Source organism: Solanum stenotomum, chromosome 9, assembly GCF_019186545.1.
Source record: "Solanum stenotomum isolate F172 chromosome 9, ASM1918654v1, whole genome shotgun sequence".
Lineage (NCBI taxonomy): Eukaryota > Viridiplantae > Streptophyta > Magnoliopsida > Solanales > Solanaceae > Solanum > Solanum stenotomum.
Genome location: NC_064290.1, coordinates 2,887,677 through 2,949,490, shown reverse-complemented (window position 1 = coordinate 2,949,490; position 61,814 = coordinate 2,887,677). Strand labels below are relative to the sequence as shown.

General features: G+C 32.8%; 6 protein-coding genes across 9 annotated transcripts; 5 read left to right on the top strand and 1 right to left on the bottom strand.

The window, feature by feature from the left end:
• Positions 1-1,590: 1,590 nt before the first annotated feature.
• Positions 1,591-23,228, top strand: LOC125876753 (F-box/FBD/LRR-repeat protein At1g13570-like). 4 transcript variants are annotated; one of them, XM_049557992.1, is made up of 7 exons: positions 1,591-1,609; positions 5,952-6,048; positions 6,377-6,443; positions 16,097-16,183; positions 21,549-22,375; positions 22,471-22,635; positions 22,738-23,228. In XM_049557992.1, exons 5-7 carry the CDS (start codon positions 21,563-21,565, stop codon positions 23,044-23,046), a joined length of 1,287 nt encoding a protein of 428 aa, XP_049413949.1. In that variant the 5' UTR covers positions 1,591-1,609; positions 5,952-6,048; positions 6,377-6,443; positions 16,097-16,183; positions 21,549-21,562; the 3' UTR covers positions 23,047-23,228. The 4 variants fall into 4 exon arrangements, with proteins under 4 accessions (XP_049413949.1, XP_049413950.1, XP_049413951.1 ...); XM_049557993.1 differs by lacking the exon at positions 16,097-16,183; XM_049557994.1 differs by lacking the exons at positions 1,591-1,609; positions 5,952-6,048; positions 6,377-6,443 and adding an exon at positions 10,935-12,731.
• Positions 23,229-25,134: 1,906 nt separating this feature from the next.
• On the top strand, positions 25,135-29,561 carry LOC125876754 (protein trichome birefringence-like 43). Its single transcript, XM_049557996.1, has 5 exons — positions 25,135-25,465; positions 27,652-27,823; positions 28,099-28,277; positions 28,984-29,145; positions 29,261-29,561. Exons 1-5 carry the CDS (start codon positions 25,206-25,208, stop codon positions 29,535-29,537), a joined length of 1,050 nt encoding a protein of 349 aa, XP_049413953.1. The 5' UTR covers positions 25,135-25,205; the 3' UTR covers positions 29,538-29,561.
• Positions 29,562-31,387: 1,826 nt separating this feature from the next.
• LOC125876652 (protein trichome birefringence-like 43) lies at positions 31,388-33,690 on the top strand. The gene is made up of 5 exons (XM_049557875.1): positions 31,388-31,705; positions 32,538-32,709; positions 32,829-33,007; positions 33,183-33,341; positions 33,432-33,690. The coding sequence occupies exons 1-5, from the start codon at positions 31,440-31,442 to the stop codon at positions 33,688-33,690; spliced, it is 1,035 nt and encodes a 344-aa protein (XP_049413832.1). The 5' UTR covers positions 31,388-31,439.
• Positions 33,691-35,207: 1,517 nt separating this feature from the next.
• Positions 35,208-38,629, top strand: LOC125876936 (protein trichome birefringence-like 42). The gene is made up of 5 exons (XM_049558228.1): positions 35,208-35,428; positions 36,121-36,292; positions 37,170-37,345; positions 37,484-37,642; positions 38,383-38,629. The coding sequence occupies exons 2-5, from the start codon at positions 36,167-36,169 to the stop codon at positions 38,627-38,629; spliced, it is 708 nt and encodes a 235-aa protein (XP_049414185.1). The 5' UTR covers positions 35,208-35,428; positions 36,121-36,166.
• Positions 38,630-44,880: 6,251 nt separating this feature from the next.
• LOC125875932 (probable LRR receptor-like serine/threonine-protein kinase At1g07650) lies at positions 44,881-54,651 on the top strand. The gene is made up of 24 exons (XM_049557000.1): positions 44,881-45,077; positions 45,777-45,951; positions 46,715-46,786; positions 46,894-46,962; positions 47,070-47,141; positions 47,739-47,810; positions 47,897-47,968; positions 48,068-48,139; positions 48,442-48,513; positions 48,604-48,675; positions 48,786-48,857; positions 49,032-49,103; positions 49,208-49,273; positions 49,631-49,693; positions 49,776-49,814; positions 49,976-50,034; positions 50,468-50,862; positions 50,944-51,139; positions 51,639-51,815; positions 52,145-52,263; positions 52,642-52,852; positions 52,971-53,211; positions 53,728-53,878; positions 54,186-54,651. The coding sequence occupies exons 1-24, from the start codon at positions 44,978-44,980 to the stop codon at positions 54,549-54,551; spliced, it is 3,075 nt and encodes a 1,024-aa protein (XP_049412957.1). The 5' UTR covers positions 44,881-44,977; the 3' UTR covers positions 54,552-54,651.
• A 293-nt stretch (positions 54,652-54,944) lies between these two features.
• LOC125876105 (receptor-like protein EIX1) lies at positions 54,945-57,944 on the bottom strand. The gene has a single exon (XM_049557221.1). The coding sequence runs from the start codon at positions 57,942-57,944 to the stop codon at positions 54,945-54,947; it is 3,000 nt and encodes a 999-aa protein (XP_049413178.1).
• Between the last annotated feature and the right edge of the window lie 3,870 nt (positions 57,945-61,814).

Genomic DNA, 61,814 nt, shown 5'->3' with positions numbered 1-61,814 from the left:
ATTGACAAGTAATATCACATAGTTGCAACTCGTGAATGTGCTTCAGTACAAATATTCTCTGTATGTCAGGAATCTAAAAAGATAAATTGCAGGCTATGAATGTGTCCATTATAGCAATTTTCAACTACGAATATTAGTTCTCAAAATCAGAAACAAAAATTCAACTACGAATTCTCTCTGCAACATGGTCAGAATCTTGGAAATAGTAAAACATAATTATCCATTGAGACTTACAAGTCACATCTGGCAATTGAGATCCATAAATTGCATTCCAGCAGTGAGTATAAAACATCTGAATGTGATTTGAGCTATTACTACTACCAGACTGATCGTTAACTCAGTTAACTTAGGATGTATGCAGTCACATTCATGGAATTTGCATATTATCAAAATTCTCACAAAAATTCTACATTCCTGGAATTTGGCAGCCAAAAGTCCACATTTTGGGGGAAATTCCTAACTTTCTCTATGCTGTTTTTCCTAATATCTCTCTTAAGCCGTAGATTGAGATTGAAGACTTGAAGAGTCCAAGCAAATATTTCCCACCACCAACCTCGATCTCTTACCTTCCCCCTTCTCTTCCTGCCACCACCACCCTCCATTGACTGTGGCCGAAGTGTCTTTCTGGGTCTTCCAGCTTATTTGGGCAAAACAAATCTGCAATGACTGATTTTTTACATATTCCGGCTATTATTTTTCAACAAATTGATCTGCCCAACTTTCATAACAGATTTCCACCACCATTTTTCTGCAAATTCGGTCAAATAGCGCATCAAGAAAAATGAAATTTGAGCCTTTACATAAAAAAGATAAGTTGGTAATCAAAAGCTCCAAATCACTTCTTACAACCAAAAAGGTAAAAACAAACAAACTGCAGATTTGCATAATTAGTGTTTGGACTAGCAAAAAAGTAGTTGGAAGAGAGCTCCTGAAAACACAACTACTGTGTTCCACTCAATAAATCAATGGCTCCTGTTGAATTTAAATTGGGTGACTGAATTTTATGCTGATCAGGCATACCGTAGTTATACCCTTTTCCAGCAGCACCATTCTCGCGAACAATTTCATAACTTCGCTCGGAAACTATGCTGTCACCTCTTTAACATCGAACCTGTTTCTTATTCCTTATCAGAATCATCACTCAAATTGCTTTAGTAAACAGCAGAACTCTAATCTCGAGAAAATTAGTAGCAGCCTCTGTTGCTTGAAGTGGCTAATGGTGAAGAAGAAGATGGTGGTGGGCTGTAAACAACATTGTACCTTCTTTTTTTCTTGCTGCAATTTCTAACACTGTTACAGAAATAAATATTGATGTGGTAGTATAACATTGTTTTGCCTTGCTGTAATGTCTGTTCAGAACTGGAGCAGTTTTGGATGGATGTCTTGATTAGTTTGTTTGTAATAACATTATCATTACATGTTAAGGGTTTTTACATTTAGTGCTTGTTCGTGAATGATTTATGAAATGATAAATGGTTTGTTTCAATATTTTGTTGTGGGTTGCTGTGTGATGATTCTCTATCTGGTCAATTCCTTATATATGACCCAACTTGAAGCTATACGCCTATACCTGTAAGGGAGATCCGTGGAGGTTTGAGATTTGTTGCTGGTATGAATATAGTCTGTCTACTAGCAAGCACATAAGCAACTTATATTTTGTATGGCATACATTATTCATGTAATCTCCTATTTTATGGACCTTTTTGTTTCCAACTGGAAGTTACATTGTTCTTATTCACTATTTTTATAATATTTGCATGGGTGTAAACTTCTTTTTGTATAGTTCCCATGGCTTTTGGTCTAGTGTGATGTGTGTGATAGATGTACGACAAATGGGCAGATCAAATATAGATGGGTTGGAAACGGTTTTGCATTTTTGCACGGAAGTCATAAAACTAATTGTTTTAATTGAAGATTGTTAGAACTTTTTATGGAATTGCACATATATTGTATTAAGAAGAATTGTTTATAAAGGTTGACCCAAATTAATAGTGATCTAGTTAGAAGTTAAATGGGTCTAAAGACTCTTCATAAAGTATGAGGTCTATAAAGTATGATGCCTTACGTGTATATACTTGGATGTTATTGACTTATTTCTAGTTTAATGATGGGCTAAACTAGAATTACATTAACTTGAGCATTTATAAATAGGGTTACGATCCCCAAAAAGGGTTTACTTTTCTCATATGAGGATATCCCATCATTGGAAAATTTAAGAGCCCAGCTGAAAATACTAGTATTGGAGAGAGCTCATAAGACGTGACATGATGCAACTTTAGATTACCAAGGACATGAACTTAGATATGAGGGCGTGGAGGACACATATTAGGTTAGAAGGTTAGTAGGTAGTGTAGTGTAGTGTTGTCCTGCTTAGGGTGGTTGGTGTTTGCCATCGTACTAGTTATATTATTGTAGTTCTTGTTTTTGATATTTATCATTGTTTACTGTTTTCAATAACCTATCCTAGTATGTTGTTTATTATGTATTGATTATCGCACTATTTTGTTATCTTTGCTCCGTTCTGGTAGACTTTTACTGTTTTCTTGTTACATGCTATATTATCTTCACTGTCTCCTTCTTTGTACCTGGATTTGCTACACTTGAGCCGAAGGTCTTTACAAAACAGAATCTCTACCTCCACGAGGTAGAGGTAAGGTTTGCGTATATTCTACCTTTCCCAAACACCAATTGTGGGATTTCATTGGATATGTTGTTGTATAACCCAAATAATTAATCCTAATTACATATTTAAAAGTTACATTTTTCAAAAAATAAACATAATCCTAATCACATATTTATAGAGAACATAAAAGGATAAGACTTACACAATAAACTATAAACTAGGAACAATAACTGCTAGACCAACTGCTGCAAATCAAGGGAACAGTGTTGTAGCAGTTGTGTTTGTCCAGAACTTCTTCAAACCTTCAACCTTTTGTTAATAGTCTGGAAAGGTGGATTGGTATCCCTCCGAAAAGATGCCTTGTCCTTGAGGCAAAAAATGGATATTGAACAACAAGCAAGTCACAGTCTTCCCAACTAGCCTCTTCAACAGGTCTACGACGCCATTGAATAAGTGATTTCAGAGTTGGCACTCCCAATTCTTTCACCCATGGATGTGATAAACCTTTTTCAGATTCCACCAAGAATTCCAATTCACCCAATTGTGGTAAGGGTGGAGGGGAAGCAATATCAGAACAATCACAAGCAGGACGAAACAGCGAGCCTTGGAAAATCAGATGTACCTTGGATGTTTGAGGTAGCCGCAATTTATAAGCAACAAGACCAACTTCGCGAACAACTTTGTATGGTCATATCAAGGTGAACGTTTCTCATTTGGACGTTTGGCTATACTTTTCTGCCGATAAGGTCGCAAACGAAGGAATACAACATCAACCACATGAAAAGATAGGTCACGCCGCTATTAATCAGCTTGAGATTTCATTCTTGATTGAGCCTTCATTAGACTGGAGCTTAGTACTGTTAACATTCCATCTTACTCCACAAGTGCTGTTCAAGTTCAACAATTTTAGTTTCTCCATCACTTCATGAACAAAGGGATGCAAGAGTGGTGGTTCCCTCTCTAACACAATCTGGAAATGAGTCATATTGGCGGAAGAATGGTAGCCACTGTTGAAAGAGTATTTAGCCCAAGGTAGATACTGAAGCCATGATTTTGGCTTGTCGTGAGCAAAATAGTGCAAGTAAGTTTCAAGGTATCGATTGACCACACCTTCATTTGAATGTCAGATTGGGATGATATGATGTACCCATACTGAGACAAGTGCAACTAAGGCGAAAAAGTTCCTGCCAAAATGCACTTGTAAAACAACATCACGATCCGAAAGAACGGAGCGGGGTAAACCATGCAACCTGACATTTCATTACAGAAAACATCAACAACTGTTCTAGTAGTAAAGGGATGAGATAAAGCAAGAAATGGCTGTATTTGCTAAACCTGTCCACCACCACAAGAATAGTATCAAAGACATTAGGAGGAAGTCCAACAATGAAGTCTTGGGGAGCTATCATCCCAAACTCTGTTAGGAACAGGTATAGGCTGTAAGAAACCAGCTAGCGCTAACATTTCATATTTATGCTGTTGGCATATCAAAAAATTCTGGACAAACAACTTAACATCATGCTTCAAACAAGGCCAGAAAAAATTTGCAGATACCCTTTTGAGAATTTTCAAGTAACCTCCGTGCCCTCCTGTTGGAGAATCATGCGACTCTGCTAGAATCTTGGCTTTGAGCTCAGGATAATCAGGAATAACCAGCCAAGATTTGTAGCAAAGATGGTTAGCAGACAAGATTGTAATAAAGCAGCAACTTGGTTCTCAGTTGCATTCTATTGAGGGTAATGATAAGCTCTGATGTTTGGAGGTTTTGGAGGTTTAGAATTTGGTAACAGAGGAATAACATGAGAATGTGCTCTAAATGGTGGAAGAGATGTTGGTTCAGAAAATACAAACTGAAATTCATTTAAAAGTGTTTGGATTGGATTACCCAGAGTCTCTTATAACATGTTAAAAGATTGGAGGGAAGCCATGGCGGAATTTGTCGATCTCATCCTTGCGGTTTGTAATGTTTCCTTTTCCAATTGAAAATTACTGCCTGCTCATGAATGAGTTATTGAAGAGTTTTTGGTTTCTTCAGTTTTTCTTTTCTTTCTTCAGTTTTGGAGGGTTAGTGCCTGTTTGGATTGTGGCTTAAAAGAGATAGCTTGTAAGTCAAAAATAAAAAATCAAACTTAAATGACTTTTAAGTAAAAAAAAAGTGTAGGGGAGGCCTATTTTTGGTTTTTAACTTATTTTAAGTCATTTTAAATTTATTTGAAGTTATTTTTAACCTTGCCAAACACTTTCTAACTTATTTTAAGTCATTTTTGACTTATGTGAATTAATTTTATATTTGCCAAATACTTCCGGAAGTCAAAAACTAACTTTGAAGTAGGTTTGACCAACTTTTAAGCCAATCCAAACACCTTCTAAGAAACTGACTCAGTTTCCAAATTTACTTAAACCAAGCAAAAGACGATACACCCTTTTGTAGGAAAAAAACTTAACTGGACTACGTGTTTTACATCAAATCAATAGATGCATTAGAATGAGGGTAAGTTTTATACACAAGATTTTGTTCATGAGAAAGTTCATTGTGTCAGGTATTTGGTTGAATTGCTTGTAACTGGACTTGTCAGTTTGAATGAGTGGCATTGGCATACCAAACCTTAGATTGTTGAGTAATTGATCAGGGAAGAAATCTCAATACAGTAAAAGGAATCCATACTCTATACTAAAAGCAACTTTGCATCAAACAACTTCAAACACTAACACCTGCCATTGATATCAACATCTTAGTTAATTCGTTTTCAATAGCCACAAGATGATTGATAGCAACGTCTGATTTAATTCGTTTTCAACTGCCACGAGATGATCCTTTTAGGGTGATCCTTTTGTCGACGAATGCTCTTATTACACTCAGTCTCTAAGAATGAGAACTAACTATGCACCATCTACATCGAAAATTCAAGCATTGTTTATGTCATTAGTCTGATCCTTCATAGGAATTACTCCTAAATCCTAATAACGAGCTTGCAAAAATGTGACTTTATTCACAATGTGACTTTATTCACATGTTTCCAACTCAATTAATTCAAGTAATGAACTCAGAATGATTGTTACAACACAGTCTAATTTGAATAGCTAAAGAATTTTTAACTATTTTCAGTTTATTCACACCCAATTATTTTTTTAAATGAAGGGGGTGAAAAAACGACTGAAATATTTTTTTGAAGACTTGACCTTTTTTTAAATTAAATTTTTATTTTTTATATTTTTTAGTTCAGTAAATATTAGGTCAATTCACAAAAAGTTGAAAATGTTTCATATTTCCCCCTTTTCACATGAATTTTTTTTCCTCTTGCCCCTTTCTCTTTTGGGGGCACATTAGGTGCGGCTAACTTGCCCATTTCTCCGACGAGCAACGAAGGATGATGATGGAGGAAGCTTACGATGATAACGATCTGAAATGGCCTAACTATTTCCAGGTACTATAGAGCTTTCTTCACATCTTTTTTGCTACATAAGCCTAGAATTGCTACATAAACTTGTGATTTATTTGTGTCTGTTTGCTCAATAAACTTCTGGATTCTATTTGATTTGAAAAGTGCAAACACTTTGGAGTTCTAACCGGATGTCTCCAAACAGACTAAAAAGTGTTTGTGATTATATAGTCTGTAGTTGAAGTAACAGAGATAGAGAAAAATTAGAAAAAGAAAAAATTAAAGTTATCCTTGTATTAATTTGATTCTCACATGTCATTTTAGAGTTACATGATTATTCTGATTTATTTTCGTTCACTTTACGTTGTTATAGATAAGAAACTGTAGAGAAGAGCAATTCAACCATCTATGGGAAACCTCTGGTGTAAAGCCTATGGACGGTATGATACTTCACGTTTGATTGGTTTAAGTTTTTTTTGTTTTAACTTTTTTGCCCTCTTTGATATTTTATTGTTTTGGTAACTGAACTTTGTATTAGTTACCAAATGTGAAGCATTTACAAAATCATAGCGGTAGGGACACACTCTGCTATCCTAAGCTTTAAACTCAGCAAAAATGTGTTCTACAGAGCTAAAATAACTAGAATTTAAGCTCTGAAACAACAAACAGTAGCAATTTTTCTGGCTAGACCTTCCCATTCGCTGCTTTTCTGCTCAAAGATTTGGGAAAAGGTGCAAGTACCCCCTAAACTATGACCGAAATCCCAGAGACACACCTTAACTAAACTAAGGTCCTATTACCCCCTTGAACCAATTTTTTTGTAATTTTGTACACCTTTTTGGCTTACGTGACATCTAAATATCTCTCACGCGCCTCAATTGCGTGGAGTCACGGAGTGTGCCACGTAAGCCAAAAGGTGTACAAAAATACAAAAAAATGAGTTCAGGGGGTAATAGGACTTTAGTTTAGTTAAGGTGTGTCTCTGGAATTTCGGTCATAGTCTAGGGGGGGTACTTGTGCCTTATCCCCAAAGATTTTGATATTTCTCTCTATCTAAGGACCATGAATATACTCAGCTACAACATCCTACATATCTGAGCCTTTTGTGTCCTCCCCTTAGCTCTCCTCAGTGTATTGGTTCTCTGTTGAGATAGAAAAATACAATTGTCATATATGTTGATTTGAGAGGTATCAATATCACCTTGTCTATGCGTGATTTTAATTTAAGACAATTTCTTTCATTTGTATAGATTGTCTTTAATAACTTCTTCAAGAAATTGGACTGTAGGGCGCCTTTTTAACACCAAACAAAAGAAAAATCCAACGATGTTGTGTATATCGATTTGTGAAGGTGAATTCTGTTAAATTTCTACATTAGGTTTATGTTTTATATTTGAACGTGCTAATAATATATAGAGAGGTCATTAAAGACAAGGTGACTTGACACCTCTCTTTGGCCAATAAAACTACTTTTTATCTCTCTTTCATTCTTTCATTCCTTCGCTATGTTAAAAGCTCACCAAGTCTCTGTATTAACAAAATGTTAAAGCTGCCCGTTTGCTTTCTCCAAGCAAGCGCAAATAGCAGCAGTTTCACCAAATGTATTGTAACTTATTTAACTGCATTCAAGTCTTTAATTTGTTGAATATTGGATGAATATAGAATTGTAAAAGACAATGTTTTTTGGGTTTTTTGGACTGTATTAAAATAAAAGGTTTGACACTTTACTTTCTTTCTCTTTTCTCACAAACCTGCGTGTATAAGTACTTGTTTAAAACCATAGTTTGTTGCCAAATACATTTCGAGCAAGTCGCCATTGCCTCTATTTTGGAAAGAAGGAAAAAAATAAAGGAAAGAGGAAAACGTTTTTTATTATATGCTGATGACACTGGTTTTCTGCGAAGCTGAACGAGAACAAATTTGCTACCTAAGGTTGATACTGGTGATCTTTGAAGCTTGCTCTGGGTTGAAGGTTAACTGGAGGAAAAGCGATATTTTTCTAGTGAAAGAGGAGCAGCAAATTCAGTCTGGCAAATATTTTGAAGTGCAGGATAGAGGAGTTGCCCACAATTTATTTGGGAATGCTATTGGGTGCTAATCACAAAGCTGTGAATATATGGGATGGAATAATAGAGAAAACAGAAAAAAGACGGGCTCTTTGGAAATCACAATACCTTTCCCTGGGAGGTAGAGTTGTTTTGATCAATGCAGTCCAAGATTCTTTGCCAACATATGTAATGTCTTTATTTCCCATCCCCGGTGAGGTGGTGAAAATCTTAGACAAGTTGAGGATGGATTTCTTGTGGCAAGGAAGCAAGGTTGAGAAAAGTTTCAACCTGGTAAATGGAGCACAGTTCAGCAAAGCAAGAGTTTTGGAGGTCGAGTGAGGAACGTAAAGCTTCATAATAAGATTTTACTTATCAAATGGCTATGGAGATTTACTCATGAAAATCAGTCCTTGTAGAAGGGGATTATCCTTCATAAGTATGGTCCGAAGGGGCAGTGGTGCACTAATAAAGTGACTAATACCTATGGGGTTGATGTTTGGAAATCTATCAGGCATCTATGGATGACTCTCAAGCTTAACACTAAAGTTAGATTTGGTAGGGGAGGCAAGGTACTTTTTTGGGAAGAGGACTGGAGTGGTCATGGCACTCTTCAATCCCTTTTCCCTGGACTATTTTCAATAAGCTTGAATACTGGATACCGTATACAAGAAATGTGGTTCCCTCAAGGGTGGAACCTGACATTCAGAAGACTCCTAAATGATTGGGAAATACATGGGTAACAGATTTTCTAAACCTAATAGGAAACTTCCCAGGCACTAATGCAAACTCAGACAAACTCATTTGGGGGCACCACAATGATGGAATGTTCACTGTTAACAGGGTATACAAAAGGGGACTGAGTGTAGTTGTAGGCAGGTCAACTGGACCTTGGCATACTATATGGAAGAGTGTGGCTCCTAATAAAGTGAAATGCTTCACCTGGCTAGTAGCTAGGAAAGCATGCTTGACACATAAGGCATGGCAAAAAAGGGGGGTCCATCATAGCATCTAGATGCCTCCTCTGCAATGAGCACTAGAAATCAACAAACACCTTTTCATGCATTGCAAAGTAACAACACATGTTTGGGCTATCTTCACTTCCATTGCTGGAATCAACTGGATCATGTCTGAACATACTGCAGACTTAGCTGTTGGATCAGAAGAGGAGGAAGCAAAAGCCAGAAAAGATGGTGGACGACAGTCCCAACCTGCATCTGGTGGACCATTTGGAAGGAGAGGAACCAGAGGATCTTTGAAGGAAAAGAATCCTCTATTTTGAAGATTAAGTGGAAATTTAATACTTCACTAGGTTTTTGGTGTAAAGAACAAAGTATAGAAGAGGATATCCAATAAGTGGATTTTATAGGCTCCTTGTAAGTATCTCTCTTTTCCTTTTCCGTAAACTTTTTGGAGGTTGCCAGCATAGCCTTAATGTTGAAGAATACAATTTACCAATTTCAAAAAAAAAAAAAAGTAAAGGAAAGAGGAAAATGGAAGTAAAAGGGATAGGGAAGTAAGGTATAATAAATTTCCTAATTTGATTCCTCCTTCACTGTCAAAACAATCCAATGATGATTCAAATTAATTTTTCTCTATAGGACTTCATTATTGTAGGAGGAATCCCATTTTTGTTGTTGATTTGTTTCCCTTTATATGCCCCCTTTTTCAAACTATCTTTATCTCCTTTCCTTGAAACCATATTTTGTTGTCAAATACATTTCAATGCATTTACTTGGGGGATTGAAAATTCATCTCCTTATTTAGTTCCTCCTTCAATTTCAAAACAATTTGGTGATGATTTGGATTAACTTTTCTCTTTATGACTTTATTATTGTAGGAGGAATCCCATTTCCATTGTTTTTTTTAATAGTGGACAAAATTTCTGTTCACATTGTCAAATCAACACAAGAACAAAAGAAGCACTTGTAACAATGATCACCAAGAACCTGCAGAAAATTAATAATAATATGTAGCATGGAATCCCCAAACTATCTAGATAAGAAATAAAGGTGCATTTTAATTTAAATCATCAACTATTCCTATATTTTTTATGACAAGGGAAACCTGCATCTGCTACCCTTTGGATGCACAGGAGAAGTAACCCACACTAGGCAAGCATGGTGCGACGAGCTCAACCCAAAAGGCAAACCCTTTACTTTTGCTGCCGAGGGGTTTCGAACTTGAGTGGAGGTCTCAAGCCCAAACCACTGGGCTTGATATTTAACTTGACTTGAGATACCGTGGCATACATATAAGTTTAAGTAAGTGGTGTCAATACTTAAAGAAGTGAAACAAAACCATTTTAACACATCATACAAGAAAACACAATTAAATCCTAGTAAAGAAACCATCAAGGATCAATATGACGTAATTGACCATAAATATTAGATGAATCCCAAATTGTTTTATGAAATAGATTGTTTACATCATACCCATTAGGGTACAACCCTTCTCCGAACCTTGCATTTTGTGTATTGAGTTTCCCTTTGTTTCATAGAACTTAAACCCACAAAGAAAAACAATGGATATTTTCAAGTAGTTCCTGTTTGCTTTTACTAAGATTATCAACGCATAAAATCTGCTCATTTTAAGTAACAAATTATACATAAAAAGTTGTTTTTGCTAAATTTAGAATGTCAAATTATTACCTTTACTAGTATTAAAATTTGCAAACCCTAACATTACAACAAAAAAAGGATTTTGCAGGAATAATAAATATGAGTATTTATAACAATACTCAATATAAATGCTGCTAAAGGCTTTAGTGACTTTGGATGCAATGGCATTAACTTATTTTATACCGCTAAAGGAAAATCTATTGCTACTATGTCTCTTTTGTTGTAGCGTAAAGAGAATATACAACTGCAGTTTGCAGCGTAACACTAAACCAAAAGGAAAAATAGTGATTTTTTTAAATGGTAGTAAATTCCAAATATCTTTTGTGAGTGCTAGCTTATGTTTTTGGGCGTGATTTGAACTCTTTAGAGGGAGAGAAATTGAGGAAGTTCAATATATATTTTTAGAGAAAAAATGATTTTGTACTTGGCCAAATACATAAAAACATGGAATGTCAAATAGGAACATGTCTTAGTTGAGGTGTCAAAATGAAAACTAGAGTTAAGTTTAAAGGGCGCTTATGTATGTGGTTAAGTATAAAACCATTTTCTCTACAAATATATAATGCACTTCCCCAATTCATCTCTTCCTATCTAAAGAGTTGAAAGACAAAGTGCTTACCCTAGATTGAGACTTGAAGAGTCCAAATAGTATCCTACAACTGAAGCACTCATAAAAGGTATTTGAAATATACTACTTTCTCTTAGGGTTAGTGTTATGCTACAATTATATAGATTCTTTAGAGTTTGCAAATTTTATACTAATTAAGCTATTGATTTGTTGTTCTAAATCTAGCAAAAAAATAGCTTCTAATTGCTCAACAAATATCTTGTCAATTAAGTGCATAATTTTCTCCCTTAATTATTTCATCTGTTAATCCCAAGAGTGTCGCAATCTTGTAATATCGTCACAGTGGAACATTGAGACTGTAACTCCGTTGCCTCTTCGGAATCAGAAGGATCAATAGTGGCCCCACTGCTTCTATCAAGCAACACTAAACTCTCGACGTATTTGCTCAAGAAGAATGAACAACACCTACCATGGATATCAAGATCCTTATATTTCATGTTCTCTAGATCCTATGATAAAATATTCTCAGGATATTTCACCACTAGAAATTCCCTATTTCTCATGAACCCAAAGGCATCTGCAATCTCACCCTTTAAATCCACAACAAATTTCTCCATCCACGACTTCAATTTACCATACTGGCTAATGAACTAGACAACACAACTATAACATGATCGAAGACTACGACCTCGTTTGTATCACAATCCTCTTGCGACTAGGCTATCCTCACCACCTTAAGATCGTGAATTTCTTTTTATCAAACCCAAATTCAAGGTAAAACATGTAAGGCTCATATATACCAAAGTGAACACGAGGCTTATAGCATGTTTGGCCAAACTTCTAAAATGAGCTTATTTTGAAATGTGTTTTTCCAAAAGTACTTTTTGGTGAGAAACAGTTTGTGTTTGGCCAATAAATTTTGAAAGCACTTTTGAGTAACAATTAGTGTTTGGCCAAGCTTTTTCAAAGTGCTTCTAAGTGTATTTTTCTCAAAAATGTTCTTCAATTTTTATTCTTTTTGGGAAAAAACTACTTTTGAGCTTATGATAAACAGATTGGCCAAACACTAATTGCAAGATGGAAGGGTCAAAAACCCACTTAGAGTATTGACTAACATCTACAATGATTTTACTACATTCTTGTTTCTTGTGGATAAATAATTCCGCATGTGCCAAAAAATAAATTAATTGTTAGGTTGAAAATTGAAAGGATTTATATTTTTGGGTAAAAGTTGCGGGTTATTGTAAGAAAAATTGGGTCCTAGCTGTGGTTCTCCATTAGAGATCCTTCTCCGTTGGCACCCAAAACTTTTCCCTTACCCAGATAATCCCAACAAGGAAAAAAAATTATATCTTACCCCTTTTCTCTATCGGTGGACGCATGGTGACGACTCCCTGAGGAAGCACAAGAACAAAGCTCAGGTGACGATTGAGGAAGCTTACGATCATACCGAACTGGAATGGCCTTCAACTGTTGATGCCTAAATATTTCCAGGTATTATATAGGTTTCTTCACATAATTAAAAAATGCCAAACCCTTTTTGCTCATTTTTAGAAGTATGAGCCTAAAATTGCCACATAAATCTATTTTTCCTTATTGCTTTTATTTTAAGCTTTTTTTTTTTGGGTGAACGAAATAGTTTCATTTCAAAACCAAAGTGAATCATTACAAAATTAAATAGGTGCAGACTACCTATTTCGCATAACTGGACAGCCACACCGTCTATACATTTCCTACTAACAGAAAGGCACTATGTATAGGCTTACAAGCAAATCTATCTCAAACTATTCAATGACTACCTTGACATTCAAAAGGAATAACAAAACTAAGCCAATGTCTGCCCGACTCTATGGAACTCCAGCTATCAAAGTAAGAGCAGCCTTCCAACTTGGACGACCTTGAGCTCTCACATGAAAATGATATGCAATTTCCCTGCCCAACTTATCCACTTGAAGCTGGCCCTGTTCAAACCTGATTTTATTCCTTTCCCTCCATAGCAATGCAACCAGTGTAACGAAACCACAACTAACTAGAGCCCCCTTTCCAGATGTACCTTTAGCCTGAGTGTTGAGCCATTGTAGTTCATTTTTCCTGTCACCAATACTTCTGGAATAGCCTAACCAAATCAGTAATCTTGTCCAGATAGCCTTAGTGATAGAGCAATCAAAGAACAAATGCTCTACAGTCTCCATTGCATTGTTACAGAAACTGCACTCTAGAGCAGTTGGGCCGAATTCTTCCACAGTAACCAGATTCTTCCATTCCTTCCCATTGGATAGTTGCAACAAGATATCCAGTCAATTCCTAACTTATTTATAATGTTTTGAACCTTGTTTTCCTTTACTCTAGTTTCAATGAGTCCCACCACATCCACCTTGTTATTATTCAGAAAGAGCCTGACCTCTTTCTGTTTGAAGGGCTGATTCAGCCCTCTAACATTCCACGTAACTTATCTCATGGTAGGTGAAGACCCATGGGGTCGCCTGTACTTGTGGATGCCTCCATGGTTAGACTTTGGAAGCTATTTAGGACTGGTATATTCGATCGTATCAAGCAACCAAATGATGCCACTAGTTATGGTTCCTTTGATACATCCTCATTCTTTGTCTCTTCTACCAATGGAATTTTAGTCTTGACCATCCTTGTCTCATCTTTGGTAGCTTGACCGTGCATTACTTTCCACACAGGAGGCTGGGGCCTCCTCCTGTTTCTTCTTTTTCGTTTCTTCTTCTCCTGAAATTCCCCTTCCATCACACCCCCAGCAGTCTTGTTCCAACATTGCGGGAAGCTCATGGCCAAACTTCATACAGCTAGAACAGAACTTAGGCCGCCAATCATACCCCACTGATTGTTTTTTTTTTTTATTACTAGGGGAACCTGCAGCTGCTACCCTTTGGGTGCGCACAGGGTAAAACCCCCGCTCCTATGCAATAGCTCGCAAACCACATAGGAGAGGTAACTCGCACTAGGCAAGCCTGGTGCGACGAGCTCGACCCAGAAGGCAAACCCCTTGCTTTCGCTGGCAAGGGGTTTCGAACTTGAGACCTCCAACATGGAAGTCCCAAGCTCAAACCACTGGGCCACCCCGAAGGGTGCCATACTCCACTGATTGTTGTTTTTATTTTATCTTTTTATAGTGCTTTGATAGTGCTTTGTATAATATTTTTGCTGCTACAATATTGTGTTTGCTCTAATACACATTTTTCAATATTCGTGAAATATACTATAATTACTTTAATTAAAAAATTGTATCTCTGTTATCCAATATTCTTGCTTTGTAGTGATAATGTCTTCATGTTTAGTTTGTTTTGTTTGTTTTGTCCATTTTGTGGGATTTGTTTAATGTTGAATGGGTTTACTTATTGAGTTTTGGGAAAATACATAAAAACCCCCCTAAACTTGGCGTGAGAACTTACTTTAGTACTTAAACTACACGAGTGTTTATATACCCCCTTAACATCTTTTATATGAATTATTTTCAACCCTCCGAACACCAGCCTTGTGCGCGTGTTGTTACAGCTTAGAACGGCGCATTAGTCATCTTTTAACATTTTTTTAAAATTAAATTTCCCCCTCCAACGGTAATATCCGACCCATTACCCATTTGAAGAACAATCTTCACTTTTTAAGAACCCTAATTACCTCTTCTCCCTCACCAACCCAATCATCCAAAAATGGTGACCTAATTTATTATATTTTTCTTGATTTTTCTTTAATCTTAGCTCTTCAAACTTAAAAGTTGAATCTTTGAAGGAATTATTGTTCTTCAAAATGTAAGATTCAAACTTATTCTTCTTCATTTATTATTTTGATTTGTGTTTCCTCACTTTTTTGTTTTTCCAGATTGTTTATCAGTTTTTCAAGATTGTCGTTACTTCTTGAACAAAATTGCAACACACAATGCGATCAATTACTTCACGCTAACGAAAGAAAAATCCTTGAGATTAGGTCTTGTAGATTTGAGAGGATGAGAATTGGGCTTAGAGATTAAGGGATATTTGTTTAGAAATGGGTTGGGTTGTATTTTGGGAACGGGTGGATTATATAAAACGGGTAAGATATTTTTTAAACCCTTAGCGACGTGGACCAATGAAAACGCGTGTGTAACAATGCCCAGCCTTCAACTGGGCTGGTGTTCGGAGGGTTGAAAATTTTTTTTCTTTTTGAAACTGGTAAGGTTGAAAATAATTCACATAAAAGATGTTAAGGGGTATATAAACACCCGTGTAGTTTAAGTACTAAAGTAAGTTTTCGTGCCAAGTTCAGGGTTTTTTATGTATTTTCCCTTGAGTTTTTCATCTAAAATTTTATGCACATAAGATATTTTATGAAAACTCCAAAGTGTTTGCACTTATCAAATCAAGAAGTTTATATAACAAACAGATACAAACAAATATCTTATTTTTTTTATTTTTTACTCAAAATTAAGATATTTGTTTGTATCTGTTTGTTCAATAAACTTCTTGATTTGTTAAGTGCAAACACTTTGAGTTTTCAGTTGTCCAAATGATGAAATACTACTCATTTAGTATGACTGTTCTTAATTGAATGTTCCTGTCTTAGTTTTTCTAAAATAGGCTGTAATATCAAGGTGTTTTTTTCTTTATTCTTACTTCAGATTATGTCGGAGATATTGAATTTGGTCAGATCAATATTTGAGCATTTTGATTATTCATCAGCAGTAAAAGGAGTGACTATTGAAGTTTTATTTTTTTAGATCTTTTTTAATTTTAATTTATTTATAAATGAAACAACAAACAATAGCAATTTCTCTGGCTAGACTTCCCCGTTCTCTGCTTTTCTGCTCAAAGATTTTCATATTTTTCTCTATCCAAATGCTTACTTACTCAATGTATCAGTATTCATCAGTTTCTCTTGAAGTCGAAGCCACTTGGTGAACTTTGCTTTGGGCCTTGCACCGTTCTTGAACATAAGGTATTACCAAGGTACGTTGGGCATCACCTAGCAGTGAGTAAGATGTCTGTCTGATTAGCATTCCTTATAAGAGCTAGTTTAGTCCTTGTTTCAAATACCTTACCATCTAGTAAGCTTGTTGTGGTACAAGAACAACTTCAAAAGGTTGATCTTTGAGATGATACTCATGAATCCGTTTGATCCATAATTTGCCATGTTTATGACTATTGTCCCAACAAGTTTTTCCTATACCTTCTTAATTCCAAACTAGTAGATTTGTAAGATTCAGTCCTCCAGTACAAGTTGTTGTGGTTCAAGAACAACTCCAAAAGGTTGACTTGTAGTTCTCCATAGGAATAGCCCTGATACTGTAGCATTCTGTCTATCTCAGATTAATCCCCTTCACAATACAATGAACTCTTACCAATGTTAGCTTGTAGTTCAGAAGCTAAAGAGAATTTCTGGAAACAGTGTTAAAATGCCTTGACAGAAAGTAAGTCTCCTCTGGAGAACAATAGTAGGTCATATGCAAAGTATAGATGTGTTATCGTCATTCTAGAGCATTTAGGATGAAAGTGGAACTCCTTGCCCTGTGTTAGCTGATTCAGACTTTTACTCAGATATTCCAGAGCTATGGCAAATAGAAAAGGAGTTATGTGTCTCCTTGCTTTAGCCGATGATTCTCCATTAACCAAAATAATATAATTCACTATTTTCGCACATTCAAGGACCCAACCAATAAATTGTCTAGGAAATCTAATTCACTATTTTGAAAGTCTATGTTAATCATGCATATTGGGGATATATATGTCCTGGAATAAGTATGCACCACTTCATGAGCTAATATAATGCTGTCACCAATCTTCCTTTGAGGAATAAAACATCTTGAGCATTACTTATAATACTAGATATGACCTTTTGCAGTCTAGCAGCTAGAATCTTTGAGATTAGTTTTACAAAGCATTGTGCAACAAATGTAATTTTCTTTTCTTTTCTTTTTTGTCAACATAATATTATTGAAAGGGGAAAAATCTTCAAAATGTCGACTAATAAAGACAGAAATACACACGGAAAGAGAAATCCTCTCCTCTCAGAAGAAGGAAATAAAAATTCTCCATAGACAAGAAGCATATGATAGATGATCAACGAATAGTACAAAATTCCAAAATATTCATGTGATTTTTCTCCATTATTTTTCATTTTATTACTGATTTGGTTGCAGATCAGTGTGTGCAATGGTGTCGTGTTTTTTGATTTGCAGAGGTGAATTCAGTTAAGTTTCTACATTAGGTTTATGTTTTATAATTTAACATGCTAATAATATATAGAGGTCATTACAGTCAAGGTGACATGGCACCTCTCTTCGGCAGAGAAAACTACCTTCTTTCTTTTTTCTTATCTCTCTTTCATTCTTTTCATTCCTTCACTATGTTATAAGTCAACCATGTCCTCTATATTAACAAACTGTTAAAGCTACCCTTCTGTAAAAGTGTCTATATTAACAAGCTGTAAAAGCCAACAAAGTCTCTACATTAACAAACTATGTTAAAAGCCATTGCAAACTAGTGTATGGAAAGTCCAATTGTTGATACCCTTGATAAACACATCAGTTGGTTGCTTTTCTAATGACACATGGAACAAACGCAAGACACAACTCGTAACTTTATATTTGGTGAAGTTTCGATTGATTTCAACATGTATTGTTCGGGCATACTAGACTGGAATATGAGCTATACAGATTGCAACCTTATTTTCATTAACAAGAAAACTTATCTTTTTCACACAATCTTAATTCCTCTTGTTCTAACTACAAAAATTCACACACCCTAGATCATAGCTATATATTCTATTTCCGCACTTGATCTAGTAATTACACATTTTTATGTTTTGATGAAGTGAGATTTCATTAAGGCGTCCAGTAGATGCAAAGATACAAAAGGGCAATCTGTCAGCTCAGTAAGAATAAAAAGCTTATAGAGCTAAGTAGATGACAAAATTCAAGTAGTGATCTAAGTTATTTACAGGGAAAGAGTTAGCCCAGCTAATAAGGTTAACCAAACAACTAACCTTAAGCTTACAAATTGGAGTTGAAACTCCATCGAAAAATCTCTTGTTTCTTTTGGGGTCATGATCCAGATTTTTCTGATGGATTTCCAACTTCCATTCAGCTCCAACTAGTGTAAGCATCTCTGATATTGAAGGGCATAGACCAGTTTATACCTAAAAGGGCTAGTAACATGTTCCAAAAGTGTGTTGCAGAGGTGGTTGATGCTTCTGATGTTAACTGACAAATGCAACACCTATTGACCAGTTGAAATCTTCCTCTCATAAGATTATCTTGAGTGAGGCATGCTTCTTTTAAGGCTGTCCAAGTAAAACATGAGACTTTAGGGGGGAGTTTAGGCTTCCAGACTAATTTCCAGGGCCACTGATCTATTGTCATCTTATTGGAGTTCAAGTGTTCACATCCTACCTTGACTACGTATAAACTTTTTTCGTTGAAGCCCCATTTTAACTTATCACTGCTCTGAATGTTAATGTTGCAGTTCTCCAAGCTTTTGAGCAGATTCAATAACTCTTCAAATTCCCAATCTTGCTAATTTCTTCTTAGGTTCAGGTTCCATGAGTTGTCATCCCTGTTCTGAGCAATAGAATAATTAGGATGTCTGACAATGTTAAATATATTTGGGAAGGCTTCTTTCAAAGTGGAATCTCCTGTCCACTTGTCTAGCCAGAATTTGATATGGTTCCCATTCCCTACCTCAAAGTGAGTTTGTTTGAAAAAGTTACCGCACAAGGTATTAAATGGCCTTCCATAATCCAGTTACCTAGGGAAGTGTTGATTGTTCTGTACACCATTGAGTGTTACTGCTATGCTTAGCCACAATTACGTTTTTCCACAGACCAGCCTCCTTCTGAATGAACCTCCAATGCCACTTCATAAGCATACACTTGCTACGCATAGCAAGATCTTTGATACCAAGGCCACCAAGATGTTGGGAAGAGTGACTTTTGGCCCCTTCACAAAGTGTAATTTGTGAGATTCACAGTTGCCTTCCCATAAAAAGTCTCTCCGGATTTTATCTAGACGCTTGAAGACTTTTTCAGATATTGGGAAGAGACATGAAATCTGTTGGGATGCTAACCAAAAGGCTGTTTATTAGAGTCAATCTTCCTCCTAGAGAAAGGTACTCTTTTTGCCATGTAGCTAGTCTTTTCTCAAATTTCTCAATAACCGCATTCCATATTTCAGTTGCTTTGTGTTTGGCTCCCAAAGGTAGTCCCAAATAGGTTGTTGCGAAATTGCCAATAGTGCACTCCATAATATCAGCCAGCTCCACCAAATTTGGCACCACATTAACAAGATAAATAACACTTTCAACATGTTAATATGAAGGCCTGACAATACTTCAAAAATTGTAAGGGTGAGGTTAAGGTAGAGAACTTGTGGTTTTTTTTTTTACACTGGCAACATTTGTATTCAAGTCACTACTACCTTAGTACTGAAAAATCATATTTACAAATAAGAAGAAAAAGAAGTTTAATCTTCCCCAAAACTGAACCAAAATCTTGATGGACCTCTAAAACATCTATGATTGACTCAGTCTCATTGGAGTAGACATTTGTACACCAAAAACAGAACAATAAAATACATTTAAGCTTGACTTCGTGCAGTTGTTGTTCCTATTTTCAAAACATCTCATTTCTCTCTCTCCATATAGTTCATCATAATATCAGATACAAGCAGGGACCATCCTCCATCTTTCTTTGTTTGTAGCCCCAACTTCAGCCTCCTTCCAACTGAAAAGAGTCTCATCAATCTTACTAGGAAAACTCCAGGAAGTGCCTCTGAGATTAAGGAAAATCTAGTTGGTCAGTGAAATTGCAAAGTAGAAAGAGGTGTCTAACTGTCTTTGTATCCTTACCTCATAGGGAGCATCTGTTGCATAGAGAGATACCTCTCTTGGACACATTGTCCAAAGTCAAAACTGCTTCATTGGCTAGCAGCCAGGTGAAGCATGCCACTTTGCGTGGCACTTTGATTCTCCAGATTTGCTTCCAAGGCCATTTGAAGTCTTGATTATCACTAAGATTTGTCTATTTATATCTCTCCTTCACCCTTTAGCACCACAAAAAATAAGTGTGCTATCTGCAAATGATAGGTGTGAGATGGACATAAGAGTCTCACTATTGATTCCAGCCCTAAAACCCTCCAACCACCGTCTCTGTTTGGCTTTCTCAAACATGCAACTAAGACCCTCCATAACAAGGATGAAGAGAAATGGAGAGAGATGATTCCCATCTGAAACCCGTTCATGGGCGAAAAGAATCCCACTTCCACAGTAGACATGTTGTATCTTATCTAGCTATTACTCTTTGCTTCTCCAAGTGACCAAGTTTTTCTCCTAGAATGTCTAGTATTTATTTCCACTTTTGTCTAACCGAATTCAATTTTAGTTCTGTATTGATTTTCACCTTTGTCAAACCAATTGAAGAGTCCAAATAGTGCCCTACAACTGAAGCACTCAACAACAACAACATACCTAGTGAAATCCCACTAAGTGGGGTATGGAGAGGGTAGAGTGTATGCATACCTTACCACTATCTCGTGGAGGTAGAAAAATCATTACTTTTCCTTTTGGGGTTAGTGTTATGCTTAAGTTATCTATATTCTTTAGTGTTTGCAAATTTTTATGCTAGTAAAGCTACTGATAAGACGTTCTATATCAAGCCAAAAAAACTGCTTCTTATGTTTATTTTTTAATACTTAAAATGAGCAGATTTTTTTTTTTGACAAAGGTAACAGAAAATGAGCAGATTTTATGAGTTAAAACATCCATTGTTTTTCTCTGTGTGTTAAGTTCTATGAAACAAAAGGAAGCCTGATGCACAAAGCGCAGGGTCCGGGAATGGCCACACCCCTACTTTTTCCTATGAAATAATTTGGGGTTTATCAATCTTTTATGGTCAATTAAGTCATTTCGATCCCCGATAGTTTCTTGAGTATGATTTGAATCATGTGTTCTTGTATGATGTGTTGAGATGATTTGTTGTGCTTTTTCACTTATTTAAATATTCCACTTACTAAAACTTCTGTGTATGCCACTTGGCATCTCAAGTCAAGTTAAATGTAACATTGATTTTAACAGGAAGCAGTTGATGATGTCAATGACAATGCACCTTTATATCTTATCTAGATAGTTTGAGGATTCCATGCTTCATATTATTATTAATTTTCTGCAGGTTCTTGGTGATTATTGTTTTAAGTACTCCTTGTGTTCTTGTGTTGATTTGACAGAGTGAATAGTAATTCCGTCCAGATAATTTGGAGATTGTTTGAGCATTGTCCAAATAGCTTGGAGATTCCTTACCTCATATTGTTGTTTATTTATACAGGTTCTTAGTGGTTTATGATGCCTCCTAAGGGAAGAGAGCGTGGCCAAAGTTTAAGGCCCGACATCCTTAGCAATCTTCCCCATAATGTAATCGACATCATTCTGATACATTTGCCTTGCAAAGATGCTGTGAGGACAAGTGTTTTATCAAAGAAATGGAGGTATCACTGGTGTAGACGTACGGAGTTGACCCTTGATGAATCTCTATGGAAAACAAGAGAGGATTTACTAAACCCTACAGTTAGATTTAGGGAGATCATCTACCAGCTCTTGACCCTTCACGATGGGCCCATTACTAAGTTTACCCTCAACATCGTTCATCTAAAAAGGTGTCCTGAAATTGACAACTTCATATTTTTCCTCAGGAATCACATTCAAGATCTTGTTCTGCACCTTCCATTTGGAAAGCGATTCACATTGTCATCTATACTTTTCACATGTTCGCAGCTGAGACATCTAAATCTCCATTCTTGTTCAATTTATCATCCATCTGCCTTTGAAGGATTTGATAAGTTAATCAGCCTGGAACTATGTGGAGTCTCAACTTCTTCTGAATTGCTGGAAAGTTTGATATCTCATTGCCCCTTACTTGAGCAATTGGTGCTGTCTACCACAGAAGATTTAGACAGGATTGAAATTAATGCTCCTATGCTGAGATTGTTCAGTTTCACAGGCGATATAAGTTCTATCTGCCTAAAGAATGTCCCTCGTCTGGTAGAAGCATCTCTGCTAGGTGACATTGAGCAGGCAGAGAGTCTTGATTTTGCAAAGATTTTCGAGTCTTGTTCTGCTCTCGAGGACCTCAGCTTGAACTTCTTAAATTCGGAGGTAAATGTTTCTCCCTGTCTTCATTGTTATACACTTTAACGGATGGAATATCTTTTGGGCTGACTTAATCTTGAAATTATGTAATTTTTTCTTAGTTCGTTGCTGAAGAAGGATATGAAGTACCAACAAGGCTTCCCTATAATCTTAACAATGTCAAACAATTTTACCTGCCTGACATTTTGCTGGTGGAATCATATAAGCTTTCTTATGTTCTTTGCTTGATAAGAAGCTTCCCATATTTGGAATATCTCGAAATGGAGGTTTGTAGTGCTTTGACACTTTTTAATCTTATTCAGTGGTTATTTGCCGTACTTTTTTTATCTTCCATAATCTGATAGTCGACTTCTTGTTATCTTTCTTAGGTTTGTGATGAAGATGATAGTGATACTGATGAAGAATCTACTGAAGAATCCCTTCAACCCGAAACTTTGTCAGACCTGACATTTAACCACCTTGGGGAAGTTCAGCTGGGAAGCTTTATAGGAAGAACATCCGAGATGCTGTTTATCAAGCATTTGTTAGCCAACTCCCCGGTGTTAGAGAGACTGGTAATCAATCGACAGTTTCTAGATGAGGAGCCTCTCGATACAAGAGAAGAAATATTCACCGAGATCTCAAATTTTCCGCGTGCATCACCTAAAGCAGAAATCGTCTACAAAGATTTAAGCTGATCTTGATCTTTGGCTTAGAAGAATCAAATTGACAAGCGCAAAAGAGACATTTATGTGGTATTATAACTCTCTGTTTTACCTTTCTGTAACGTCTAATTCGGAACGTGAACATTGCTTGGATGGATGTTTTGATTAGTTTGTTGTCATTACATGTTTAAGGATTTCTAAATTTACTGTCTGTTCATGAATGAGTTATCCAGGAGTGTTTGTTTTCTTCAGTTTTTGGAGGGACTGAGAAACTGAATGAGTCTCAAAATTTACTTACTAACGACTTAACCAAACAAAAAATGATACTGTTGATACACCCTTTCGTGGGAAAAACTTTACCTGCACCGTGTGTTTAATATCAAATCAATAAATGTAGTAGAATGAGGGAAAGTTTTATACACAAGCCTTTGTTCATAGGTGTAAATTTCGAGTAGCAAACTATTAAGCAAATAGTCTGTGACATTGTTGGGGGATTTTAGAGCATTGGAATAGTACTCAATAGTAGCGAGTTAATTTCTTGGATGATCGCTAAATTTATGAGTATATTTTGTTATTTGTTAAAGTTATTTTTGTTTCTCTTTTGGGACAAAGTTTAAACATCAAATCGCATTCGATTCCTCATTTCCTAATAAAAGTATAAGAATTATCTATTTGAGATATGGTAATTAACTGGAGGACAACACAATAATTTTAAAAATATTTGGTCTTTGAAAGGATTTTTCAAAAACTAATTCATTGTTCTAATAGGTAGAATTACTAACAAATCATAGTACATCATCTATCATGCACTTTCTCTTTATATACATAAGCAATAATAATGAGATACTATAGTTTTAAATTCATTCCATTATCTTTTCCTCTTTAGCCATCATCTTGTTTTGTTACACATATTCTTAATATGGTTATTAATAAACAAAACCTACTAGCCTTTTTATCCATCAAGAAAGCTACTAGTCTATGTGCTAAATTATATCATTTTGGCGCATTTCTAAAATCAATTTTACTAATAGGATAGTTTTATTCTAGGAGACTCGAACATGAGATATCTGATCAAAGGATAAAAGGATCTAAAGTATCATTTTTTTTCTTTTCTTTTGCTTTTTCATCTGTTGTCCGATACTCGTATTGAGATTCAACTAAATTTAAATTTTCTCATTGCAAGAGCTATATATTTGTAGGGACAACTTTACAAATAGAAATATTTTCATTCCCAAAGACTCAAATTCAAACGCGCTAATTAAAGAATAAAAAAATATAGAACCATTCCATTGCGACCCACGTTGAATCGTTGGTGAAAGTGTCACTCTAACTAACACGTGAACCTTTCTTTTTTCATACTTAAATTTATAGTTATTAGATACAATAGCTTTAAATTCATTCCGTTCTATTTTCCTCTTTACCCATCATCTTTCTTTGTTACCTATTTTCTTAATTGGTTATTAATAAACAAAAACTACTAACCTTTTTTTTCCATCAAGAAAGCTACTAGTCTATGTGCTAAATTAGGTGTTAATTAGGATCAAAAGTATCTTTTCTTTTTATTTTAGTCCGACATTCGTATTGAAGTTCAACTGAATTTAAATTCACGCATTGTAAAAACTATATATTTTAGAAACAACTTTATTAATAGGATATTTTCATTTTCATTTTTATAGACTAAACCTGAGACCTTTGTTTAAATGATAAAAGGGTGACCCATGTTGGTAAAAGTATCATTATTTCAATTCTTTGCTTTTTCATTTGTTGTCCGATACTTATATTAAGATTCAACTAAATTTAAATTTTCTCATTGCAAGAGCTATATATTTCTAGGGACAACTTTACAAATAGGTAGATTTTCATTCCTAGAAATTCGAATTCAAGATCTCTAATTAAATAATAAAAGAATTTCGAATCATTCCACTACAACCCACGTTGAATTGTTGGTAAAAGTGTCACTCTGACTAACATGTGAACCTTTCTTTTTTCATACTTAAATTTCTTTATCACATTCTTAGCGTTTCTTTAATTCTCTGTCTTCTCTTTCTCACATTAATTATTGTAATTATTTTACATGTATATATATAGGATTCTCTATATCTATCACTTTAATATATATTATTTTCTCCTCACATTTTTTGAAGACAAAAAAAAAGTAAGGAGAAATAATTCAATAAAAAGAAAAAAAAATCATGTTTTCTGTATTGATTCTTCTTTCCATATTGTTGAGCAATTATAATGTATATGGGAAATTAATCAATGATTTTAACCAATTGGATATCAACAGCTGTGATTTATTCAAAGGGAATTGGGTTTATGATGATGATTATCCTCTTTATAATTCATCTATTTGTCCATTTATTGAAAAACAATTTGATTGTTTGAAGAATGGAAGGGTAGATAAAGATTATCTTAAATATAGATGGCAACCCAAAGAGTGCAATTTACCCAGGTATACTCTTATGTTCTTTAATTATATGTTTCATTTCTTTTTTTCTTCTTCTTATTTTAAGGTATGCGTACTGTGTATTCTATCTTTTCTAGACCTTACTTATTCGATAATACTAACTGTGTTATTACAATTGCTATTGTTATTGTACGTGTACTCTATCTTTCTCAGACCCTACTTGTTGGATCATATTGATTGTACTTACCACGATTGTTATTGTACGTGTATTTTACCTTTTTCAGACCTTACATGTACCGTGTTATTACGATTGTTATTGTTGTATAGTATTGGTACGATAAAAATTTATCCCCATCAAATTTTTATGTTAAATCAATAAAAAAAATGTTGAAAAAAAATTAAAACGACAGTTAAAATGAGACTGGAGGGTAGGGTTATGTTTTATGTTTTGCCTTTGTTTTTCTACTTATCTGTCTGCACAACTTCTAAACTTTAGAGTGGAAACGTTTTAAGTTTTAACCCGTGACTGTTTGTTTGTCTTCTTTATTTTCTGTTTTTTTTAAGAAAAAAATATTAATTACTCTTCTCTTCTTCTTTTTTAAACTTACTCCATCAGAGTTCTGACGTATGTATGTTTCTAGTATTTGTTTTTAAATATTTTTAAAAAATATATTTATTTTTTAAAAAAAAAAGTCACAAGATTGTAGGACCAAATGTGTTTGATTCATCAATTTTGGGGATCATTGCTAGCTAATTGGAAAATAACGTGCATGCTTTTAATTAATTGTTGGATGGGATTGCTCGATAGATACATCTGATCCACTTTTCCTATAAGCTTTTTTCGCTAGGTTTTATTGTGAAATTTTAAAAAAAAATGATAGTAGAAAATTTAGTTGTGTTTGGTCATGATTACATATTGAAGTTGTTTTTAAATTTTTGTGAGTAATTTTAAGTGATTATTGTTTTTCAAAGTCTTGAAAATTCTAAAATTTAATTTCATACTTTATAACCAAATGTGTCTAAAAAAAATCATGATATAACGTCTTCTTTGCAATACTATTATTGAAAAAGTTTTTCTCATTTTTCTAAGATTAATCATAAGTAAATAAGTTCTTAACTGAGAAAAATCACGAGACTTGTGGACATTCTATTTTTGGTTTTTCTTTAGTTTGCATTTTTTTGGCTAGTTTGTTATGAGTGTTTAGACTTTAAAGAGAGTTTATTTCCAAGTTTGGGATTTTCTTAATTAAATAAAAAATCTGAAATTATCACATTTCCCATGTCACATAATGGCAACTTTTTATCACTTGGGCAGATAGAAGACGGCTGATTTTTTTTGGACAAAAGCTAGAAAACAATATAAGCAAATCAAATTAAACACTTTAATATTGTTTAAGATTTTCCAAGCTGGCTGATCATGTGCAATTGCAAATTGTCTGGTTTATTTGATTTAATTATTTGTTTATTCAGTTAAGATAATGAAAGTAAGAAAGGAAAAGATATATTTATAAAATAAAATGTCAAATGAACATCCGAATTCTTTAGGGGAAAAGATGCACTTTGTCATCGGGGTGGCTCAGTTGGTTTAAAGGATGGTTGTCCACATGGATGATCCGAGATTTATCCCCTCAATGTCTTCTGAGTCGAGTTTGTCGTATAGGGCTTATCTAGTGCGATTTACATTGTGGTTTGTAAGTTATTACACAATAGAAGATTTACCCAATGTGCACAAACACTATAGGAAAAGTGTAAATTACATGAGGATTTTTCTAGGGATTAGTATGAAAATCCGGAGAAAACTTATTTTCCTGCAAATTTTTATACTAATCCTCAGGAAAATTCCCATATAATTATCCTTTTTTTGTAGTAAAAGTTCTCACCATAAGGTGCTCACCCGAAGAATAGAGCCTATACCAGAGGTTGTAACAATAACGCCAGCAGTTAATCCTTTGAAAAAAAAAAAAAAAAAGAGATGCATTTTGTTAGAAGTCTTTGGTCTTATTAGAAATTTATAACAGTCATTTGGACGTAGAATTTTTTATTCTTATTTTTTTTCCAAAAAAAAATATTGTTTGTTTATAAATTTTGAACAATTTCCTTTTTTCACTCATATTTTTTAAAAAAAGTAAAGTTCATGTTCAAACACAATTTCACTTTTTATATACGAGCTTGTCGTCAAATCGTAAATTAAATATATTATTGTCCTTAATTTTATTTTAAATTTTTGATAGGTTTGATGCTACAGAATTTCAAAAGAAATTAAAGGGGAAGCAAATGATGTTTGTAGGAGATTCAATAAGCCTAAATCAATGGCAATCTCTAACTTGTATGCTTCATGCTGCTGATCCACAAGCTAAATACATCTCCAAAAGGATTGGAGGCACTTCTATCTTCACTTTCCCGGTACATTCCGTCTCAAAATACTCTTCACATTTTGCTTCTCAAAAGTCAAATTACATACATTTTGACCAACAATATCTTAAGTTACAGTACTTTTTACCCATGATAATTAGTCAAATTCACTCTCGAGAGTGAAACATGACAATTGACAAGTATGCTTGTCATAAATAATGAAATAGAATAAATCCTATATTGACTATACAACATAGTACTCTATGATAAATAGATCAATTCTCGACCACTGACATATATATTAAATCTTGAACACGTTAATGCAGAAGTACAACACGTCGTATTTGATGCACCGAAATGCTTTTCTGGTAGACATTAAAACGGAGAACAATGGAGCTAGAGTTTTAGAGCTGGATTCTCTAAGCTCTGCAGCTCAATGGAAAGAAATGGATGTTCTTATATTTGATTCTTGGCATTGGTGGCTTCATACTCGAAGAAAACAACCGTAAGTCATCATCTAAGTATATTTATAACGAGCTAGATCGAATATTTCATCAGATACATGTTAATATTTTTTATATAAGATGGTTACTAATGTGTGTTGAATAAGTGTGTTGAGCTTGATTTGGGTAGGTTAATAGAATGAGTTAATAAACAAACGGGTTATTAAACAACTCAAGTATATATATTACTTGAGATGGGTAAAGGCAAGTTCAGTATTTAAGTTCTATGAATTTAACTTTAATTTGTAGGGAAGTTCTCATAATTTGAACAAATTGTGTGGTTTTTTATGTTTACGAGAAAAAATACAATTTAAGAAATAAAATTGCATGTTCAAACACTATTAGAAACAAATGTTTTTTTCATCATGAATCCATGAGAAATTTATATTATAAAACATGATTTTCCCACTAAACTAGCCCACTAGAAAGATGAAAAACAGATTCTCTCTGAAATGCTGGGAAGCTTTCTAATTTTTCCTTGTGAAAATACTACTATTTTTTTTTTGTTTTCTTACTAGTTCAATCAAATTATCTATGAGAATAACACTAAACTCTTTTTAGTGAGAAATATCAATGACAAATAGTGATTTTTTTAGTACTGAAATAAAATTTCGACTTCATATCAACCTAACTCATAATATATGCCTTGAAATTTTAAGTTTTTTTACTATGTCATGTTCTTATATATGGTCTACTTTAATTTTGCAGTTGGGATTTTGTTCAAGATGTAAACTCTACATATAAAGATGCACCTCGTCTAACTCTATATGAAAAAGCACTCAATACATGGGCAAAATGGGTAGATTCTGAAGTAGACACCACAAAAACCAAAATATTTTTCCAAGGAATTTCTCCTGACCATGACAACAAGTAAGTTCAACAAATATTTATACTTATAATTATACTATACTATTTATCGCGAAATAATATATAATAGACGTCTAAGTTCTATACACTAATGAATAATACTTAATTTCAAAATTAGCCCTGGAATCTCAGGTTCAAACAGGTGTCAAGGCGTAACGCAACCATTGAAGAGTACAATAGGAGTTCATGAAGAAGAATTGGTACTAGAGAAAGTATTGAAAGGGATGAATAAATCAGTTTATTTATTGAATATAACAAATTTGTCACAATATAGAGCAGATGGTCATCCTTCAGTTTTTGGGCATGGTGGACATAGGGACTTGGATTGTACACATTGGTGTTTGGCTGGTGTTGTTGATACTTGGAATTTACTCTTAAGTGCACTTCTTGGATAATTAATCAAAACATTAATAATATTTGATATTATTATGTCTAGTGATGGTCCAATATTAATATCTTCATCATATGTTAATTATATAAGTATAAAGTAGAGAAACTCCAACCGTTTGAGCGCTACTTACATCCTATTTCGAAAGTTTTTCAAATTATAATAATCCCACATTTTTCAGAACTCGCAAATACATTACTACCTAGCAAATGATACATAAGTTATGTATTAAATATATAAGTTATGTATCAGATACATAACTATAAATCAGATTCATACTTATTTATGTTTAAAATAAGTGAGATTATGTATCAACAATAACATTAATACCAGATACATTGTAGACAAACAAAATTGTAATGTATCTGATAAAGGTGCAGTGATGTATCTAAATGTTAAGAGCTAGAGAGAAGGAAAATTAAAAGAGAAATTTTGTAATAAATTCAAATGGTAAAGTTTTTTAAAGATTATATTATCTTAAATCATGTAATTACTTAAATTTTCGTAATTATATATAAGGTGGTTTGTGGGTTTTTTTTCCATAGAAATGAAAGATTTGTTTGTATTTTGTGTTTCTTGATTGACATGTCAGGCCATGTGTAAAAATATTTGTTCGACTAACTTTATGTAAACGTGTTTCGAGTTCATTGTTTTTTGAAGACACATATATAGTAAAGGATGATCAGTTGAAAATTCTTCGATAAAATTTATATTATATATAAAAATTTAAAATTAATTTTAATGTAAATTTTAAATCTTAAACACTTGTGATAAAATTCTTAACTTTGCCAGTAGTTGAAAACCAAGGTTTTGCAAGGATTGGCTTTTTACTGTGATCTTTTAAAAAAAATCCTTCAAATATGATGGTCTTCAATTTTTATTTCTTATGCTCATTTAATGAAAAATTATGAATCAAATTATCCTTATAAATAGCTTAAATTTGCAAGGCATAAATTTAGAAATGTAATGGAAAAATAATTATTATTTTTTTGTCAAAAGGATTGTTTTCAATAGTACAAAAGTGTATTCAATTATGCGAAATTTGTACTATAGATAATTTGTTTTGAAAGGCTATGAAATTTGAAATAAATGATTGTAAAAATTTGGATTGATCTATTGCTCTGATACCATAAAAGAATGTAGAGAAAATACTTGATTTTTTTGTTTTGATGATTGTATTGAATCAAAATTCAATATTTGTACAAGTATTATATGCGAAAATAAAAATACTGAGATACATTTGTCTTACTGTTATTTGTACACTTTCAACAATCAATCTAACAAATGTTACTCTCCAACATGCTAAGGGTGTGAGGAGAAGCTTCCAGAATTAATTTTTATATACAATTGGAAAAGAAATTAGTCAGCCACAATTCAATTCTCTTTAATTCTAATCAAGAGTTTAAATTGCTCCACGTTATCTAGATCATTTCCTTTGTTTTCTTTGTCTTTCATTTTGAGTTTCTTTCTTGTTATCGATTTGAATCAAGGACATGAAAATGGAGAGAATTCATTCTAATAGATTAGTAGTTTTAACTAAATCTTTTTGTGATTCAAGATATTTATTATATACTCCAATATTTATCACATCTACTACTTGTAAACTACTAACCAACATGTATCATGCACTTTATGTTTACATAATTCCCAATTTGATACATTAATCTACTTATTATTTCCACCGTCTTTTTGTTTTACTTCCTTTTTCTTTAATAAAATTACTCATTTTCTTTATTTGGATATTTTATTAATGACTAGTAACTAAAGAAAATAATTAATGCCCTTTTTTCTCATTGATTCTTTTTTAAGAAAAAAAATTATGTATATATAGGACCCTTCCAAGTATCAAATAGACACAAATAAAAAGAGACTAAAGCTTTTTATTTTTTACTTTTTGGCGTGTCTTATAATGAAGGCTAGTTTTTCTCTAGTATTATTTTTTATTGTTTTCATGTTGAAAAATGTAGATGGGAAGTTGATGAATGATGTGAACAAATTGGGAATGAATGGTTGTGATTTATTTAACGGGAATTGGGTTTATGATGATGATTATCCTCTTTATGATTCATCTGTTTGTCCATTTATTGAAAAACAATTTAATTGTTTAAATAATGGAAGGCAAGATAGAGATTATCTCAAATATAGATGGCAACCCCATGGGTGCAATTTACCTAGGTACATTTTTTAAAAAATATATGTTGTTCTGGTTTTTAGTTTTTGATTTGTGTTTATGTACTTAATTTAGTTATTTTTTTATTTTTATTGGAACAATTAATTAGGGTGTGGTTGACAGGAAGGGAAATGTGTATTTTAGAAAAATAAATGTTTTTTTCTTGCCTTTTTTTATTATGTTGGGGAGTAGGCAGAAAATTTTGTCCCGGATATTTATATATAATCAAGGAAAACACTATGATGAAAGGGTGGTTGGGGACTCGAGGTAGGGAAAGAGATCGAGGTGGGCTCTATGGTGGGGGTTGGATAGGTCAAAGGTGGATGAGAGGGGTAATTTCTGGTGGGAGGTAGGGTGGGGAGTGAGGGTAGGTGGGGTGATGAGGCGGGAGAAGAGAGGTGGCAAATTAGCTTGTGAAAACAGAACGTATTCATGTTTGGGTGGGTTATTGACTCGTCCATTTCAGCTCATAAAATATTGGATTGATAGGTAATCCAAATTCACCCATGAAAAATTTTAACAAGATTTATTTTTATTTGATATAATATTACTGTAACAATAAAAAAAAGTTTTAATGGGCGGTTGAGTTATGCCCTATATAATTTAAGCTCATTTCAGTCCAACTAGCTTTTGGGTGAAGTCAATAACCACTCAGATTTATTAACTCAATTAATTTTGACTCGTCCAAACTTAACTTAACCTGCTTATTTAACACCTTTTATGAAATGCCAACCACAAAACTTATTTTCTTACTTTTATTAGGAAAAAAAATCAATTTTCCTTATTCATTAAGGACTAATTTTGCCCTTAATGTCATGTATGTTCATTTGTGTATAGGTTTAATGCTACACAATTTCAGCTCAAATTAAAGGGGAAGAGGGTGATGTTTGTAGGAGATTCACTAAGTGTGGATCAATGGCAATCTCTCACTTGTATGCTTTATGCAGCTGATCCACAAGCTAAATATATCTCCAAGAGGAATGGATCCACTTCTTTCTTCACATTTCCGGTACGTACGTTAGCCTATGAAAATATAAGTCGACTTATTTAAACTTGTTGAATAAATACATTTTCAAAATGAGGCTTTGCATTATATCTAAATAAACTTTCGTATCTTACTCTTTATAGAAATACAACACGTCCTACCTGGTATCTCGAAATGTTTTTCTAGTAGACATTGTCACAATGGAGAATGGAACCCGAGTTTTAGAGCTCGATTCTCTCAGTGGCGCGGCTCAATGGGAAGAAATGGATGTCCTCGTCTTTGATACTTGGCATTGGTGGTTTCACACTGGTAGAAAACAACCGTAAGTTCTCATATTTTAACATGTAATAGCACGTTAGTTATCATACCAATCAATAAAGATATTAAATTTATTCAACATTATCTTATATGTGACGTAAGTTTATACATATATTTTTTTACATCGTCAGTACATAGAACATATTGTTGTGATTATAAGTTTATAATTGTTTTTGTAGTTGGGGTTTTGTTCAAGATGGAAACTCTACATACAAAGATGCAAATCGTGTAACTCTATATGAGAAAGCATTGAATACTTGGGCAAAATGGGTGGACACTAAAGTAGACACCACAAAAACCAAAATATTTTTCCAAGGAGTTTCTCCTGACCATGACAAGTAAGTTCAACACACGTCCCAATTTACGTGACATCTTTTAATGTTAAAGTTTTATACACTGATAGTATATTGATTTGGTTATAAAATTAGTTGTACCGGAGCAACGCGACCGTCAGAGAGTACACAAGGACAACATCCTGGAGAAATAGTATTGGAGAAACTATTGAGAGGGATGAATAAATCAGTTCATTTGTTGAATGTAACAAAGTTGTCACAATATAGAGTAGATGGTCATCCATCAGTTTATGGATTTGGTGGACACAGATATGTGGATTGCACACATTGGTGTATTGCTGGTGTTGCTGATACTTGGAATGTACTATTAAGTGCAATTCTTGATCAAATATAGATCAATTATATGATTACTCTGTTCGTTCACTTTTATTTATCCATAATGCAATCTCAAATCAAGAAAATGCCTAGCCCCCTTTGCTTGCACTTATCTCTATTGATATTTTTTATGTTTAATAAAAGGTCACTAGACACTGTCTAGTGATAATTTGCAGGGGGGAAAAAATCAAGAAAATGCTTATTGACTTCCAAAAAAAAAGCCCATAACTTCAAAACTTTGGGCCAAAGTCCAACAGTGTGATTCCCCCATCTCTATCTAAATAATCCAGTCAAACTGTTTTGATATTTTTGAAAAACTAAAGTTAGGAAACTTGCAAACTACAAAAGTGAATTCAGAATTTAAAATTTATAATTTTCTGCATCGATTCAAATTCATTCTATAATAATAATTCAGTTCAGTATCAAATATTTATAGATATTTAAGTAGACTTTTCAAGAGTTTCACGTGAACTTGTAAGCGAACTTCTAGATCTACCCTTAACAAACTAGATACATCGTACTTTTCAGAACTGTCAATCAAATTTCTTCTCCCTATGTTAAAAAATGATTTTTTTTATGTATGTTTCGATGGAAACTTTTAGAACCTTAATTTTTTAAACCATGGAAATCGAGACCCTTAAGTTGAATGAAGATAGGGGAAGAAAGTAACCAAAATTTATTAGCAATAATAATTAGCATATATTATAATTAGTGAAGTGAATCAAAGAGTGGAACTAGCAATTAATGACACAAGTTATTGGTTTCCAAATCAAGCCGTCAACATCCATTGAATTGATAAATAAAGCAAAAAATCAACAAGTAATATTTTTCATGAAAAATGTTTAGCTTACCTTTGGATGGTCGTTACATATTATTTCATAATGTATTATATTGTATTGTATTATATTATTTTGATAAATACAACATTTGGATAGATTGTATATTGTTTGTCGTCCGTTACATAATGGTACACATAAGCAATTTGAAGAACAAACCGAAAAGAAAAGTAGGATATGAGACAGAGTATTATATAAAAGGGTAGGGAAAAGGGATAAAACATGACTATGACGAGAAGAAAATAATAAGGTAACGACGCAATCACATTAAATTGATCGTTACGTAATGATCAATTTAACGATACGATATACAATAAAACTCAAGTAACAATCAAAACAAATATTGTATTTAATCTAACAGTACAATATAATATAATACAATACAATACAATAGCTACAACCATCCAAACAAGCTGTTTAGAGGAGATATTAATACTTTCTATAAGTTACTAATCATCATGATCACTTGTGCAACATAAAAAAATGAACACATGCATGAATCCATTTCAGAAATTCATCAAATTCATTTCATCTTCACCTATATATATTGCACACATACAAAAGACCAAAGATCCCTCATTTGTACATCAAATTATTGATACAATAAAAAAAATTAAACTTTTTTCTCATGGTTTGTTACTCTGTATCTATCATTGCCATTGTATCAACATTTTTAACCATCTATGCACTTTCTCTTTTCTTGAATTCAAAAACCAAAATCTTCAATGAGGTAAATTTAGTAGGAATAAATAAGGGGTGTGATATTTACAAAGGGAGTTGGGTTCTTGATGAATCATATTCTCTATATAATACATCAACTTGTCCTTTTATTGAGCCCTCATTTGATTGTCAAAAGAATGGACGCCTTGATAAAGATTATTTCAAGTATAGATGGCAACCATTTGGATGTAATTTGCCAAGGTAATTGATTTTTGAAATAAGTTTGTTTAATTTATTGTTTCATTGGTTATCAACGGTGTGTTTTGTAGGGAGGAAAATCAGTTTTACAAAATATATTTCGATATTTTTCATTAGTTGATCGATTAAAATGCTTTGTAAATATTTTTCTGAAATATTAGGAAAATGATTTTCCTCGTGAAAAGATGATAAATAAACTTCATCAACCCCACTTCCACTAGTATCCACTTCTAACAAGGGGCGGGGACAGGGGACAGCGCCAGAGCATAGGAGAGAGTCTAACATAATTTAATAGTTTTGATTTAAATCAGGTATTATACTAGAAAAAATATTTAAAAATTGTACAAATTATTAATTTGAAATCCCATAACTTAAAATACAAAATTCTAAACTCATAGACAAAGTCTTGATTTTTCATCTTTCGTAGCCACCCCCACTAGTATCGCGCTCCAACTACCCCAACTCACCTCCACCAGCTTCATAGTATTTGTCAAAGTATATATAACTACATTTGAGATAATAATTATAGTTCTGTTTATTTATCAAATATCAAAAGATAAAAAATAAAACTACTTATTTTTTTATAGAAAAATCTTTTCTTTCGTACCAAATACACCCTAAATTAAGGATTTCAATATTATTGAATTAGTTAATCATTGACATTTTTTCCCTTTTTTATGTTCTAATTCTTATAGATTCAATGGAACTGAATTGGTGTTAAAATACAAAGGAAAACGCATCATGTTTGTTGGGGATTCACTTGGTCAAAATCAATGGGTTTCTCTTGCATGTATGCTTCATGTTTCACTACCACAAGCCAAGTATAGCATGGACAAAATTGGAAAGATTTATACATTCACCCTTTTGGTAACCCATATATTATTTTTCAAATTTATCTTCTATAATTTTACAATATAATATTTTCTTTACACTATCAATTGATTAAAAAAAATTTATATATAAGAATTAGTAGCACTTGTATATTTGGTGTTTCAATTATTGATATATTTCGATTTTAGTCCTTATAATGATATCTGATAAGCACGGTATACAGTCATCAATTAATATAATTGTGCACTTTTGATTATTTGTTTGTGAGTATTCATAAATTTACCATTATTATTGATCACTCCGCCATTTAATTACTCCTGTATTATGTTAAATTTGTGTTATTGTTCCATATTTGACGATATCATATGTTTTAACAAATAGTCAACTTTTAACATGAAAGAACAAATACATTAATTAATTTAAGATAAAATATAACTAGTCATATATCACAATGACCAGAAGCAATATTTACCAATATATAACTTAGGGAATAGAAGTACTATTATCCCCAAAGATAATTACATCAATTGTCCATAATATAAAATTGAGCTTAGTAACTTGTAAAATAATCCAAATTATCTGCTTCAACATGTTAAAATACACTAATAAAGAATACAAGTTATTTTCATTATCAGTTTATATAACTTAAATCCTCTTTGCTCATATTTTGTCCACTCTTTGTTTATACATAACATCTCTTGTTATAAAGGAATACAATAGTTGGTACTTGTTCCTTGGAATTGAGATTAGTAACTTGTAAAATAATTCAAATTATCTGCTACAACATGTTAAAATACACCAACAGAGAATACAAGTTCTTTTCATTATCAGCGTATATAACTTAAATCATCTTTATATATATGTTCATATTTTGTCCACTATTTGTTTTTACATAACATTTTTTGTAATATAGGAATACAATATTTGGTTATTGTTCCTTGGGAATCCACTCATTGTTGATACTGTTACTCAAAAAGGCTCAAGGGTACTCAAGATTGATTCAATTAGTTCTGGAAATATTTGGAAACAAATGGATGTATTGGTTTTTAATACATGGCATTGGTGGGATCGCAAAGGGAAAAAACAAACGTGAGATATACATGTGATATACAGTAATATTTTTCATATTTTTTTCAATATACTATATAGTATGTTTATTATTGTATGTCCTACTAATTAATTATTATCCATTTAATACAAGATATTATTATTTGTTTATTTTTGCAGTTGGAATGTGATTCAAGAAGGGAATATTACGTATAAAGATATGGATAGAATGGAACTTTATAAGAAAGGATTAAATACATGGGCCAAATGGGCTGATTCTAATCTTAATTCAACAAAAACAAGAATCTTTTTTCAAGGAGTTTCTCCTGATCATGAGGGGTAAGTATCATTCTTTATAAATTTAATTGTGGGTTAATAACATTTTTGGTTCCTCGGTTATTGATATATTTTGATTTTAATTCCTATGATATCTGATTAAACATATTAAACCTTTATTTTGTTGAACCATGCAACTTTTGGTCTCATTGCTTATAAATATTCATAAATTTACTATAATTATTAATCGTTTCGATCCCACTACTTAATGATTACTCATTACATTAAGTTTGTCTTGTCACTCCATATTTAACAGTGATATAATGCTATAAATAAATTACGTAAAACATATTTTTTTATCAAAGGGATCAAAGAGACATTTTTTAGTTATTTAAGGTTAAATATGTTGAGGTATACTTTTTCTATCCCAATTCATATGACATTTTTTTTTTATATGTATAGTCATCAAAACAATATCATATATTTATATTTAGTAACTATTTGATTTTAAACATTTCATTTTAATAATGAAATAATTTATAACTATAGAAACCTTTGTAGATAGTCCTAGGCCACAAATTTCTAAATTCCTTTTTTCTTCTCTTACACGTTACCTAATCAGACACTTTTGCATAAATTAAAACAGAGTGAGTATGTCGCAAGTACCAAAAAGCAAAATTTACTAATAAGGACCAAAATTACTATTATCTATTAACTTCTTGTTTCATTTAGATGGTAATTATATAATTATATTAATATATCTTGAAATTGATATTTTTTTAATTTTATTTTTTAATATTCAGATGTAAAGGAAAAACAGGACCAGCACAAAGTCCAGGAAATATACATCCAGGAGAAATAGAGCTAGAAAAAGTTTTGAAAACTATGTCAAAACTATTCGTCCGTTTGATCAACATAACAAGATTATCACAATACAGATCAGACGGCCATCAATCCATCTATAGTAATAGCATGGATTGTATTCATTGGTGTCTACCTGGGGTCCCTGATGCATGGAATCAACTCCTTTATCATTTTCTTATTTCATAATTTTACTACATTTTTTTTAAAAATCTTAAATTAACTCTTTGCATGAAAATGCATATAAAGGTATAGTTGTACGGCACAAATCTGAATTAGTCGGATTAGTACATTATAAATGAGACTCAACCGGCCAACTTCCTATCAAGATCAAAACCTTATAAGTTAATGTTTTCGTTGTCTACGAGGTATTATGTAGATTGATGAAAATAATCTTTTATCGAATTTTAAGATTTTATGTTCAAAGCTTTTATCCGGATCACACACTATATGATTCATTTGAAGATGACGCTCCCGACATAATTTTCTCCATATCCAGGCTCGAATCCATTTGCTTCCTTAAAAAGATCTGAAGTCAGTTTGAGTGGAGAGTTTGAATCTGATTTTGACCCATTCCAGATTTATGTATTTGTATTTATTATGAAGTGCTGGTCAACGTCAACACAAAACAAACAAGTTTAAAGTCCCATTATTTTTTTTTCCAGCTAATAAGTTCAAAAATATGTTTTCTTTTTCAGTGTCGTCTCTATCAGTATCTCAATCAACGGTTTTAATATATTTTAACATTTTTTAATTAACCTCTTATAATTATTTTATTAGCTAGCCAGTAAGATTGGTCAATTAACGAAGTTCTGAGAAGGTAGAGTGTACCGATAGATCCTTAGGACTATCAAGAAAAACGTTTTCAAAAATTAGATTTGACACGAAAAAATTCCACATTCAGGATAGAATTAACATTAATAATTCATCAAAGAATAGAAATATAGTTTATAATAATTAACTAATTGATTAAAAATCAAATTAATATAATTAGACAAGATTAATTTATGACAAACGCGTTCTCATACCAACCTTGTTGTCTCTAATTTTTCTTTTCGTAATTATAAGCGCGTTTTTTTTTGTCGAGTAACACCGCCGTTTTTACAACATTTATAGTATTCTCCCATGCAAATATTCCCAATATTGATTTTAATATGTGTTCTCATTCCAGAGAATTGTCGATTTGAAAACACTTCTAATTTTTTTCAAATATTTATTCTCTTCGTTTAGTTTTATGGGTTTTAGTTAGAGATGACATGAAACTTAAGTATGTGTGAGTGTGACGTTTAGGCAGACTGATGAGTGTGAGTCAAGTAAGAATTTACAAGTTTATAATTTGACAAGGTTTTGAAGATGAGCTGCACATGATTTTTTAGGTGAAACTCATATTGGAATGGAAGAGAAAATTATGATGAGATTTATAAGGCATAACTCAAGTTTACATAGCTGATATATGCACGTTTTGCAACTAAAATGTTCTTTAGTTATACACCTAAATGGTGCATTATATTCGAGACTTCAAGTAAAAAATAAAAGAGTACTTATCACCGACCTTGCAAGAAGAGGCTCCTCTCCAGTGATGATCTCTCCAGTTTTTCCAGTGCTACCTTGTATAGTTGACATGTGATCATTTAATTTTTAATGGAGAGAGAAAGAGAAATAGTAATAACCATGGTTAATGATGTTTGATCAAGAAAATTAATCTGGTCCATTAAAAATTAAATGAACACATGTCAACTATATACAAGGTAGCACTAGGAAAAACTAAAGAGATCATCACTGGAAAGGAGCCTCTTCCGACCTTGCACAACCTTAATTGGTGCCTTACTTTAAATAAGGTTGTTAATTTTCTGTTAATCAAGTAAAGAAGTGCAGCTGGATATATACCCAAAAATAATAATGCGTTGTTTATGCTTTCTAATAATGTTGTTATTCCATTAAAAAAAAACTATATACACTATGTATAATTCTTTAAACTAATTTATTTACTAAGAAAGCAACAAACATATATAGCTTCTCCAAATAGCTTCTTAATCATTGGTACCAATTTAGTGCTTTCGTTTTCTTGACCTTCACTTGATAAAATGTTCTATACACACTGTTTCTCTAGTATTAAAAAAGAATTTCTTGTTACATATAAGTTATAATAACTTTGTTTTTCTTCACATGAATATATCTTGCAATTCCTTTTTCACCAATATTCTATTATCTCACGATTTTTCTATATCAAATTAGTTATCTATTGACAATCTAACAGCATCATATTTTTTATCAACACCTGTACTTTATTGAATTTATTTTGAGAAATGATATAATTTCAAGTTATTATAAGAATATGATCAATTGATTGACAGTCTGAATTTTTACTTTATTAGTGAGTGTTCGATTTGATAAAAAAAATACCAATAAGTACATTCTTAATTTCTTAAGGTGGTACTTAAATTGGACCAAATTTTGCAAAAAGTAAAACCGACATTTAAAATCAATGGTATGTCATAATCAACATTAATATAATGTTAGAAGAAATTCTAATACTTTATTGGTTCGACTTTGTTTGACATTTTTTTTTATATTTCTACATTTGTATAATGAGAAATTTTTATAACTACATAAATTAAAATTGTGGAGTCATAATTTTTGCTTCATGAATTCTAAATTTTAGGATAATATTATCAAATGCTGGTATCAGGTTCTGAACTTAATTAGTCACGAGCTTCTTAATACAAATACAAAGTTTGAACAAAAATTAATTGATTCGCGGTCAAATCCATACACATTGAAGTCTAGCTTCACTCTGATATCGATATCATAATATGTTCAAGACTATAAATATTAAGAGCTTTATAATAATATAATATTATCATGATATACTTAAGATCATAAAAAAGATTAATAATTTTTTTTTATAATTTTATATCAAAATATTACAAATAAATTTCAATGAAATGAATATTAACTAGCGGCTTTCCCCATCAATCAATATTATAATGAGTAGCAAAGGACCATGCACGTACTATTTCATAACGCGTAAACTTATGTGTGTGTTATAATGAGTTTGACCAATTCTTTCACATTATATTCTTTCTCCAATTATTAGAGGCTATTATTCTTTTGGCAACTTAGCATTAAAAGTACGATTGACAATTTGTATTTTTATTTCGCATTTCGTTAGATATTCGATTTCTATAATAGGAATTCAATACTTATTTAGTTTGAATTTATATTGATCAAGACTTTTAATTAAAAAATTACGTAAAAAAAAGTTACAAATTTATTCATCTCATTATAATCTTCATTTGTATTATCAGGACATAACTCCATTGACTCACATCCTGTGGTCTGTGGATACCCATAGTACTCTTCACTTTGACATTTTAATTTTCTTTCCGTCAAATTAATGTCATTTAAATTTTATAAAAAAATATGGTTGGCAGTTTCCTCTTCTAGAATTGATTGTCATTAATTTTTATTATTTTAAATAATTCTTTATTTCTAACTTTTCATATATTATGTTTAATATTAAAAAATTAAAGAATAAGACAAACAAATTAAAATAAAGAAAAAATTAAACATAATGTGCCAATTTTTAATAAATGAAAGTCCTTGAAGGTGCAATCGAGGAAATCAAATTTCTTCTCCCAACAAATATGAGTTATGTAGGTTATAACAAAAAATTAAAGCAATTTTCCTAGTTTTTTTATCCCAAAATTAAAATAAAATAAATATAATGATGGATTAATTGACTACGTATTTATTATTCCTCCAGTCCCATATTAGTTAATCACTTTTCATTTTGCACGGTACTTAGGAAATCAAAAATAAGAAGATGATTTTACAAATTCACCCCTTAAAAACCTTCTTGGAAACTTTACAAACAAATGTGAACACTTTCAAAAAGAATTAATTGTAAGGTTAATATAGAGAAAAAATCAATTAGTGTTTTCTTAATTTACTAAGGTGATCAATTGATAGAGTACGAGATAACTATGTTTAATGATTAACTCATATGGGACGGAGGGGTATGTACTTATGACTAAATATCAAGACATCCACTAAAAGAAAGAAAATTAAGCTAAATTCCAAGTACTTTACTGAATAAATATTCATTAATTTGAGGGACAAAACAAACGATTGGAAAGTCAATTTCTTAGACCAGAAAGAACATGACAAATAAAATGACACTCTACTTTAATACTATATTTTATGTGTTCATGAATAAAGTAGCAAGTGATACCACTAAAAGAAAAGAAAACAAGTTTGACTTCAAGTAGCTTACTGAATAAATATTCAATAATTTGAGAGACAAAACAAATTATTGGGAAATTAATTAGACTATTAGAAAGAACATAATACATAAAATAACAGTTCACTTCAATATATTTTGTGTTCACGAAGAATAAGAATAAAGTATCAAGATATATATATATATATATATATATATATATATATATATAGATCATTATAAGAAGAAGAAAACAAGCCCGATTTCTAAGTATTTTTTAGAATAATATAAACTTCATACATGCGGGCACACAGAGCTAAAATTCTATAGAACTCAATAATTTAATTAAACTTAATTATTTTGTCTTAAAGAATTCATGTAGTATAATTTTTTTTTCATTTAGACATTAGAATCGAGTAATTTGATACCCAAACTCAAAAATAATTAAATTCTAAATTCTAAATTTGTCCTTTATTTGTCGGCTCGTTCTTCACAAATTCGATTGAATTATGTTCATAATATGAAGTTAAAAGGTTTAGAACCTTTGCATTCCTATACAAAAAATCGATGCATTATTCATATGCCTGTTTAGAACAACATAAATGGAAAGGAGGTGAGAGAGAAACAGGACTTGAAAAACGAGCTAAGCCGTGCAAAAACACGGGAATATAGCAAATAAGCAAGTAGGTTTTCCGTCTACATACAATATTAATTATTGACACAAAAATCAAGTGTGGTTTACGACTTTACGTTATAATTGACCTATAATAAGATTGATTAATTTTAATGAATATAAATACCAGCACATGATTAATATGATACTTGCGTAAAATATCACCATCCAAAAGTAATAACCTACTCCTAATTAGTCCCGTGTCTAAATTTGTAACATCTTAATCTTAATTCTAGTCCACACAGATACATTTAAGTTTTAAAAGTAAAATTTAACGATATGTCATCTACTTTAATTTTAATATGAAGATATATGGGTATATATGGCAAGATTTTACTGTTTCGAAAACTTAAATATTATTTTAACAAGTAAAAAAGAAGAAAAGAATTAGTAAATGTGAAGAGTTTATTTCAATAATTTGTGCTCTTTACCGTAAAGAGTTGATAGTATGTTTGACCAAGTTTCTCGAAATTCAAAAACACTCAAAATAATTAACAAATATTTATTTTTTAGAGAATTTTGGTGTTTGATTTAGCTTTTAGAAAAAAAGTAAATATTTTGTAGTAGTAACAAAATTCTTTGTGAGCATTTTTGGAACGTTAGCCAAAAATAAATTACTGCTAAAATATTGATAAATATTTTTTTTCAAATTGATTGATATAAACAACTACTCTTTAAAAGTATTTTCTTTTTCGAAAATCACTTATGAATAAAATTACGTAGTATTAGTCATTAAGTCGGTTTATTTTTAGATTTGAATTTCAATTATTAAATATATTTATTTTTTAATTTACAATTATTTGATAAATCTAAATAGATTTAAATGATCACAATTTATAACAAAATTGTAATATAATTAAAATATCTATTAATAGGTTATACATATTAAAAATAATAATTCATCACTACTCTATTCACAACATCGGGTTATCTTCGCCCACCATTATCCACTATCATTACTTATAACCAAAGAATTAAATTTTAATAAAAACAAACAGTCTTAGCTTAGTGAAATGAGTTTTCAATAGTGTAAACGTATGTCATCTTTAGTGTAAGTGCCCAAATTTTAGTGTCAAGTGTTTTAAGAATCTGAATAAAATATTAAAAACATCACAAGTAAGAAAGAAAAAAAAAATCTTAGAAAATTTGTAATATTATAATGAAAAGATCCAAGAAAATAGTGTACTAGTCACTACCATCCAATCCCCTTAGTTCAAATTATTTTTCTTATCTCTTACAAAAAATAATATTTTCTTTGTCCCAATTTACGCGACATATTTTATCCTCTATTTCAATTTATGTGACATATTTCATAAAAATATTCCTTCTATCCTAATTTATATAATGTATTTTATTTTTCGAGAGCTAAACAATTTCAAAATTCGAAATGTGTCACGTAAATTGAGACGAAGGCAGTAAAAAATTGCCCCTGCCCCATCAGCATTCAGCACAGCAATTCAATCCTATAAATAAAAAAAGATTCTATAATGAAATATAACTCAATCTTCAATTTTCTCTTCTCTATTATTATTATTACTATACTATAACAAAATGCCAATAAGGGAGTGATTGAAGAGCTGAAACTCTTAAGGATTTTTGTACTGTATTTTGTACAATCTAATTGTAGCTTGAAATAAGCATAATGAAGATTTTGTTTCTTCAATCCTTCTTCTTTTTTCTTTTTCTTGTTTTCTTCACAGTTTTAGCAGCAACTTCAAAATCTAAGCTCCCACAAGAAGAAGGTAACCCCATAGTAATCTTTTTCAGTTTCTACATGTTCCCATTTTGTTTTCTTGGAAAATGTCAGAAAAAGTTTCAAACTTTTTGTATTTTGAAGTTTGCTGCTTAGTTTTTTCAATTACCCATATGTTCAGTTTGTTGGAAAATTGAAAAAGTTTGGAACTTTCTGTTCAGTGAAGTCTGTTGTTTAGTTTTTTCAATTACCCATGTTTCATTTTCTTCGAAAATGTCAGAAAAAGTTTTGAACTTTCTGTTCAGTGAAGTCTGCTATGTTCATTTTCTTGGAAAATATCAGAAAAAGTTTGAAACTTTCTGTTCATTGAAGTTTGCTGCTTAATTTTTAGTTTTTACTTTCTCAATTTCAATGTCTAAAAGTGACTCTCAATTTACTTTTTTTAGGAACTTTTTAATTTCTAACTTTCCAGTTACACGTGACATGTTTAAGAGCACAATATTAAAAAACATTTTGGTACATTTGACATATCTTTAATTGAAGATCATAAGATTAAAAAGTGTACTTTGTTCTTTTAAACTTTGTGTCGAGTCAAAATAGGACAAGCAAATTGAAATGGAGGGAGTATGAATTACTCATATGTTTCATTTTCTTGGAAAATATCAGAAAAAGTTTGAAGCTTTCTGTTCATTGAAGTCTGCTGCTTGGTTTTTTCAATTACCCATATGTTCATGTTCTTGATGTGCAGTGAAAGCCTTGAAAGTGATTGCAAAAAAGTTTGGGAAAAGAGATTGGGATTTTAACAAAGATCCTTGTAGTGGAGAAGGAAATTGGAGTACTGCTATTACTGTTAAAGGATTTGAGAGCTCTGTTGCTTGTGATTGCTCTTTTAACAACAATTCCACCTGCCATATCACCTCCATGTATGTTTTAGTCTGTTCCCTATTAAATTGAAACTATGCTCTTCGGACTCACCGAAAATGTAGCAGCACCGACTCATCCAAAAATGCACTTTTTTTGGAGGATCTGTCACGCACTTGACTACATTTTTGAAGAGTCTAAGTAGCATAGAGGTGAAGATTTGATTTTTTTTAAAGCAGCAACAATTGAATCTGCAGTTTTAAGTAGCTTCTTTGAAAGAGAAAAGATTAAAGCTTTTCTTTTTACTAGTTTGAAAGGTTGAGACTTTTTACAAGTTTGAACTGATTAGTGTGTGAATAGGAAATGAAATGTGTGGACTTTAAGTAACACTATCTATGAGTTGACTGAAAATTGAGTCAACTTCTTATATGGAAGCCCAGCTGTAAGCCTGTAATGAGGTGTCTGTGGAGTGTGGACCCATGAACATAAACATTATTTTTGTAAAGTATTTCAAAACTCAAAAGACATTTCACTTTCAAAAAAATTCTACAAGATAATTTTAAAAAAATACTTGTTGTAACAAATTACATGTCTTATAATTCAGGTTACTAATTCAATTTTGTTATGTATAATTACCTGTAATTAGTTTGTTTCTAGTTTCTAGTTATCTTGAAAAGTACTAATTATCTTTTGAACAGTTAGTGTAATGAAGTTAAGCTCTTTCTTCAAATAACCAAGCAAACCAACATTGTATACTTCCTGTTTATGTTGAACTTGCATGTAGTGCAATGAAGTTGTCAAAAACTAACACTAAATATGCCACAGAGCTTTGAAAGCACAGAATCTTTCAGCAAATATTCCACCAGAATTCGCGCAACTTCGCCATCTTAAGCACTTGTAAGTCCTTGTTACAGCATTATTCACTCAATAGACTGAAGCACCTGATATTACTATGTTGAAAACTTAGGAGCTGCACTAATCCAACTAGTATGATGATTATGCAGGGACCTCAGTCGCAATTATCTCAATGGTTCAATCCCATTTCAATGGGCATCACTACGCTTGCTTGACCTGTACATACTATTTCTCACCTAAACTATTCTTCATTAGTGTTTAAATTTTCTCTTCTGGTTTAGAATAAGCTATTTGACATGAAAACACTTGTTATTTGAATGTGCAGTTCTTTCATGGGAAACCACTTGTCTGGTCCATTTCCAAAAGTTCTCACCCGAATTACGACGCTTAGGAACCTGTAAGATCAAATCTCTTCTGATGCCTACTAGTCATTTTTAGTGTTGTATACTTGCACTTAATCTGTTTTACTATTGAGTTTAAGTTTTATTTATGACTGCATAAAGTATTTACACAATCGAGTTTAAGTTCTATTCGCTGACTGTATAAGTAATTACAAGTAAAATCTCTATGATAAACACTAATTGGTAACCTGATAAAAATGTTAAACTTAAGTCATTTACCAATTCAATATGGAGATCCATTGATTCAACATATATATTATACTGTAATTTGGTACTGAAGTGAGAATCATATTATGAAAGTGCGGAACAAAGATCTCTATAGGTCATGTATGTCTGCAACAACAACATACCTAGTGAAATCTCGCAGGTGGGGTTTGGGGAAGCTAGAGTGTACGCAGAACTTATTTCTTTCTCGCAGAGGTAGAGAGGCTGTTTGTGAAAGACCTCGGCTCAAGTAAAACATATCAAAACAAATTTCTCTTTTCCCAAGGCATTTTATTTCAGAAGCTAGCTGCTGCTCTGACAAGAACTTTTGATCACCTATATTTGATTCCATGAGAAATAAAATACCTCTTCTATGACTTTCAATACAGGAGCATTGAAGGAAACAAATTTTCAGGAACAATACCTCCAGAAATCGGCAACTTGGTTCATATGGAAAAACTGTAATTCTCTTTTTCCTATTTTAATTTTGTTCTGGAAATCTTTATTTGTTTCACGTTGTTTAATGCATCTGTGCCTTAATTCTCAGCGTGCTATCATCAAATAAATTAACTGGAGCTTTGCCAGCCACACTAGCCAAGCTAACCAACTTAACTGATATGTGAGTTCACAGTTTTAAACTCTTTCTCATTTGGTCATTCCTTCTGTCCCTTGTGAATTGTGATGGATGATCACATAATTAACTTTGGCGATATATTAGGAGGATAAACGACAACAATTTTACTGGAAAGATACCAAAATTTATCAGCAGCTGGACAAAAATTGAGAAACTGTAAGCTTTCTTTTTTCTTTACTTTTCAGACTTCAGTAGATGAAGTCTAGTTTCTAGCTTTAAAAAAAAGGGCTTCCCGGTGCACTAAGCTCCCTCTATGCGCGGGTCCAGGGAAGAGTCGGACCACAGGATCTATTGTACCAGCTTAAGCCTGCATTTCTATAACAGGCTGTTTCCACGGCTCGAACTCATGGAAACAGCCTCTTTCTGGAATATTAGAAGTTTATACCCCAATTTTTCCTGCATATTTACAGTTATTGCTGTGATCTCATGAACCTCCAATTATACTATAATTTTTGCAGGCATATACAAGGCTGTTCTCTTGAGGGTCCCATTCCTTCCTCTATATCTTTCCTGACAAGTTTAATTGATTTGTAAGCCAATGTGAAACTCCTTTTTGATGTCATTTGTGGTTGCTTTGAGAAGTAAACTAATTTGTTATTTTTTTCTTTCATGAATTTCAGAAGGATCAGTGATCTAAAAGGTGGAAAATCTGGTTTTCCACCATTAGATAACCTAGAATCCATAAAAATACTGTGAGTTTCTTTACCTTCTCTTCCTTTAATGGACTGCTTGAAGGACATTTCATTTCGATTTCGGAATCAATTTCTGATCAAAGATTCTGAATTCCTCTCGTGCAATGCAGAGTACTAAGAAATTGCTTTATTCATGGAGAAATGCCTGAATATATTGGGGAAATGAAGAAATTGAAGACACTGTAAGTTTGAAAAAAATTCAATCACTTTTTTTTTTTGGTTCAGTTTTCCTGCATGTTGATACCTTTTCTGTTTTCATGCTATATAGTATATACACATCCGTCAAGATTTTGAATCTTTTTTAGCTGAAATTTGTTTTGCCATGGAACTTACTATTATCTGCTTTGTGATTTTAGGGACCTTAGTTTTAACAGCCTGTCTGGTGAGATTCCATCAACTTTTGTACACCTATCCAAAGTAGATTTTATGTAAGTGGATATTCTTGAGATATCTTTATTTCTTTGTAGCCAGATGCTTATCAATATTAGGCTTCTGTTTTTTTCTTTTCTCTTATTCTTCTGGTACTTTGCAGATATTTGACAGCAAACAAACTTACTGGACTTGTTCCTGGATGGATTTTAAACAGAAACAAGAACATGTATGTGTTTTCGCAACTTAATTCGTACTCCCCTTTTTAGTCGGTCCCAAAAGAATAACACATTTCCATATTTAGTAACAATGTTAACTTTAAAATGCTCACAAACATCGATGACCTGTTTTAGACCACAAGTTTTAAAAGTATTTCTTTCTTTCTTAAACTCCGTGCCAACTCAACCAACATCACATAAATTGAGATGTATGGAGTATAAATGTGCAAAAAACTTGATTGCTCTTAAAAGTTTTCGCTTACTGACCTACATGCTCTTAAATGATCATCTCTAAGCTTCAAAAAATTATTAATATTATGGACTTGCTAAACTTCTAGTCTAATTTTGTTGACTATTTTGCTTCACAGAGATGTTTCAAATAACAATTTTACATGGGAAACCTCACCTTTTGAATGTCCCCGTGGAAATCAGTAAGTTGTTTGATAAAATTGTTTTTCTTCATTTGACTTATTTGTTTGTGATAATTTTCTAACATCAAGACGATTTATTCAGAAACTTGGTGGAGAGCTATTCTGCATTGGGACAAGAATCGTAAGACTAATGTGCCTATAATAAATTTATCTGTTGCACTGATCTTACAGAGGAAACTATTGTTCCTTGAGTTCACCTATAACTAAGAGTGAACTCTTACCTACCATAGAAAACCTTTTTAGCACTCTTAACAACTTTTTCTTTTGTTTTCTGTGTTGCAGAAACAAAATTCATCCTTGCCTGAAGCAGAATTTCCCTTGTTCTGAGCCAATAGATCGGCGTAAGTAAACTATTATGTGTCCATTTCTGTAATTGATAGCACAACAAAATCTGTCTCCTGTCACATAAATAGGTGTACTTGTAGTGTGAGGTCAGCTAGTGGCAGAAAATATAAACAACAACAACATAGCTAGAGTAATCCCACAAGTGGGGTATGGGGAGGGCGGTGTGTACATAGTCTCACCCCTGTTAGAGTGGGTTAGAGTCCTACATTGGTTGGGGAATGGATTGGTAGTCTGCTTATATTGACTTGGGCAATCCTCCCCTCATGAGCTAGCTTTTGGGATTGAGTTAGGTCCAGGTGTCATATCTGACTCCTAGTAACAACAAATAATACAATTTAAGAGTTTGGGACTGACTGCTGTCTTCTGATCTGTCCATTGTGATTTTCTGCTGAATTCTTGTTAAGAGTGCCCTTGTCTACTGGTTTGCAGAACAATATTCTATGCACATTAATTGTGGAGGCAAAGAGGTAACCATCAAGAATGGTACAAAATACACAAACTATGAAGCTGATTTAGAACCCAGAGGTGCTTCTATGTATTATTCAAGACATAACTGGGCGTTTAGCAGTACAGGAAATTTTATGGACAACGACATTGAGTCTGATGTCTATATCAATACCAATGTCTCTGCCCTGCAAAATGTCAAGGCCCCTGAACTGGAACTATACACTACTGCACGTATATCTCCCCTCTCCCTCACATATTATGGACAATGTCTAATGAATGGAAACTACACTGTCAAGCTCCATTTTGCGGAGATAATATTCACAAATGATACTTCATTCAACAGCCTTGGAGAGCGTATATTTGATGTCTACTTGCAGGTAAATTCATGCTCTGGGAGAAAGTGAAATGTGTGTGAATTTCATGTTTGCTGCCACCAGTGTATAATCTTCTTGAGACAGGAAAATTTGGTGTTGAAGGATTTTAACATTGCAAAAGAGGCTGGTGGGCCTGGTAAGCCCATTGTGAAGACGTTCACTGTGAATGTGACAAGCCACACGCTGAAGATACATTTTTACTGGGCAGGAAGAGGGACTACAGGAATTCCATTTAGAGGGGTTTATGGTCCTCTAATTTCAGCTATATCAGTTGTTAATAGTATGTTCCTTTACTCTCTTCAAGTTTATATCTGTCTTGCTTACAGTTGTATGCTCAATTCTTCTTTAATGAATGCCATAGGGAACATAGGACATTATTCTGATGTACTAGTCCTTAAAAAACCTTTCCGAGACCAAATGACTCTACATACCAAGGCTTAATAAGTTTTGTTAACCATCTTGATGTTATAAATTCTATTCCTACTGATTCATTATGCATCTAAAACCGCTGTCAACATATTCTTTCAGGAAGTTAATGTGTATCAGAACCTAAGAAACTTCATATACCCTTAAATTTCATGATGCATTTCGAATACAGTGGGGAGACCACTTATAGTGTCCCCAGTTCAGTTCCTTAATCCTGTCTGGTAGTGGAAGCATCAAGATTTATACTAAGACTTCAAAGGAAAATATTTCAAATTGCATATGCAAGTCAATTAAAGCTTGCTAAAATCATCACAAGTTTTGAGATGTCATATTATTTTTTCCTTTCCGTGCAGATTTTCCCCCTCCTCTGCCTGCTCGTCTGCCTGCTCATCTGCCTGCAGATCAAAAGAGTAAAATTAATGTTGGCATAATTGCCGGCATAATCGCTGGATCAGTATTTCTTGTCCTTCTGATTATTGGTATCTTGTACAAGAGAGGCTGTCTAGGCGAAAATGTATCTACTGATAGAGGTAATAACTACAAGTATTTTACTTTTGAAAGTTTAGTATCCATTTATTTGACCTATGAGTCAGCAATAATGTTCTCAAGTTAAATGCTAAACTACATAATTACTTTCTAGCCAGTATTTCAGTTCATACCAAATTATATCAGCTCAAATACTTGAAGTTATGCTTTACGTTCTATTGACTTGCTTGTTCATCTCATCAATCATTTATTCATTTTAGGCTTTCAAAAATCATTAATGGTCTGAAGCACTTGACCAAAGTTTATATGAACCTTGAAGAAACATAGTGTTATAGCCATTAGCTTCCACTGAGATACTTTTCCTCTTGAACAGAACTTAAAGGACTGGATCTACAAGCTGGACTATTTACTCTCAGACAGATCAAAGCCGCGACAAAGAATTTTGACCCAGCAAACAAGATAGGGGAAGGTGGTTTTGGTTCAGTTTATAAGGTAATCATCTTTTCCTTGTCTATTTTAAATCAAACACATAACTACAAATGTCATTATATTAGCATGAGAAGGATCATAATGGCATAGTGCAGATGCCTCTTAAGAGAGAAAATGAAAGACTAAAATCTTAAATTTCATAAACCTTCAAAGGAAGTGTGAATTTTCGCCTGTAATGAGGAGACTGCACAGGAAATGCGCTATTACCATATGTGTTTATATATCCCTGAGAAGTGGAGTAATTTACTGATCTTTTTCCATTCAACTAAGATGGAGATTTCTTATCTTCGCGACATAGGATTCAATCTATTATAATCTTACTTGCTGATCATAAGCTGCAGAAGTCTGAATAGAGTTTTGAATCATGACTTTTGTACACAGGGTCTATTATCTGATGGAACAGTAATTGCGGTGAAGCAACTTTCTGCAAAGTCAAAACAAGGAACTCGAGAATTTTTGAATGAAATAGGGATGATCTCTGCTGTACAACATCCAAATCTTGTAAAGCTTTATGGATGCTGCATTCAAGGAAACCAATTATTGCTAGTCTATGAGTACATGGAAAATAACTGTGTATCTCGTGTTCTTTTTGGTAAATACTTCCTAACTCCGATCAATCAAATTATGTCTGCTGCTTATGCACTTGACATTGTTTATCTAACTGAGCTGGTATATACAACTTTTTCTTTTTGTTTGTCTTTCTCTTACAGGCAAAGGTCCAATTGGCAAAATGAAATTAGACTGGTCTACTCGGAAAAAAATTTGCCTAGGAATTGCAAGAGGTTTAGCATATCTCCATGAGGAGTCGAGCCTGAAGATAGTCCACAGAGACATCAAGACCAGTAATATTTTGCTTGACAAGGACTTCAATCCAAAAATATCTGATTTTGGCTTGGCAAAACTACATGAGGATGATACTACCCACATTAGTACCAGGATTGCAGGAACTGTGTAAGTATTATGAAACTAGTTCCTCTTGTTCCGATCCCATTAGCAACAACATTTGGTTGATATGTTCCATAGAAAATGGCTCAACATTTAATCCACTCATTTATCTTGAAACACTCGTGGTACTGTTCTCATCCGAAAGTAACTTTGCAGGTATAATATGCCAAAAGTAAAGCAAGCCAAGAACTTATTACCTGCCTAAAGAAACTTAACTTTTCTAGATATTAAACAGTCTTTGTAGAACAGTAAAACCACCTCTCTTTCCTTACCATATTTGTAACTCATTGGTGTTTGCTAATTATTAGCACCTCAACGTCTCACTTCGGTCATAATTTTACATTTTGCAATTCAACATAGCTATAGGTGAACTTTCAAGAAAATATTTTCTTGCTACTTCAAATTTTAAGAAATGTGAAGATTGTTTGTATCAGAATTCTCTGTAATTAGCAAGTAACTGTATTAATGATGAGGAAACCAAGATCTAATAAGTTGGAACATCTTTGGTATTTGGTGGTACAGGGGTTACATGGCTCCAGAATATGCGATGCGAGGCTACTTAACTAGCAAAGCAGATATTTACAGCTATGGAGTTGTTGCATTGGAGATTATTAGTGGGAAAAGCAATACAAATTATAGGCCAACGGAAGATTGTGTTTATCTTCTTGACTGGGTAATTTTAATATTTCTCTCTACAACAATAAACCCAATGTAATCCCAAAAGCTGGGAATTTCACTACTTCTCTCTATTCGACCAAATATCTGGGCTTCCATCATCCTTAAATCACTTCCCCTTCTAGTTTCATCTCAACCAGAGAACATTTTATCAACATTCCGAGTAATGCTAATAGCATCTTATTAATCTTCCCCTGCATCAACTTGTACATTTAGAGCCAAAGTACTTTAAAATTGGCTTTGGCAAATGAACATGTCATACTTTTTTAGTACATTAACTGTTCTTCATTTTCTGTTTTGATTAGGCTTATGTTTTGCAAGAGCGCGGGAGTATATTGGAATTGGTTGATCCAGACTTGGGTTCTGACTACTCATCACAAGAAGCAATTGTGTTACTGAATGTTGCCCTTTTATGCACTAATGCAGCTCCAACACTTAGACCAATAATGTCTCAAGTGGTAAGCATGCTCCAAGGCCAAACTCTTGTTCAGGATGTCCTTTCTGATCCAGGGATGTCAACAAGCGGTTCAGGATTCAGATCAACGAGAAGTCACTTCTGGCAAACTCAAAGCCTAACTGATGGTACGCTTACTGATTCCACTCTCTCAACTGGAAATGCGGAAGAAATTGGCATTCTTCAAAGAGTAGAGCCTAATGTATCTAACAGTTAAACAAAATGTCTGTTAACACAAGCAAGTGTATATATGAACATCAAAATGTTTAATGAAGATTAAGTTTAGTCTTTACAAAACTGCTAACTGGTCCTCCTTTTATAGCTTCATTTGTTTATTTTCTAAGCCAACCTCATTGTTGCATAGTTCTATCAATTCCTTCTTTATTTTTCCTTTTCATCATGACCTATTCAGAAATGATTATTCAGTTTTTTCAGTTTAAATTAGAGAATTTAGTAATGAAGACTTCACTACACTATTTCTTTGATTCATCTAGCATTGATCAATAGAAATAACAGAAAGGTGATCAGTAAGAAACAATAAAACTTAAACACGTTATATTGCACATATTCATTGATTATTAGTGGTACTAGATATGCATACTTTAATTTCCTAGCTTCTGGATCTCCTCCAACTAGCGCAAGGCAGAATGAAAATGACAAAAAACTTATCTCCCAAATAACCAACAAACTGAAAATAGGCATGCCTCCATGAACTTTTTATTATTAGAATCGCGCATACTCCCCAGAATCCCACAACAAATCCTACTCCGATACTGACAAAGAACCCCATTTCTCCAAATTCACTAGGAGAAGAATGATAAGGAGGATCCTGATGAAGATCAGGTTCTTCTTCTGTTTCATCCTTGCATTTGTTTTGCAATGGATCTCCACAGAGATCAGGATTGCCCGTGTATATCGAAGGGTCATTGAAGGTGTTAAATTGGTTAGCTGTGGGAACTCTACCTGACAAGTGATTGTGCGAGAGATTCAAGTGAGTCAGTAATGTTAAGCTTGTCATGCCTGCTGGGATGGTGCCATGAATCTCATTCCTAGAGAGATCAAGAGTTTCCAATTGTCTCAACCTCTCAATTTCTTCAGGGATCTTTCCACTCAAATGATTCATGGACAAATTCAGGGTATTCATCCTGGAAAGATTTGTCAATTCTTCTGGTAGCTCACCAGTTAAATGGTTGCCTGAAAGGATTATGCCATTCACAAGATAAAGATTATCCTTGTATAAGAGATCTCTCCCCTTGGAGAATACGTTCAATTGACCTTCATAACGTTGAGATTCTGGATCCAAAGTCATGCCCTTCAGATTCCCAAAACAAGACGGGATTTTTCCAGAGAGATTGTTGGAACCAACATCTATAAAATGAAGTGATGTCATGTTGCAGAATTCCCTTGGAATCTCTCCTTTGAACATGTTCGATTGAAGGCTCAAGGCCAACAACACTGGCATCTTTTCTCCTATCCAGGAAGGAAGTTCTCCTGAAAATTGGTTGTTTCCAAGATCAAGAGTGATCATTGAAGAGAAATTTTGGAAACCAAGAGGGAACTCCCCAGAAAGATGATTGTTACTTAGCATTAAGAATCTGAGGGAATTAAGAGTACTTAGGGTGCTTGGGACGCGGCCAATAAAACTGTTGTTTGACAGGTCTAATGTGTACAAAATTGGTACTTCATCCCAAAAATCAGGGATTTCTCCGGTAAGATGATTATTCGAGAGAACCAAAGTTACCAAGTTGGTGATTTTGCTAATGGACAAGGGAATGGTTCCATTGAGAGAGTTTTGAGAAAGATCCAAGTCAGTCAAATCTGGATATCTGTAGCCAATATCAAAAGGAACAGGTCCTGAAAATGAATTGTTACTCAGGCTTATCGAGGCTACATTTGAGGACCAAGATGGAATTGGACCTTCAAAAAGGTTAGACATTAAATAGACAGTGGAACCAGGCTTAAATTTTAGAGTAGTAGGCACTCTGCCCTTAAGTTGATTATAACCAAAATCCAGTTCTTCAAGTTCCCAGTTCATTTCCCACAACCAATCAGGGAGAGTATCTGAAAATCCAGCACGCCTGAACGTTAAAGTTTGCAATTCAGTAAAATGTCTGATCCACATAGGAAATTTAGGACCAAATCGACATGACCTGAACTTGAGATACTGGAGACTAAAAGGAGGAATCCACTCAGTGTCAACGTTTGCAACCAAAGGAGGACTAGGAGGTAATGAGTTTGAGGATATATACAACTCCTTCAAACTAGTCAAGTTTGTGAAGTGAGCTTCTGTGATGACACCCCACCAATTATTTTCAAAAAGGTCTAGGACAACCAACTTTGAAAGTTTCCCTAAAGTGACTGGAATTTGTCCACTCATTTGGTTCCATACAAGGATCAAATACTCCAATGATGACAAATTTCCAATCGAATCAGGGATCATACCAACAAATGAATTCTTCCATAACTCAATATACTTGAGATTTTTCAAGAATCCGATAGAATGTGGAAGAGTTCCACCCAATCCAGCATTATATCCCAAGTTCAGCCTCTCTAGCTTGCTTTCGTTGCACCTAGAAAGACCATCGATGAATTTGGTTATATCGCCTGTGAAATTGTTTAGAGAAAGATCCAATTCTCTTAGGTTGCACAGATTTCCCAGTTGCTCATGCAACTGACCCTCCAGGAAAGAATTCCCATATAAGTCAAGTGTCTGGAGTGAAGTCATGTTTGCAAGTTCAATTGGAATAGCACCTCGAAGAACATTCGAGTTCAAATCAAGATAAGCAAGTTTTCCAAGCTTAGATAACCAAGATGGGAATAATGAGCTGAACCCATTGTTCGAGAGATCAAGGACTAACAGTGAAGAGAGATTGAAGAACTCAAAAGACAACGGAAGATTTGAAAGCATGCATTGTGGCAAATGCAACTCTAGAAGGGAAGGAATCATATCGACAGACTGAAGCCAATGGTTCTTCACCTTAGACAAATCCACACTACCTAAATTAAGATACTTCAAAGATTGAAGTCCAATGAGCCATTTCAAGTTGTTAGCAAATGGTTCATTAATTGAGTAACTACTAAGATCAAGAAAATGCAATCTTGAAAGATTTCCAATGTGAGGAGGAACAGGTCCACCAAAACCAGCATTCGACAAATTAAGGTATCTCAATTTTCGAAAAGATCCAAAGAACTTTGGAATTTGATTCCCTCCAAAGTTGTTTGAACTCAAATCAAGATACCTTAATGACTTTAAGTCAAGCAAAGAAGGACTAATTACACCACCAAGTTCATAACTTTGATATCCATCACCTACATCATCAACGCGATTAAAAGTGTTACGTAGCTTGATCTTGATTACATTTCTTGTTTTTTTATGACACACAATGCCTTCCCATTTACAACATTCATCTCCAATCCAAGAAGAAAGCCTACTCGAAGGATCGATAAGACCTTTCTTGAGATTAAGTAGAGCTTCCTTCTCTATTTTTATACAACTAACATTAAGATTATTGTGACAAGAAATGAAGCTGATATTTAGTGTGTAAAGAAATGTGAACAGAAAAAACATGAAAAAATGAGTTAGATGAAGTATATTCATACTAAGTGCCATGTTTGTTTTATGATGTTTTTTTAAGGAGCTTTGCACCAAATGGATTTATAGTGAAGATAGTTAGGACAAGAAAATAATCAAGATAATGACATTCCAAGTTGGAGTACCAGAGTTTGACTTAGGTGCAAGCAAAATTGAATATGACATGAGAAGTTGTTAGGTCATGCGTGAACAAAATTCTATATTGGTAGTTAAAAAGAAAAGAAAGTTGCGTATGTATTAATGGTGTGACTTGTGAGACCTTAAATGAAAAAATCGTGTAAGCTTGATCCAAAGCAGATAAAATCACATTTTATTAAGAATATCTTCGAGTTATTTTAGTGTAGCACAACATAATGACATAAGGGTACTTGAGAAAATATAGTACGGGGTTGATTTAAATGGACAAATCACTCTATCTTAGAGTTTTTATGTCAATTTAACACATCAACTTGTATCAAAGCCAATAATTCGACAGGAATTATATGAATTTAGTCCAAAACGAATAATATCATATCATATTAAAACTATCATTGGCCGACCTGGCCTAACAGTGTCCATATTAGAAAGTTGGCAAAGACAAAAAAAAATATTGGGTTATTCTTCCCATTTGTTCTAGTTTTGGTGGACAGAGTTGCATATTGCTGATGGAGAGTGGCTACTATCCCATGGAATTAATCAAGATGCATGAAAGCTGGCGTGATCACAACAATAATTTTTAAAAAGTTCACTTTATATAAACCTTGACTCACTGGTATCACTTTATATAAAGTTACATACTTTTTCTTCTTCTTTTTTTTCTTCAACCCCATTTGCACGACCAAAACAAAAAAGATAAAAGAAGATACATTGCATTGCAGAAAACCAAAAAAAAAAAAAAAAGGTGAAATTTTCAAAAATATACCGCTTTAACATAAATTATTACGCCACATAACATAAGATACAATATTATATATACAACATTATATCAGGAGAAAATATTATACATATATAATATATCAATCTTATATAAAAGGTGTTTATATACAAATATGGACTAAACCGAGTAACAAACTCAAAATATGAGCTACATGACATAAATATTTTCTCCCACTAGACAGCATTTTGCCAATCAAAAATGCCCTATTTCTTGAGTCACTGAAACCGCGTAATCTTTTTCAAAAAGAAAAGGTAGAAACTTTTTACAATAGATGTCCCACTTTAATTTGTGGTCAAAAGATGGGAAAAAAAAAGAGAGGAAAAGATATAACTTGAAGAAACTAGTGATTTTTTCCCCTTCAGTGTGTGTTTGAAATAACAGAAGGTGTACTGTTGTGAGCTGCCATTGCATTTGCATTTTCTAGATTTCAATCAAAGCATAAACATATTTTTTTTCCATAGCTATTCGTACAAAAGTTTACATCAAATCAATAGATGTATGATATGTGTTCACACACAAAATTTTGACACTTAACCATAATTTTATTAATTAACATGCATGCATTCTCATCTTATTATTAGATCGCTTAAATTATAGTGATTTATATATGATATTGTGTGTAATCATCTTATGCGAATAAATATTTACCATTTACGAATGAGATTAATAATTACAAAATCCACATGTTGAAATTCGGAATTAATTGAGACACTCCAAAATTGTTTGAGCTCAAATCAAGATATATCAAAGATTTTAAGTCAAGCAAAGGAGGATTGATTTCACCACCAAAATCATAACTTTGATATCCATTCGACTTATATTAATAGTGTGAGATCTTTTATTTGAAGAAAATCATGAAGATTTTGCTTAAAGTGGATAGTATGATACAGAATTAGCTATATCATAAGTTATGAAAAATATCAAATCATAAATTATTTTGATTTCCTACTCCAATTTTGAATTATTCTTACAGCACAACCCCATTATCACATAAGGAGACTTTTCTTTCGGGTTACTTACCAATATGTATATACAACAAAAAATATTTTTAACAAAATGACAGTTTGTATATGTAATATATCAATATGTATATATAATGTATCGATATTATATAAATAATATATATTAGTGTATAGAGGATGTATAGCGATATATCAGAGATGTATATACAACAAAATACAATAATGTTGATACAATAAAGCTATCATTGTACATCGATTTTTTTTCAATCCCAACCAACTCAAATCTTTTTAAAATAGTTTCAAAATTCAAATATGAGATCCTCTCAATGTTTTGAGTCTTTTGATATACTATTCATCCGAAATGATTCAAATTTGTGGTATGTCAATTTTTAAAGTCGAGCTTTGAATAAGCTTTAAAAATGGAAGCCAGAGATGGAAAGAAGCAAAGAAATAAGGAAGAAGAAGAAGAAGAAGGAGAAGGAAGAAAGGAAGAAGCTAATAATAATTGGAAGAATAAGACAGCAAAAAGGAAAAACAGTAGCGAAAAAGCACTATTCTTAAATTAGAAGTGGTCGAATGAACATTTTATGTAGTTAATGATAATTGAATTATTTTGAGTATGAAATTTTGACCCAATAGACATTTTGTCTAATTTTTCCTTTTCTTTCTTGGGTTAATTATATAAAAGGGCCATTCGGCTATTTTATTTACCATTCGATCATACCTTGTTCTTCCTTCAACTTTAGCCATTAATAGCTTTTTCTTCCTTCCTCCTCCTTCCTTCTTCTTTCATGATCAATCAGTCATTAAAGTTTCAAATGTTTGATTTAAAAATTTGACGTAACACAAACGTGAATCATTTCCAGTAAATTATATATAAAAAAAAATCGGAACATCGAGAGAATTTTATATTTAAATTTTAAGATTTTTTAAAGAAGATTTTGAGTATATACATAGGAGAGTGGCGAGCTAGATGCAGAGGGAGGCGAGGGAAGTAGTCATGTATCTCAGATACATGTGAATCACACTAGATACATGTATTTGTATGTATCTGGTGTGATTCACATATATACATAGGAGAGTGGCGAGCGAGATTTATTATGTATCACAGATTACACCTAATTTTGACTCATGTACCCAAAGATACATGTATATGAATGTATCTAGACACACCAAAATCTTGTAAAGTTTATATTATTGTGAAGCAAAGTGTATCTAGTAATTAGTTCCCTTCTTTCCAGAGCCGAAAAGGAGACTACTTTCTAAACTGAGCCCTTACATCCTAATCCAAAGAGCAACTTTCACATACAATAAACAAAAAAATCATACTTGTATGCTATAGCAAAGTTTGCATAATTGCGCTCCATAGCAAACATATATATGTATAATTCGCTATACATATACAATTGAAAGTTATGTCTATTTCACTATACATATATACAAAAAGAAGCAATTGTATAATTCGTTGGCTCCTCTTCAAATTTGTATAATTTTGCTGGCAGGCCATTTGTATAAATTGTTGTTAGCCTCTCGTTTGTATAAATCGTTGACAAAAATATTTGTATATCAAAAATCGATCTCTCTTTCGCTTTATACAAACATAAATTATACATTATACAAACATAAAACTGGGCAGGGGTATATTTTTATTGTATAATTATAAGTGTATAGGACGAATATATATGTATTTGCATGTGTATATACAATTTTCTCGCGCTTTATACAAACAGAAACACAATTTATACAATTCGGTTGTATTAACGAGAAAGAGAGAAAGGCAAAAGAGAACTGGACAAGGGAATATTTTTATTTGTATAAAGCTTTAATTTGTGTATATAATCTTTTATATATGTGTATATTGGGAATATGTATATAAATGAAAAATAGAATTCAATGTAGTTTGTATAGTGTTATTGTGAGTTGTATAAGTATATGAAATTGTTGACTATTTTTTCGAATTTGTATATGTATACAGAGCAGGTTCGTCCTTAGTTTAGATGTATGATTCTG

Bases quoted from the DNA above. Each gene is read 5' to 3' on its own strand.
- LOC125876753 (XM_049557993.1), top strand. From the start codon at position 21,563: ATGATGCCTCCTAAGGGAAGAGAGCGTGGCCAAAGTTTAAGGCCCGAC. The intron at 22,376-22,470 runs GTAAATGTTTCT...ATTTTTTCTTAG, and splicing joins TGAACTTCTTAAATTCGGAG to TTCGTTGCTGAAGAAGGATA. The intron at 22,636-22,737 runs GTTTGTAGTGCT...TATCTTTCTTAG, and splicing joins TGGAATATCTCGAAATGGAG to GTTTGTGATGAAGATGATAG.
- LOC125876105 (XM_049557221.1), bottom strand. From the start codon at position 57,944: ATGGCACTTAGTATGAATATACTTCATCTAACTCATTTTTTCATGTTT.
- LOC125876652 (XM_049557875.1), top strand. From the start codon at position 31,440: ATGAAGGCTAGTTTTTCTCTAGTATTATTTTTTATTGTTTTCATGTTG. The intron at 31,706-32,537 runs GTACATTTTTTA...ATTTGTGTATAG, and splicing joins CATGGGTGCAATTTACCTAG to GTTTAATGCTACACAATTTC. The intron at 33,342-33,431 runs GTAAGTTCAACA...TTATAAAATTAG, and splicing joins GTTTCTCCTGACCATGACAA to TTGTACCGGAGCAACGCGAC.
- LOC125875932 (XM_049557000.1), top strand. From the start codon at position 44,978: ATGAAGATTTTGTTTCTTCAATCCTTCTTCTTTTTTCTTTTTCTTGTT. The intron at 48,858-49,031 runs GTAAGTTTGAAA...TTGTGATTTTAG, and splicing joins ATGAAGAAATTGAAGACACT to GGACCTTAGTTTTAACAGCC. The intron at 49,104-49,207 runs GTAAGTGGATAT...GGTACTTTGCAG, and splicing joins CTATCCAAAGTAGATTTTAT to ATATTTGACAGCAAACAAAC.
- LOC125876754 (XM_049557996.1), top strand. From the start codon at position 25,206: ATGTTTTCTGTATTGATTCTTCTTTCCATATTGTTGAGCAATTATAAT. The intron at 28,278-28,983 runs GTAAGTCATCAT...TTAATTTTGCAG, and splicing joins CATACTCGAAGAAAACAACC to TTGGGATTTTGTTCAAGATG. The intron at 29,146-29,260 runs GTAAGTTCAACA...TTTCAAAATTAG, and splicing joins TCTCCTGACCATGACAACAA to CCCTGGAATCTCAGGTTCAA.
- LOC125876936 (XM_049558228.1), top strand. From the start codon at position 36,167: ATGTTTGTTGGGGATTCACTTGGTCAAAATCAATGGGTTTCTCTTGCA. The intron at 36,293-37,169 runs GTAACCCATATA...TTTGTAATATAG, and splicing joins TTTATACATTCACCCTTTTG to GAATACAATATTTGGTTATT. The intron at 37,346-37,483 runs GTGAGATATACA...TTATTTTTGCAG, and splicing joins CGCAAAGGGAAAAAACAAAC to TTGGAATGTGATTCAAGAAG.